Raw genomic sequence first — 72089 nt, forward strand, 5'->3', positions numbered from 1 at the left:
TTGCAAATAAAACCTATTATGGCACCATTGTAGTTGTGTCAGATTTGTGTGTGGGTTCATGTTGCTTGACGTTACACTGTGTGCATGGTGTGTTTTAAGATTAAGTCAAGTGCTTGTAATCAAGATCTTGAAGGACATTATTCAGACTCTCACTAACCTTGCTTTTATTAACCAACGTATGACCTTGTAATGTAACTGAATGGATGTTCAAATACAGATGGAACTTATGAGCACCTCAAGTCTATCATCCAATTACTGATATTACTCATGAGAAATATACCATATAAGTAAGTAAGTAAGTAAGTAAGTAAGTAAGTAAGTAAGTAAGTAAGTAAGTAAGTAAGTAAGTAAGTAAGTAAGTAAGTAAGTAAGTAAGTAAGTAAGTAAGTAAGTAAGTAAGTAAGTAAGTAAGTAAGTAAGTAAGTAAGTAAGTAAGTAAGTAAGTAAGTAAGTAAGTAAGTAAGTAAGTAAGTAAGTAAGTAGGTAAGTAAGTAAGTAAGTAAGTAAGCAGGGCACGAAATAAACTTTTTGACTCACCGGCCAGTGGTAGATGGGAAAATTCTACCTGCCAAGCATATTTCTTACCGGCCAAAAAAAAACGCATTTTTGTGTCACATATATATTTTTTCAGCACATTTCAAGTAGATAAGCTATTACGTTGAAGAATACACACTTAAAGAGGCCAGAGTTACATTTTACTCTCTCTCTCTCTGAAGTCTAAACTTCACAACTGTTATGGTTTGTAACCGACCCCAATCGCACAACACAAGACAGGTATGAGAGTAAGCCAAAACAGGGCAAATCTTTATTATAGAACAAAAGGCGGAACAGTCCCTTTATGGGAGAACACAAAAACACTAGAGTCAAGGAAAACTGGAAAATGCGGCACTGTGCCTTTAAGAGGCGAACAGGCTAAGGGACTAGGGCTAAGGGACAGGGCCAGGGCTAAATGTCAAGGACCAGGACCAGGGGCACTGGAGAGGGGAACAGGGGAGAACACAAAAACACTAGAGACAAGGAAAACTGGAAAATGCGGCACTGTGCCTTTAAGAGGCGAACAGGCTAAGGGACTAGGGCTAAAGGACAGGGCCAGGGCTAAATGTCAAGGACTAGGACCAGGGGCACTGGAGAGGGGAACAGGGGAGAACACAAAACACTAGAGTCAAGGAAAACTGGAAAATGTGGCACTGTGCCTTTAAGAGGCGAACAGGCTGCCTATTGCTTAATAACAGCGCAGCAGTGCTGCTTTTGCTTCCGCGTTTTCCCTGATTGGCTGCGCCATGCCCCGCGGCAGGCGCGGCAACCGCAGAGCGGAGCGGCAGAGCGAGCGGAGCGGCAGAGCGAGCAGCGGCAGAGCGAGCGGAGCGGCAGAGTGAGTAATCCGCCATGATTTTGATTCGGCGCTTCAGCTCACCTGGCAGAGCACCGGTCCTGCGGTCCTGCGGTCCGTTGTTGACGAGTTCGAATCCCATCACATTTTTTTTTTAACGTGATTTTTTTTTTAACGTGTATTATTTCGCCGGTTAAGGTTAGGCATGGTTAAGGTTAAGGTTAAGGTTAGGCATTGTTTCGGAGTTGGTTAAGGTTAGAACGGTTAAGTTTAGGCGCTGTTAAGGAGCTGGTTAAGGTTAGAGTTTGTCTTAGAGAATGGCAATATTCTTTCTATGGTTAAGGTTAGGCATGGTTAAGGTTAAGGTTAAGGTTAGGCATTGTTTCGGAGTTGGTTAAGGTTAGAACGGTTAAGTTTAGGCGCTGTTAAGGAGCTGGTTAAGGTTAGAGTTTGTCTTAGAGACAGCCTATTTCCGCACTGCCGCTCTCCCGCGTTGCCGCGGTCACATGGTCAAATTGTCACATTCTTGCACTGCTGCGCTGTTAAAAAGCAACACGCGAACAGGCTAAGGGACTAGGGCTAAAGGACAGGGCCAGGGCTAAATGTCAAGGACTAGGACCAGGGGCACTGGGGAGGGGAACAGGGGAGAACACAAAACACTAGAGTCAAGGAAATAAGGAAAATGCGGCACTGTGCCTTTAAGAGGCGAACAGGCTAAGGGACAGGGCTAAGTGTCAGGGACAAAGGCTAAGGGCCAGGGCTACGGGCCAGGGCTGCTTACAGGGATGAGGACAGGGGCCCGACGGCGGGGGCCGGGCACGGAGACAGGGGCCCGACAGCGGAGGCCGGGCACGGAGGCAGGGGCCCGACGGCGGAGGCCTGTCACGGGGACAGGGGCCCGACGGCGGAGGCCTGGTACGGAGACAGGGGCCCGACAGCGGGGGCCGGGCACGGAGACAGGGGCCCGACGGCGGAGGCCTGTCACGGGGACAGGGGCCCGACGGCGGAGGCCTGGTACGGAGACAGGGGCCCGACAGCGGAGGCCGGGGGGAAGAGGCGCCATCCTCCCGTAGAGAATTAGGGAGCGATGATGCGCCGGCTTGACGTCTGGAGTGGGAACACTGGCAACCTCCCGTAGAGAATTAGAGAGCGAAGGCGGTGTCCCACTCCAGGCACGGAGATCCTCTTCCTCCTCCTCGGGGGGGGCCGGGCACGGAGACTTGACTTGACTTGAGACAGGGGCCCGACAGCGGAGGCCGGGGGGAAGAGACGCCATCCTCCCGTAGAGAATTAGGGAGCGATGACGTGCCGGCTTGATGTCTGGAGTGGGAACACTGGCAACCTCCCGTAGAGAATTAGAGAGCGAAGGCGGTGTCCCACTCCAGGCACGGAGATCCTCTTCCTCCTTCTCGGGGGGGGGGGGGGGGGGGGGGCGGGCACGGAGACTTGACTTGACTTGAGACAGGGGCCCGACAGCGGAGGCCGGGGGGAAGAGACGCCATCCTCCCGTAGAGAATTAGGGAGCGATGACGCGCCGGCTTGACGTCTGGAGTGGGAACACTGGCAACCTCCCGTAGAGAATTAGAGAGCGAAGGCGGTGTCCCACTCCAGGCACGGAGATCCTCTTCCTCCTCCTCGGGGGGGGCCGGGCACGGAGACTTGACTTGACTTGAGACAGGGGCCCGACAGCGGAGGCCGGGGGGAAGAGGCGCCATCCTCCCGTGGAAATAGGGAGCGATGACGCGCCGGCTTGACGTCTGGAGTGGGAACACTGGCAACCTCCCGTAGAGAATTAGAGAGCGAAGGCGGTGTCCCACTCCAGGCACGGAGATCCTCTTCCTCCTCCTCGGGGGGGCCGGGCAACGCAGAACAAAGGGGTCCCAGGGGACCGGGGCGAAGAGATGCCATCCTCCCGTGGAAAATAGGGAGCGATGATGCGCCGGCTTGACGTCTGGAGTGGGAACACTGGAAAACCTCCCGTAGAGAATTAGAGAGCGAAGACGGTGTCCCACTCCAGGTAAACGGCGACAGGTGGTGATGGCTGGCACGTCGTCTTACGCCGGAGACGCGGCAGGTGATGGTAACGTACAGGATGGTAACGTACAGAACTCCATGAACACAGAGTGAACACAGATACAGAACGACCCGACCAGGACTGGAAGGGAGGTCCAGGTATATAAAGCCCTCTGGGGCGCTAATCATAAACTATGACAGCTGCGTGAAGGTAGTCCAAGGGTGGGGGCTGGTGAAGAGTAGAGGAGAGTAAATCATCGCAAGGGTGGGGGCTGGCGAGGGAGAGTAGACAGGGAAAAGTTCAGGGAACAGGCGAATCCTCACAGTACCTCCCCCTCCACGGGAGCCACCGGGGGACCGAAACACTACCATGACGGGGCAGAACACTAACATGACGGTCAGAACACTAACATGACGGGGCAGAACACTAACATGACGGGGCAGAACACTAACATGACGGTCAGAACACTAACATGACGGGGCAGAACACTAACATGACAGGGCAGAACACTAACATGACGGTCAGAACACTAACATGACGGTCAGAACACTACCATGACGGGTCAGAACACTACGGAATCAGACAGCGGGGCAGGGGACAAGACAAGGCAACAAACAAAAATAAACTGGGCCATGCTAGCAGGGGAAGCTACACCTAAAGTGGGGCTAGCAGAGGGACTGGGTAGCTGCCAGAGCATTGCTAGCTACAGGGCCTATGCTAGCTGTACTGCTACATTAGCATAGAGGCTGCGCTAGCTGCCGGAGCTAGGCTAGCAGACAGGGCTGGACTAGCAAAGGAGAACAAGCTAGCTGGAAGGACAGTCCTACAGTAGCTGTGGGGAACAGGGTAGCCAACAGGGGAGCTAACGAGGCTAACAGGGGAGCTAACAGGGGAGTCAACAGGGGAACTAACAGGGGAACTAACAGGGGAACTAACAGGGGCTAACTCACATACACTGTCTGTGCTGGCTGGGGTCGTCGACGGGTCGGGTTGTACTGTTATGGTTTGTAACCGACCCAAATCGCACAACACAAGACAGGTATGAGAGTAAGCCAAAACAGGGCAAATCTTTATTATAGAACAAAAGGCGGAACAGTCCCTTTATGGGAGAACACAAAAACACTAGAGTCAAGGAAAACTGGAAAATGCGGCACTGTGCCTTTAAGAGGCGAACAGGCTAAGGGACTAGGGCTAAGGGACAGGGCCAGGGCTAAATGTCAAGGACCAGGACCAGGGGCACTGGAGAGGGGAACAGGGGAGAACACAAAAACACTAGAGTCAAGGAAAACTGGAAAATGCGGCACTGTGCCTTTAAGAGGCGAACAGGCTAAGGGACTAGGGCTAAAGGACAGGGCCAGGGCTAAATGTCAAGGACTAGGACCAGGGGCACTGGGGAGGGGAACAGGGGAGAACACAAAACACTAGAGTCAAGGAAAACTGGAAAATGCGGCACTGTGCCTTTAAGAGGCGAACAGGCTAAGGGACTAGGGCTAAAGGACAGGGCCAGGGCTAAATGTCAAGGACTAGGACCAGGGGCACTGGGGAGGGGAACAGGGGAGAACACAAAACACTAGAGTCAAGGAAATAAGGAAAATGCGGCACTGTGCCTTTAAGAGGCGAACAGGCTAAGGGACAGGGCTAAGTGTCAGGGACAAAGGCTAAGGGCCAGGGCTACGGGCCAGGGCTGCTTACAGGGATGAGGACAGGGTTCCGACGGCGGAGGCCTGGCAAGGGGACAGGGGCCCGACGGCGGGGGCCGGGCACGGAGACAGGGGCCCGACAGCGGAGGCCGGGCACGGAGGCAGGGGCCCGACGGCGGAGGCCTGTCACGGGGACAGGGGCCCGACGGCGGAGGCCTGGTACGGAGACAGGGGCCCGACAGCGGGGGCCGGGCGCGGAGACAGGGGCCCGACGGCGGAGGCCTGTCACGGGGACAGGGGCCCGACGGCGGAGGCCTGGTACGGAGACAGGGGCCCGACAGCGGAGGCCGGGGGGAAGAGGCGCCATCCTCCCGTAGAGAATTAGGGAGCGATGACGCGCCGGCTTGACGTCTGGAGTGGGAACACTGGCAACCTCCCGTAGAGAATTAGAGAGTGAAGGCGGTGTCCCACTCCAGGCACGGAGATCCTCTTCCTCCTCCTCGGGGGGGGCCGGGCACGGAGACTTGACTTGACTTGAGACAGGGGCCCGACAGCGGAGGCCGGGGGGAAGAGACGCCATCCTCCCGTAGAGAATTAGGGAGCAATGACGCGCCGGCTTGACGTCTGGAGTGGGAACACTGGCAACCTCCCGTAGAGAATTAGAGAGCGAAGGCGGTGTCCCACTCCAGGCACGGAGATCCTCTTCCTTCTCCTCAGGGGGGGCCGGGCACAGAGACTTGACTTGACTTGACTTGAGACAGGGGCCCGACAGCGGAGGCCGGGGGGAAGAGGCGCCATCCTCCCGTGGAAATAGGGAGCGATGACGCGCCGGCTTGACGTCTGGAGTGGGAACACTGGCAACCTCCCGTAGAGAATTAGAGAGCGAAGGCGGTGTCCCACTCCAGGCACGGAGATCCTCTTCCTCCTCCTCGGGGGGGCCGGGCAACGCAGAACAAAGGGGTCCCAGGGGACCGGGGCGAAGAGATGCCATCCTCCCGTGGAAAATAGGGAGCGATGACGCGCCGGCTTGACGTCTGGAGTGGGAACACTGGAAAACCTCCCGTAGAGAATTAGAGAGCAAAGACGGTGTCCCACTCCAGGCAAACGGCGACAGGTGGTGATGGCTGGCACGTCGTCTCACGCCGGAGACGCGGCAGGTGATGGTAATGTACAGGATGGTAACGTACAGAACTCCATGAACACAGAGTGAACACAGATACAGAACGACCCGACCAGGACTGGAAGGGAGGTCCAGGTATATAAAGCCCTCTGGGGCGCTAATCATAAACTATGACAGCTGCGTGAAGGTAGTCCAATGGTGGGGGCTGGTGAAGAGTAGAGGAGAGTAAATCATCGCACGGGTGGGGGCTGGTGAGGGAGAGTAGACAGGGAAAAGTTCAGGGAACAGGCGAATCCTCACAACAACACACAATCTAAAACCCCTCCCTACCTCCCTCTCCCAAACCGTTCCTACAAAAAAAATGTATGTTGCATGATCATGTACATTTATTTTGTATAATTTTTTTTAACATTTAAATATCAACATTATCTGGAAATTCTCAGTAAATACTATCAAACTCATGTCATCTGGTATTTTCCGCACGCTGGCACGCACGCACACACACACACACACACACACAAACGTGCGCGCACGCACGTATGCGCGCGCACACAGCACACTCCGCTGACAGCAGGGACTCTCTCTCTCTCTCTCTCTGTTTCACAGTGAAGTAGAGCAGGTGGGACAGCGCTGCAGTGTTTGTTTTGTTTCCTTTTCCCCAAGATGCACAGTTTATCGGATCACTTCCTATATTTGGTCTTGCGTTTGGTCCGATGAGCATTCACACCACAAAAGTACGCACCAGGGTTCACTTGAAAGCGAACCGAGACCTAAGTTTTCAGGCGGACCAGAGTTCGCTTTTTTGGTCTGCAGCTGAGCATTCACACCACCCCAAACCAAGCGGACTATCCGAGGAAACGAACTCTGGTCCATCTGGTCCGGACCAAACAACTCTGGTGTGAAAGCGACCTTAATGGTGTTTACCGAGACCACTGATCTAAGGTCCAAGGGCAGAGCATTCCATAGCCTGGGGGCCACGGTTACGAAGGCTCTGCCCCCTTTTGTCTTCAATCTAGACCGGGGGACAGCCAGCAAGCCCTGATCAGATGACCTGAGTGATCTGTTCGTGGTGTATGGACGTAGTAGATCGCAGATGTAGGCAGGTGCCTGACCATGGAGTGCTCTATGTGTGATAACCAGAACCTTAAAGTGAATTCTGAATTTGATGGGGAGCCAGTGAAGGGAAACTAAGATGGGAGTGATGTGGCAAGATTTTCTGGACCTAGTCAGCAGCCTTGCGGCTGCATTCTGGACCATTTGTAGCCGGCCCAAAGTGGACGCATCGAGGCAGGTGAAAAGGGAGTTACAATAGTCCAGGTGGGATGAAACAAAAGCATGAACAATAATTTCCAGCTCCGCCTGGGACACAACAGATCGAAGTTTGGCAATATTTTGCAGATGGAAAAAACAGGTATATAATGACCTGTTGCAGAGGTCTTTATTCGGCATGCAACGTCAGTGTCATGGTTTTTGCCTTATTTCACCTTTCTGTGAGGGACAGCTGTCTATTTTTGCTTTATTTCACCTCTCTGTGAGGGATAGCTGTCAATCCCTGTTCCCTGTGGTTAATTGCCTCATGGGTCGGCAGGTGTGTGGGCTTGATTACAGCTGATGCAGTGCAGCTGTGCCTATGGCCATGTGGAGTCTATTTAAGTTTGGAGATCGCAGTGTCAACTGCTTTTTCATTTCCTAGTGTTGGCTGTCCTTTTGGTCACGTTCATTATATTGAAGTGTAGTCTGATTTCTGATTCAGAATTGAGCTTTATGGTAGTCATTCTTATTTTAGGCTACTCACGTGATTCTACACATAAACTCCTTTAGTGGAGGTTTAATGTTTTACTTTTTCCAATATAAACTCCTTTTATTAGGAGGTGTCCTTTTGGCTTATTTACTTTTATACTATACCTCTTTATTGAGAGTAGTCCTGTTTTTTGGGACTTGATTTATTTTCTTAATTACTCACTTTGAGATTTCCACCTGTAAAGGTTGTTTTCGGTTGTTTAATTTTTCCCCTCTCCTAAAATACCTGCGTAAGCAGTCTAGTGGTTGTCCGTTTTACGGATAACATTAAGAGTCCCTGTTATCTGCTCATGACCCACACACACACATACACACAGCCCTCACAGTCAGAGACCTAATGTGGTGATCAAAGTGCATCTGCTGGTCGAAGATCACACCAAGGTTTCTGAGCTTGGGCCTCAGAGTTGTTGCATGCATGTGGCAACTTTTGAGGTGACTTTTTCTGAGCTTATAATAAGAACCTCAGTTCTTTCTGCGTTTAAGTTGTTTGCCATCCAATCCTTGACAGCAGTCAGACAGTCAAAGAGGGCAGATCATTTGTCAGATTGTTCGGGCTTGAAAGAGACGTATAATTGGATATCGTCAATGTAGCAATGATAAGAGACCTCTTTAAATTGACTAATGATTACTTAATTGTAATTAAATGACTATATATGCCACATCTAGTCGTACTATATAGGCAGATACAGACGCAGCGCTCAAAAATCAAACCAATTCTGCTGCTTGTCTGCTGCTTGTTGCTGCTTGTGTGCCACTTAAGTCTACTCAGGTGTTAATTTTCCGGGGGTGTTGGCTGGGGGAACAAAGGGAGGGTAGTTAACTTAAGTGCTTCCCCAGGGAGGGGGTCGGGGGCTACTGCCCTCAGACCCCCAAAATAATTTTTATATGGGCAGTCTGACTTGGGGTACTGACCATATATTAGTGTTGCAATGCATGATAAGTAAACAGTGAAAAAAGCTAAGAAATCTGATGGAGCTGGGACATTTGGGACGAATAAAAATTTAAGATGAAAATCTGCCCAGCTGTGGGAGGAAGTGGAGGTGTGAAATCTGGCCCGGTCAAGAACAATAGGAGTCACACAATCAGTTTGGAGTGCAGTGGTGGAGGAGTGGTAGAGAGTGGTAGAGAGGCATGAGAGGTTTGAGTTTTGAGTGCTGTATCTGTAGTATGTACGTTATCCAAATTAAGTAAGTTTCATACCAACATCAGAGCAATATTTGTTTATGTTTATTTAGGATCAGTTTAGGATTAGTAATTTCCTTGGGAAACAACTATTCTTCCTGGGGTCGACACAAAATAAAAAAAAAGTTATGTAAGCCAATGGGAGGAACTGGGACCAACTGCTCCCGTACTTGATGTTCTCAATCAGGGAAGTTCCCCAGGCCTCCACAGGTTTCTCCCCCTTCGAACGTTTGTATGGGAGAAGACCTAGAGGAATGTTGGATATAGCCAAAGAGGCCTGGGAACACCAGCCGTGACCGCACAGAAGTTTGGTGGATCCCGTGGAGGAAATACAGGAGAGGATGGCCACCTTGTGGCCCCTGGTGAGAGACCACACGACCAAAGCCCAGCAGGCCCAAGCCAGGGTCTATAACCGGGGCACTCAACCCCGAGAATTCCAGTCAGGGGATAGAGTGCTAGTGTTGGTCCCCACCTCAGAATGTAAATGTCTAGCCAAGTGGCACTATGAAATTATGGAAAAGGTGGGTCCGGTGAATTATAGAGTGCGACAGCCAGGGAGGCATCCGCCGGTGAAGATATACCATATAAACTTGTTGAAGAAATGGGAAGCCTGGGAGGCTCTGTACTCTTTCACCCCACCACAGATACCAGGCCGGACCCAACCGCTTGAAGTACCCATGGGAGACCAACTCAGCGTTCCCCAGAAGAATGACCTAAGGGAGCATGTTGAACGCCATCGGGATATGTTCTCCACAGAACCAGGGAGAACCTAGGTAACACACCACCACATCCCTACTATCATAGGGCAGAAGGTGAAACTGCGTCCCTACCGCCTCCCAGAGGCCAGAAGAGAAGCAGTGAGAAAAGAAGTGCAGTGCATGTTACAGGCAGGAGTTATAGTAGAGTCCAATAGTGGATGGTGTAGCCCCATCATCCTAGTCCCTAAGCCAGATGGAACCCCAAGGTTCTGTAATGATTTCCGTCAGTTGAACGCCATCTTGAGGCTTGCCTGCTTGCCGTCAAAAAGTGGATGTCGCAGAACTTTCTACTCCTTAATGCAGATAAAACTGAGATGTTAATTGTTGGCCCCCCAAACCACAGAGGCCTGTTAGGGTTGGGGGTGATGATGAAGGCGAGAACGCAGTATGCAGACCAGGAGGAAGGAACGGAGGCAGAGACGAGGGGTAGTTTACTGACTCAATCAAAATACAAAACAAACGAAGGGAACTAGTACTACTAAAAAACTGAGGAAAACAAGAAAACGACAGGGGTAGACAGGCATGAACTCACTAGACATCAACAGGGAAGGCAGGCACGACACGGGAAAAACGAGGAGACAATGACGCCACAAAGATCCCAACAAACCACAAGCAATAAATACAGACACTAATTAACACTGATTACAAAGGAAAACACCTGGGGGAAGAAGACACTAGAACAAATACAATAAACAACAATACCGAACAAGGACTAAACTAATACAACACACAGAATCAAAATGCCAACACAGAGAAAACCTAAACAGACAACACTTCAAACATAGACACTAGTTGCCACAACAAAATATTATTAACATGAGCAAGTAGGGTCAATGTTGACTGCAGCTTCTGCAGATGACCGCTAGATGGCGGCATGACCCTGGGGCATTGATTCTCCCAGACCTGAGCTGGTCTGGGGTCGTAACAGAGGCCTGTTTGAGGACATCTCCCTCAACTTTTATACTTGTCACGTATCCCAGAGCTCCACCATAAAAAAACCTCTGAGTAATTTTTTATAATGATTCATGCTTTTGTCTCATCACGTCTAGACTACACTGTAAGAAAAAACCGGTAAAAAAACAGTAAATGTCTGGCAGCTTGGCGGCCAGAGATTTACTGTAAACTTACATTGAAATACCCCAATTAAAATAAAGTGGAAAAGCAATTAATTTACAGATAATTCTGTTTATTATTTTTGCAGAGCACCACTGTTAATTGACAGGTTAGGTTCAGCAGTGAAACACTGTTATTTTACAGGTTTTTTCCTACATTATTATGATCAAACACCTTCAATAAAGTGACAGAACTTAAAGTTCAGCAGTGAAACACTGTTATTTCACAAGTTTTCCCTACATTTACGATGAAACACCTTCAATTAAGTGACATAACTTAAGTTCAGCAGTGAAACACTGTTATTTTACAGGTTTTCCCATAATTATTACAATCAAACTCCTTCAATTAAGTGACATAACTCAAAGTTCAGCAGTGAAACACTGTTATTTCACAGGTTTTTTCAAAATTATTACGATCAAACTCCTTCAATAAAGTGACAGAACTTAAAGTTCAGCAGTGAAACACTGTTATTTCACAGGTTTTTTCTAAATTATTACGATCAAACTCCTTCAATAAAGTGACAGAACTTAAAGTTCAGCAGTGAAACACTGTTATTTTACAGGTCTTCCCATAATTATTACAATCAAACTCCTTCAATTAAGTGACAGAACTCAAAGTTCAGCAGTGAAACACTGTTATTTCACAGGTTTTTCCTACATTTAAGATGAAACACCTTCAATTAAGTGACAGAACTTAAAGTTCAGCAGTGAAACACTGTTATTTGACAGTTTTTTCCTAAATTATTACGATCAAACTCCTTCAATAAAGTGACAGAACTTAAAGTTCAGCAGTGAAACACTGTTATTTCACAGGTTTTTCCTAAATTATTACGATCAAACTCCTTCAATAAAGTGACAGAACTTAAAGTTCAGCAGTGAAACACTGTTATTTTACAGGTTTTTCCAAAATTATTACGGTGAAACACCTTCAATTAAGTGACAGAACTTAAAATTCAGCAGTGAAACACTGTTATTCCACAAGTTTTTCCAAAATTATTACGATGAAACACAGTGAAACACTGTTATTTGGCCGGTTTTTCCTAAATTATTATAATCAAACTCCTTCAATAAAGTGACAGAACTTAAAGTTCAGCAGTGAAACACTGTTATTCCACAAGTTTTTCCAAAATGATTATGATGAAACACAGTGAAACACTGTTATTTGGCCGGTTTTTCCTAAATTATTACAATCAAACCCCTTCAATAAAGTTCTGTATCATTAAGGGGTTCCGCTTGGCATCACTCATGCACTCCCTCGCGTACGTGCATGCGCACTGAATAAATTCCACAAATGTACCTTTAATACCAGTATTAGTCTGACCACACCCCTCATCAGCTTACCTTCATAAGCAGGTGTGTGGTCACCTGCTCTCCTCCTTCTCGCTTTCACCACAAGGAAGTGCCTCGGTAGTACCCCACTTGACGTGTTGATTAGTTGAAAAGAGTTGTGACAAGTCTACATTGTGCTTAATTTTTTCTTCTCTCATATCTGTTGTAAAGAAAAAGTTTGGGTCATAATGTATTCTGCGGAGAGTAGACCCGCTAGACCTACTCTTCACCAGCGGTTCTCCATTCCCGCCTCCGTTGTGCGTTCTGGTGCTGGGCTGTTGCCACTTTCGTGGTTGCCGACCCAGCCCAGGAGTCAGCCGATGGATAGTTTGCCTCTCCGAAGAGCCGAGGAGTCGGTGCCGTCGCTCCGGCGATGGCCTGATCTCGACTCTGGTTCCTCTGGTTCCAGGGAATCGTCCGTTGGTGAACGGTCGGTTGTTTTGGAGCCGGAGGATTTGCGACGCAAACTTTTCGTGTCTGCCCGTTCACGTCGCAAGATGGTAGCATGCAGGCGCGAACGGCCTGGGTTTGGGGAACTGCTGGAGACCAGCGAGGATGCGTCCGGCTCTGGATTTCCGATGGAAACTGAGGACTTCATGGAAGAGGCGGACGGATTCTTGTATGATGGTCCCGTGGAGGAGAGTATCCCTCTTATCCAAGAAACACCGGAGGGGGGAGAAATGGCTCCATGGGACTCCCTGTTCGAGGATGTCGAGGAACCACCTTGGCCTCATCAGCAGGATGCCCTACTATCGGCCACATCAGACTGTGGCTCCTTGACCAGTTGCAGCCTGCTGCATGTGAGGGATGCGGGTTCGGTGGAGGAAGGTCCGCAGGGGGAACTGAGTGCTTTGTTTCCCGAGCTCATGGCGGTAGCCGCCGCCGCAAACGGCGTGCCGCTGCCGCTGCCAATGCCTGCACCTGTCCCTGATGATCTCATAGGTCATCGCTGGCAGCGTCGCCCAGTGAGAGGGGTGGATGTTGTCTACCCATTTTTCCCATCAATGGGGGCCTATGTTCGTCAGGGTCAGGCGGTTGCCAACATCATGGGACTAACCCCCGCCTACGTACCAGTTACGCGGGTGTCGGGGTTAGTCAAAGGTATGGGGGAGGGCGTGCCTCGGCTTGACAGTCCGATGGCCGCTCTCCTCTGTCCGGATATGGTGTGGGAACCCTTATGCAAGCCGGTCCTCCAGGGGAAATCGGCTAGGCGATTGGCATATTGGGGTGACCAGTCATTCATCGCTGGTACACAATCGCTGGCTGCGGCGTCTAACATCGCCCACCTGGCTAGATTTGTATCGGGGATTATGACGGGCGGCACGGATCTGAACGAGGTAAAATGCGATCAGATCACCCAGGCGGCAGGAGCTGTCCTGCACCTTTCCCAGGTGCTGGCCATAGCCATGGGGAAAGTGCGCGCTCTGGCTACCCTGGGCCAGCGTCATCTTTGGCTGAAGCAGGCCCGTGTGCCGGAACGGAAGAGAGCCCCTCTTCTGACGGCCGCCCTCTCCGACGCTGGTCTGTTCAGGAAGGCCCTGCGGTTGATGACCTCAACATGCAGAGAGATGGCAGAGGAGAGATCCATCCTCCAACCCCATTTTCCGCCTCCCGTCCTTGCCGGTGGAGTCAGAAGGCTTCCGCGACGTCGAGCTGTCTCCGTCGCCCCTACCACTGCCTCCGCCGCCGCTGCTGGCCCCTCCAAGAAGCCCAGGAGAAGAGACGGCGCTTCTGCTACCGCCGGCCCATCCACGACCGGAGGAGACGGTAGGGAACGTCGTGACCAGCAGACAGTAACCTACCGTCCCTCTGGGGCTCCTCGGGGTGGCAAGACTCGAGCGGCGCGAGGTGGCAGACGCCGCTGAGAGTGACTTTTCCCCTCTGTGTCCCCTCTCCTTTACACCCTCCCCGGCCCCTCTATGATTTTGTGCCTTAAAACATTATGATAATAAAGAAGTTCCCCGACATAAGGGCGACTATGTTTTGGCCGAACAAACTGTGTGTTTCTTCAACAATTCATATGGTGGGGTTGTGTAAATATGAATCTGCACTTTTACGTTGTGAGATGAGTCGTGTTGTGTTACGAGATTAAGCAAGGTCTGCAACATACACTCAGTAATAGGTTCTATTAGCTTGACGCTCCACATGCAGGTAGAAACTGGTGTTATTTTATTGCTTGAACTAAGTATATGTGTCTCACAATGCTGTGTTGTTAGTTGCAGTAATACTCGTACACACACGTTCCATGGCCTAGCCGTTACTCTCGGTCAGCGTTTTTTGCTATGTACGACATAGTCAACGGGTGTAGGATTCACACACATGCGACTTGTTTTTGTTGTAAATCCTGTTCACATTTTGTGGGTAGCGGGCATTGTATTAGCTTACGCTATACATTAGCATTCTACCGAAGGTTTTCAAAATGGCTACGGTTGTTTCTGTGTGTAGGGAACGAAGGGTTTTTTGTGAGGGGGTGTCGAATAAACCCCTCCTTCCCACTTGATTGGTTTAGGGGATTTTTATCTCTTCTGCTGAGCCAGTCAGGGCCGAGCCGGTGAGACGTCTTGGCAGGGGGGGGGGGGGGGTGGGGGGGAGGGTTATCCTGCCAACTCCTATTACAGAGAGGAGCCGGCAGAATTTCCCCCCGTCATAGCGGTGTTGCTATGGCGACGCCTTCCATGAGTTGCGGTGTCTAGCCCTTAGGGGTCACGCTGGAGCTTTGAACCCGTCGGCGGACAACAAAAGAATTAGAATCCCTCTTAAATGCTCAAAAAGGACATCTTTTCAGAAATCGATAAAAATAGAAAAATGGCCATTTCTAGTGCTTTGACATGTAAGGTATACGTCCCCCAACTTGCTAAACCTAATACGACTTGTAAATACGTTTAATTCTTGCTAGATGGTATGATTGTAATAATCTCCATTTGCGATAAGAACTACATCGCGTCACGAAACGCACATACATGGACGCGCGCACACACAAACAGCGCATAGGTGTTAATCACTGAGTGATCTAATATGCATATTCTTCAGCGCGAGAGGGGGGGGGGTTGTGTTTCTCACTGTCTGTCGTTGATAATATAATCTGAAGAGGTCCTGCATTATTATTATTATCATTCTCGAGAATACACGGGACCCGACAGAACGTTAATTTATGTATTAAAAGTAGTCTAACATGCTTTTCATACTCGCCCGTGTATATACCCACATCGCGCTAAAACAACATAACTACTGTATGGCAGAGACAGAGTGCGTGTGTGTACGAGTTATGAGTTATCTTGCAGTTCATTCAAGCGCGCATCACGGTGATGACAGCTCTCTAGAGTAGAAAGGTGCGCTGGTCTAACGACCACCCCTAGGCATGCTCTAATTATCATAACACACTCCTGCACATGATGTAATGCTTAAATTTTTAAGATTTCCAATTGTTTGGAAAGAGGACCACATGGAATCAACGACATACAAACTGTTTTGTGCATGTAAAAGCATGTAATTTAATCCAATTGCCAAAGTTCAATTAGCTTCATTAAATAACAAAACATTTACACTTGCGAGCACAAAGCACTGGTGAGGGGGTATAGTAATCACTTCTGTCCATGTGTCTGTCTGTCTGTCTGTCTGTCTGTCTGTCTGTGGTCTTTCTCTGTGTCTGTCTGTTTGTCTGTCTGTCCATATGTATGTCTGTTATTTTGATTAAACTTCAAACATAGGCTGACAACAGACAGCATACTATTTCTAATCAGATAACAACACACATTCTATTTGAATAAATGTCAATATTGATGGTAAACGCACAAGGCGCTACTACACAAAGTAGTAAGGACTCCAGTAATCGGCTCTCTGGCAACATGCCAATGCCCGAGTGAACCCTGTTTTGTAGTTGAAATACCTACAGTATGCATCAAAAAAACTATCCCCAGTGAATCTCTTAATTACATCAATATTGTGCAGAACAGTCTTGTAGGTTTTAAGTATTTCATGTTTGCTATTGCCCATTTGTCACTGTCATCTGTTTATAAAACATGTGAAATGCATATTTCACATTTAAACAAATAGCAGTCCTTGCCCCACAAATGGTGGAACGAACTTGTCACCACAGTTAGGACAGCCGAAACCTGACCAATCTTTTGTCGTTGACTAGGAAAAAATTATAATCTAACCCTAACTAACCTTACTGTCATGCACTTGTCCTAATATACTAACCTACACTGTAGCACTCAACACTTTGATGAACATTGTTACTCAGCTGATAGAGTTGTACAAAACGTGTAAGTTGCTTTGGATAAAAGCATCAGCTAAATGACAAAATGTAAAATGTAAATGTAAATGAGTATGATATAGCTCAGTATTTTGATAAAGGCAACTACATATAATTAAGATAATTAAATGTAAGTATTATTCCTTATAGGACTGGAACTGTATTAGAGTGATGGCAGAATCTAAAACTTGCACAGAGATTACTTTCCATCAGTAAATCCTTCCCTTCAAGAATATATGTGCCTAAAACCATAACTGACAAATGCCGGATGTCTGGGTTTTAACCATTTGTAAATAGATAAGTGGTCACGATTAATCACCATATCTCAGATTTCTTATCTCAAGTCATCATGCGGTTTGTATGGAAGGGCATCTAGTAGACCTTGCAGTGCTGTATATAAGGGCTGGAGTATTCCATCACACCTCACTCTCTGAGTCCTACAACAGAAGACACTGACCATCATGAAGTGGCTTGTCATCTTGTGTGCCCTGGTGGCTCTTTCTGAATGTATCCACAGGTAAGTTCTACTCTGTTGACTAAGGACCTCTGCTGAAAACTGGGTTGACATTATAAACAATCTAAAGAGATCATTGTGAGCAAGATGAAAATCTCATCCTAAGAAAGAATAGCTAACACTTATGGGGCAAAACTCATCTAGTAATGTTTGTGGAAGAAAAGTCTGCACACCGTCTAGTGTTCCCAAGTTTTAATGTACTTGAACACAACGTTTCGGCCTGTGGCCTTTTTCAAGTGTCGAAACTCATCTAGGACATAACTCGTGATTTAGTAACTAACTATAGGGACCCTATAGGTTGGTGATCAGGACTAATGATGAATGAATTATTTAACAAACTGTTTATCAATACGTTTATGTATAGTCCTTGGGAACAAATCATGAACAAATAAAGTAAGATAGAAACCTTCACCTGACTCTTAAATCCCCATTGTCTACTTCCTTACTTGTAATTATTAAAAGTTAACTATTAGTTAAGGTTTTCTGTGAGACGATCTATTATCTATACTTAATACCACTTAAGCCTGCTGTTTTATCATAAATTGATCAATACAGACCGTATTAATTAATGTTGTGTTTCTTTTTCAAATGTAGCCACGAGTAAAGACCCTAACCCTATCAAAACAGCAGTCAAAGTGTATATTTTCAGCACTGCGTTTGTTTACCGATGTTTTAAAATGTTCAGAAAATAAGAATTTATCGAAATAATGTGAATTATATCTCTCTTTTAGCGTAAAACCGCTAAAATAGGAAATAGGAGCGTTTTTGGCCATAATAAGGTAATTTATAGTTCATAATTACATTTTGAATGTATAATTCAAATTATTTATAATTATTACTGTATCTACAAATCCTTCTGTTTAATCATCTTACCTTTATTCATTTGCTTAGATTGAGCTGAATGAGCTCAGTGAGCGAGGTCGGAGGTTGCACAATTTTAACATGGTGTTATTCACCGGCAAATATGCAAAAATAAATCATAATTTATATTCTCCTTTGTTTCATCACAATTTACTCAAGCCTAGTAACAGACACAATATTTCTGACACTGGGAATACATTCCTTGAGGTCCATAGATGTTCCTATAGATACCAAGAACATGCTAATTGATCTTGTAGAAGTGGAGCAATCTTCCATTTACTTGGGCATGTGCTTTTAGGCGAAATTTCTGAAAATAGGGCTACAGCTTAACAGGCTAATTGATCTATTAACATTGAGAGATTTGCAGAATATATATATATATACTGTATATATATTGGCAGCTGGCTTGATGAGGAATCACATTTAAATACCACAGATAATCTTGTCAGTAAATTGCGGCCAAAGTGTGTGTGTGATTGTTGAAGCATTTTTGAGGATGTAATTTGTGCTGCTTCCACTCTTAGGCCCTTAGACTTGGTAAACATTCTGCCCTCAGATGTATTGCTGGTGATAGTTATTGTCAGGGGTGCGTTGGTCACCCCTGGCTACTTTGCATAACAATAGCTCAGGTCATCAGGTCTGTTCAAATACGTCCTCACTCAGATACATCCATAAAAAATTGCATAAACTTCAGACATAAGAATAGGTATAAAGTCGGTCTTCCGGTTTGCGATGAACAGGTAAGAAGCCACAGGAAAGAGCTCCCGGTCAATAAATACCAAAAAAGGAAGTAAAACGATTCAAAACGAAATAAAAAGTGAAGATTCAAGGACTAAACAAGGAAGAAACAATGAACACGAGGATGAGTGAAAGAAAAACGGCCCCAGATGAAGAAAGTACACAGATGAAAAGAAATCAACACGAGGGGAAGACGCAACAGGCGAATCAAGCTAGCGGGACGCTAGACGACAGGGCAGGGATACCCAGCTGGGCAGAGAAGCTACAGGCTAGTATCCAAGCTAGCATGCAAGCTAATATAGAGGCGAACCAGGCTAACACACAGATTGGACTAGAAGCAATGCGTGACATACAACGGAATATCGAGAAGCTCAGGGAAGAATTGAAGCAAGGACAGGATGAGCTCAGAGAAAAAGTGAATACGAGACTCGAGACAGTTAACAGAAAGATACAGAAGCAAGAAAAAGGCATAGAAGCGATAGAAGAAAGAACAGCCGAGGTAGAAGAATGGAACACAGAAGTACAGGAGATCCTGATAGCCACTATCGAACAACAAAAGAGAATACAAGAAAAGATAACTGACATGGAGGGAAGATCAAGGAGGAACAATATACGCATATGGGGACTGAAAGAAGGGATAGAGGGAGACTCGATGACCAGGTACAGTATGTGGACAATCTAATCCGAAAAGAGTTATAAAAGCCAGAACTCGACAAGATGGAGATTCAAAGGGCCCACAGGGCACTGGCCCCGAAACCACAACCAGATAAACCTCTGAGAGCAGTTATTGTCAACTTCTTTTTTTTGGTGAACAAATTTTTTTATAATTTTTTTGACATGACATAAAACTAGACACACAAGCATTAACAGTAAATATCCACAATAAATCACAGGATTATACATTCCAATATTTGAATCAATATAAATGTAGTTTACGAGATATATACATAATACTTTTTTTTTAAACAATATGTTTATTGTGTTTTTTTTTTTTTTTTTTTTTTAGTTTTACAGCATCAGTTCAACAGTTCAACAACCATACAAAAGGAAATGCTGCCAACTGCCCCCCCCTCCCTGAGTTACAGAAAAATAGATACAAAATAACCCCCCCCCCCCCCCTAAAAGAAAAAGAAAAAATCATTATAAACAAAAAGAAAACCTCTAGGCCAGACCCCCCCTCCCCTCCCCCAGACTAGGACCTCAACAAATTCAGTTTTTTCTTTTTTTTACACATTTTGAGAATTTAGTAAACCCAGTTACACCCGTCTAACAGGTGCCCATACTTATCTATACCAAACAAATAAATATCTAACGTTACATCTTTTCTCTTCAAAGAGCAACTAATAACATTTACTGTTGTGAAGGGCCAGATTAAACTGAATATATATATGTATCGTTTGATATACTTTGTATATTATTTATATATATACACGGAATATCCCTTTACCTGCGTTCAGACCAGAGTAATATTCGCTCTCCTATTGGACAGCGCCCCCAGGCGCCAGCGCGCAAGCCCCCAACAGCAAGTTCAAAGACAACTGCAGGCATGTCAGAACATGCCCAGAGTCAGCGTAGTAATACGAGACAAGGACTGAGGTTGGGACTAGATATTCACTTAAGTATATATATATTGGCGCAGGTGTAAACAGCAGTAGTTCAGTACCTTACCTTACCCACCTTCACCACGAGTCAACGTGCAGTGAAGTGAGCAACCTTGCGTCTAAATAGAGCATTGAGAACCGCGTGCGAATAGAATGTTAAAGTGTCAGAGTTTAATGAAGTAACGTTGAGTTCGACTTAATCTAATGTGAAGTAAATAGTCGATCATTTATTGTATATCGTGCGGCCACAGTTCTTCCGTGTGTAGCATTACCCATCGGTTCGTCGTGTCTTTAGCTAGTGCACTTAACCAGGCTGTGTGGCCTAAATACGTCGCCCACACCCGAGGAGTCCTAGGCGGAGAACCGTTGGACATGTACACAGGAGAATCGGCGCCGGCAATTGCAGAACCATTCCTGGTTGGATTATATTGATTTGGGACGTGACTACCGGAGAAGAGCATCGTTGATTTCCACTATCGTTTGGGATTCAACCTCGTGATGATTACAACTCGGGCCTGCCTCGTGGACGGGGCTGGCTAGCTGTCATCAATGCTGTCGAGCATTTTGGATTACAATTATTGCTTTTGCTGCTGATCAAGGGAGTTTACAAGAACCGACTCCTGTACCTGGAGTCTCTTTATTCCTCATTGAATCAGACGGAGTACCCGAACATTCCTCTACCCTCCAGGCCTTACACCCCGGAGGGAACCCATTGTCTCCAGTTGGTACCAGTGTTGCCCTATATAATTGCTACTATACAACAGGTGGCGTCAGCTTAGACCCATCGTAGGATTCCTGCTATTCTTAGTGACTTATGCTCTTGACTGACTTTACGTATATTCTTCGCCATACAAGCGCGACCCTAATTCTCATTCTGTAACCTAACGTTGCCTAATATTAATAAATTACCCTCCAATAGTATTTCTGTGTCAATGCCGTGTTCTTGTGGGTGTTCACCATCTATATTTGATGTACTGTCTGGCCAGTAATTAAAGTACATAACTAGCAGTGGTTTAATCTATCACAATCTTTAATACAGTCAGGGTTTTGTAACCCCTCAGTTACATTTACAGTATCATTCATTGCATTGTCGTATTCGATTAGATAGAATAATCTTCAGGACGAGGAGATAGCGTTTATATGTTTATTCAAAGGTAAGCATCGTTCAGCATGAGTGTAACTCCATTCACGGCTGGCAGCCAACTGCCTGTGAGGACCCCTGGTCAGGTATACATAAGCAAGGTGCGCCTGGCGCGCCTGTCGTAAATGATATATTCACAGCATGAATAATATAGTAAAGATATATTCAAAGCATGAATATTACATCCTCCTTCTTTTAGAGAAAGCTTAATAAGCTATGAACAAAATTGAAATTAGGAATGGTTGTGCAATACTCTGTAAGAGTTTCTTTGTAAACAATAACAAGTGCGTTACCTGTGTCAGGACCAGGCAATGTAAACAGGTAGGATTAATATGTTAAACATAAGGATTCATGTATCAAGGTATTACAGTTCGTATTGTGTGCCCTCTTATTCTGGATAGTCTGCTTTAATATTTGAATACTTCAGCTGTGAATAAGGTATGTATTCATGGCTTATTTGGTCGTGTCTCAACACTCTTACCATATGCAGTTCTTATTTGTAGAAGTAGCTTGCTAACAAAATGGGAATATATCAACAATTAAGCAAGGTAAGTAGGTCATAGATTCAACACATAGTAAGTCATCATTTCAGCATACATTAATATTTGTTACATTTCACCACCCCCTTTTTTTTTTCTTTTTTTCAATGGGGCAAATGGTGTTATAATAGGGCAGCGATCCGCCTGCACCCTGTACATTTATAGGTCTAAAATGTCCCGAGGCTTCACTGCTCGGCCGGATCTGGTGTAGTATGAAGCTGAGTTCTCTTCTGAGTCCTCTGGCAGTTCAGGGTCGTTGGTCTCCGGCGGTTGATCGACGCTCTCTGGACTCGGCATACCGTCGCTGTCCTGGAAGTGTTCCTCTTTCGTGTCCCTCAGGTGCCTGCGGTTGCGGCGGTATTCGCGTCCATCTTGGGTGCGAACGTGGTATGACCGCGCAGTGTCAGCTGGTTGTATGACTACTGCTGGCCTCCAGCGTCCAAGTTCTTGTAGCCTGACAGATTCACCACAATGTAGTGGGGGCAGCGGTCTAGCTGACCTGTCATAGTATTTCTTCTGGTGCTGTTGTCTTTGCACTCGCTTGTTATGTCCATCTTTTTGGCTTACTATCCCTGGCCGCAGCTGTTGGTTGGTGCTCGGGAGGGTTGAGCGTAGCCTGCGGCTCATCAACAGTTGTGCCGGCGATTTGAAGTTGTCGACTGGGGTATTTCGATACTCCAGGAGGCTTAGGTACGGGTCTCTTCCGTCTGCCTTAGCCTTGTCCATGAGTGATTTTGCCGTCTTCATGGTTCTCTCCGCTAGTCCGTTGCTTTGCGGATAGTGTGGGCTTGACGTGACGTGTGTGAACTCCCACGACTTGGCGAATGCCTCGAACTCTTTAGACTTGTATTGTGGTCCGTTGTCCGAGACTATGGTCTCTGGGACGCCATGCCTGGCACAGGCTGCCTTTAGCTTGTGGATAACAGCTGCCGATGTGGTGCTGTGAAGTCTGTCTAGTTCGAAGAATCTGCTGTAGTAGTCGACGGTCACAACATAGTCCTGGTTGTTCCAGTTAAAGAGATCTGTCCCTACAACCTGCCAGGGGCGGTCTGGGATACGATGAGGCATCATGGGCTCCTTGGTGTTTGATGGGCGGCGCTCTTGGCATATTGAGCACTTCTCCACGACTTGCTCTATATGTCTACCCATTCCAGGCCAGAACATGATGTCTCGTGCTCTCAGTTTGCATTTTTCCATTCCCATGTGGCCTGCATGGATCTTGATCAGCATATCTCCTCTGAGGCTGGTAGGGATGACTATTTTCTCCCCCTTGAAAATTATTCCATTCGTCTTGGATAGTTCATCTCTGTGATTCCAGTATTCGGTAATGTTCTGGGGGCATTGTTTTCTTTCCTCAGGCCATCCCTCCAGGATAGCCTGGCTGAGCAGCTTTAGCTGTGTGTCATTGTCTGTCGTCTCTCTGATCTCCTGTAGCCTGTCGTCGTGTACAGGTAAGCTGTTGTACACCATGTGTACCTGAAGGTCCATCCCTTCACTGAGACCGTCGTCGTGAGAGGTGAGTGATTTCCTGGACAGCGTGTCGGCTACTGGGATGTCTTTCCCAGGGCGGTGCACGATCGTGAAGTTATACTTGTGTAGTTGCAGTATCATCCTCTGTAACCGCGGTGGGGCTGCGGCGATCGGCTTCTTCATGATCGACTCTAGGGGCTTGTGGTCAGATTGCACCATAACATGGCGACCGTAGGCATATTGGTGGAAACGTTTGAATCCATAAAGGACTGCGTACATCTCCTTTTCGATTTGTGCGTAGTTGACCTCGCTGTCCGTGAGTGATCTGGATGCGTAGCTAATGGGCCTTCCTTCCTGCATCAGCACAGCACCCAGACCATACTTTGATGCGTCCACTTGTAAGCTGAGCTCCTTATCTGGGTCAAAGTAGATGAGGACTGGCCCAGGTTCACTCGTAAGTATGTCTTTCATCTTTTGGAATGCAGCGTCGTGCTGCGCGTCCCACAGGAATTCATTCGATTGTTTAAGCAGCTGTCTCATAGGTGCGTTGATCTCGGAGAGGCTCGGGGCGAATTTCGCCAGATAGTTGACCATACCTAGCACGGTTTCCAGTTCTGCACGGCTCTTTGGCGCCTCCATCTCCTTGATGGCAGCTATCTTGCCTGGGTCAGGCTTCATGCCGTCAGCTGAAAGGATGTGCCCGAAGTAGCTCACTTCGGTGGCTCCGATGGTGCACTTGTCTGCGTTGAGCCGGACGCCTCTCTCCCGTGATCTCACCATCATTGCATGTAGGTTCTTATCGTGTTCCTCTCTGGTCGCGCCATATACAAGGATGTCGTCCACTATAGCTGCTACTCCGTTCAGTCCCTCGTATGTCTCGTCGATTTTTCGTTGGAACTCGTCTTGGGCAGAAGCGAGCCCAAATGGTAATCGTAGGAATCTGTACCGTCCAAACGGTGTGTTGAACGTCGTCAGCTTCGATGATTCTGTGGAGAGCTTGATGGACCAGTATCCCGACCTTGCATCCAGTACGCTGAAATAGCGTGCGCCTGTTAGTCTGGGTGTGATGTCCTCTAGTGTCGGCAGAGGGTAGTGCGGGCGCTTGATAGCCTTGTTTAGCTCCTTAGGATCCAAACATAGTCTGAGCTTGCCTGTGCGTGGCTTCTCAACAATGACCAGTGCACTGACCCACTCCGTTGGTTCGATGATTCTAGCGATGATCTGTGTGTCTTCCATACTCTGTAGCTCCTTCTTTAGTCGGCCACGCAGGGCGATCGGTGTCCTTCTCAGTGGGCAGACTACTGGCTTGGCGTCTGGGTCTATATGGATGTGACACTCTCCTGGGAATAGTCCTATCCCTTTAAACACGTTGTGGTATTCTTCCATGATGGACTGTTTATCTGTGTGTGCATTCACTGACAATACTAGTTTAATGAGGTCCATATTCAGGCATGCCTGTAAACCTAGAACTGGGGGTGCCTGAGTGTCTACTATGTAAAAGTCTAACAACATGCCACGCTCTTTGTATTTACACTTTAACGTGCATGTGCCCTTTACCACTAGCTTCTCTCCACCATATCCTGTCAGTCTGCGTGAGGTAGGCTGTATTTTGCGTTTATCTTGTAAACTGTGATACTCTCTCAAAGGAATTACATTTACTTGTGCACCTGTGTCTAACTTAAATTTAAGCTCTGTGCCCTGTTTTCCTACTTGTATGTCTGCGAACGCTTGTTCTGTTGCATCAAACCGTCTGTCTGTCACGGTGTCTACATACAGTTCGTCTGACTCTTCTCCTGACTCAGAGCGCATGCTAATCTCGTGTACTGACTTTTTCTGGAAGCTACCGGCCCTGCAGACTTTGGCAAAGTGGTTCCATTTTCCACACTTCGTGCACTGTTTTCCCCTAGCTACACAGTTATCCCCTTCCTTGTGAGCTCTACCCCCACAGTATCCACAGTTCTTACGTGCATGTGTCTGTGTCGCTCGCTCTGTTCGCTCTCTCTGTCCACTCTGCTCTGGGGCGATATCTCTGAGTGCTATGCTTCTGTTCATGTCTGTGCACCTCGTGCACGAGCTGCTCCTGCGCGCTGCACGTGGCGCCAGTAAAGCTCTTTATCTGTGATTGTGCTAGCTCGTGGGCTCTAGCTATATCTATTGCATTGTCTAACGACAAGTCTGATCCTACGTTTAATAGTTTCTCTCTTACTTTTGCTGAGTGTATGCCAAACACTATGCGGTCTCTAACCATCTCATCATTGTTCACATATGCACAGTCTTTCACCAGTAGTTTCAATGCAGTGACAAATTGTTCGAATGACTCGCTCGGTTGCTGGGTTTTCTCATGGAATTTGTACCTGGCGAAGATTGTGTTCCTCCTTGGAAGTACGTATGCTTCGAAATTGTCATAGTAGCTCTTCAGTACCTTTGCTTCATCTGCACTGAGAGTCCATGTGTTGTGAATGTCTCTCCCTCTTTCTCCGCTCCACAATAGCAGGTAGCTACATTTCTCGTCCTCTCCTTTCTTCTTGAGTGGGCCCGAAAACATCAACTCCGCGTGCTGCCTGAACTTCTTCCATTCTCCCGGTAAGTCCAGAGAATCCCAATTCATCCGTGGCGACGGGACTCCGTTGATATCCATGTTCATCCTGCTTCTGACACCATGTCGTATTCGATTAGATAGAATAATCTTCAGGACGAGGAGATAGCGTTTATATGTTTATTCAAAGGTAAGCATCGTTCAGCATGAGTGTAACTCCATTCACGGCTGGCAGCCAACTGCCTGTGAGGACCCCTGGTCAGGTATACATAAGCAAGGTGCGCCTGGCGCGCCTGTCGTAAATGATATATTCACAGCATGAATAATATAGTAAAGATATATTCAAAGCATGAATATTACAATATATACCCATCAGAAAGACAAAAGGGAGCTTCAATAATAGCCTACATCGTCAACCTACTATGTAATCTGTTCTAAGTATTGCCTAAACCCAGCCCAGCATTTATCAAAGAAATGTGGTTTTTTCTTAAGATTGAACATTATTTTCTCTGATGCCATGTATGAAGAGATTTCACTAAGCCACATAGACATGGGGGGGGGATTCAGCACTTTTTCCACAGCATGGCAATACACTTGTTCCCTGCAATCATGGCTAATTTAATGATCCGCACCTTGCCTCTCTTATCTGGAGAAATGTCAGACATGTCTCCTAATAATGCTAATTTAGGTGTACATGGGATCTCAAACCCTGTGACCTCTTTGAGAATCTCCCAAATTGAGCCCCAGTAAGGTCTCAGTTTGTTACATTCCCAGAACATATGGAGCAGGCTACCTGTTTCCGTTGAGCACCTAGGGCAAAGGTCAGAGATAGCATCATTCATCCTGTGAAGTCTTTCCGGCGTAAAATAGGTTCTATGGAGAATGTTAAATTGCATACGTTTATGTCGAGTGTTATATGAAAAAGATAGTGCAGACTCACATAGTGATTCCCATTCATCTTCATCAAAGGTACAGTCCAGGTCCCGCTCCCATTTGTTCTTGGCGTTTAGGGGTATAATGTCTGTACTGGTCAGAATTCTATCATATGTTAATGATAGGATGCCTCTAGTGTGAATAACTCCTTTTAGAATATCATCTATGAGGAGGGGTTTTGGAAGAGTGGAGTTTCCTCCCTGACCTGTACCTATGAAGTGTCTGACCTGTAGGTATTTGAAGAAATTAGTAGTTGGAAGGTGGAAGGCGGCGCGTAACTGTTCAAAGGACATAAGTATGTTATTATATATACATAATACTTGCAATAAATTGTCAACTTCTTGAAATTTGAATTGAAAGAAAGCATTCTCAGAGGAGCCTGGCAGGCGAAGATAGAAGTAGAAGGAAGGAAAGTGACTTTTGATCACGACTATTCAACAGAGGTGGCTGTGAGGCGTCGGAGCTATGTAGAAATACAAATAATTCTAAAGGAGAAAGGAATCAGGTTCCAATCACCAATGGACTCACTGAAGGTACACTGGTATGAAGGCATCAAGCTATACAACACGCAGGAGGTGACGAGGGACATGGCCCGGAGAGGATGGATGGTGCCGGGAGGGGGAGGAGAGAGACCACCAACGCTGATGCAGAGGATTTAGAGGGCGCGCAGATGGACCACAGTTGAGAGACGAGGACGAGGAGAGGAGGACGGGAGACGGACGGGAGGGGACCTGAATCGACTCGAAGCAGATCAACAATGAAGACCGACAAGGAAACACGGAAAAGGGGCATGGAGGAGGAGACGTGAAGGGCCACGGTGATCTGAGGGAGGATAAGTACAAAATAGAATAAACATGGAAGACTATCCAATACAAACACATACACAGAGGATAATAGGGGATATAAAGGAGGAGTGAGAATAGTTACAACAGAGGAAGATAAATGAACTGTTAACAGAATTCAACTATAGGGCGACAATAATGTGGTCAAGAGGCATGGTTTCTATCTTGAGCCTGAACTGGCGTGACTTATTTTATTCACATGGTAAGCAGCAGTAACACAAGTATTCTCTCACTGAGAGACATTGGGGGAGAGAACGAAATGGGTGGATACCTTTTCTTTTATACTCGCCATAAGGTAGAGTACCTGGGTGGCTCTCCGCCTAGAGCGCCCTCCAGTGGGAACAGATATATATGCAACTAGACAGTCACTGGTGGAGTCGGGATATCGGACCCTGACACTACCAACGAGGTAATCGCACCCAAGGGGGGACCCCGACAGAAAGGGCCTATTTGATACGGGGAAGCTGACATCACACCGGGTGACAAAAAGCTCCCTCACTGAACACCTCCCCGGCATGGATTGCTGAGGAACTGTTCTACAGCTGGACATGCAAGGCATGAGGTCCCCACACTGCGCAATAGGGTGGGTTCCTACACACCGTAGCCCTGCAGTGATATTACTACCACCCAAATCACGCGCGCCTGCCAGACCACCGCCGGTCTTCCGGCCGTGGGAGGCACTAACGTGATACCCGGCCTGGCGAAGGGGGCAGGGGGAACTCGTGCTACGACCCCAAGGGCCTCGAGCTCCCCCGCTGACAACCTTTATTGTTGACAGACACAACACCAGGCTCACCAAACACAGACGCAGAACGTGTGGCGTGGGAGCCGCTTGACAGCACAACATTCTCATGGACAGACCCAGGCCTAGCCAGCAACTGGGTGTCAGCCCCTGTCCCCATGAGAAGCGAAACGTGGGGCCGCTTGTGCTTCATCAAAGGCACGCGGCCCGGAGCCAAAGGAAACAAATCAGAGCCCTTATCCCGCTGGTGTTGGGGGGGGGGAGTGACCAGAGAGCGAGCTAGACACAGCTAGACGGCGATGGTTTTTTAGGGCGTGCTCATCTAATGTAGCCGATCCCTCGGCCGCCAAGGCTGCCGGCCTTGTGATCACCTGTTGTCTTTGTGTCCAGGGTACCTCAGGCGGGGGAAACATGGCCGCTGGTTGAGGGCCTCGCCACAGCCGCTGGCGAGGCCGCGCCCTCACCTCTGGTTGCGCGGTGTGAGGCGGTGTGGGGCCTAGGTCAAATACCGCCCGCGCTCCTGCGGAAATACCAAAATCCCTCTGCGGAGAGGGGAGCCCTGAGGAGGGAAAAAATTTCTCCCCTCCTCAAGGGGAAACTGATCCAACCAAGATGTCTGTAAACAAGCGTTGACAGCATCCTAGCCCTCCCTGCGGTTATAGCTTGCGGCTAGGTCAAAGCTAATAACCTCAAAACCTTGCGCGATGTTTCGACGACGGCTGGCCCTAAGGCCCCGCCACCCGACACCATTTTTGACAGAAAAAACAGCAATTCGAACAATGTTACTAGTCGCTCCTAATTCTATACCGTGGCGGTATAGGCTTAACAGCCCACCAGCCACCTGCCGGGGGCCGACTCGCCTCATGGCGTCGGCCGGGCGGGACACCGTTCCACCATGTCAGAGGCAAAGGACTGATGCCACCTGCTTCACAAGCACAGAGCACCAGTGGTGGCTGCAACAAAAAACTACTACTAGTGAAGCACTGCCTCACTAGTAGGAATGCAGCAACCTCCACTGTGGTGTGCACCCATGAAGGGGTAAATGAATAAATGTTAAGGGGATGCAGACCAGAGAAACACCAGTCCCGCACACAATTTATAGATTCACAAAAAGCACACCAGCCCTAGGCCTCAGCCCATCCACGCATGGAATGGTAAACAAGCCCTTGTCAAAACTCCCAACAGTAGACACCGATTGACCGTCAGCATGAATGGTTAAGAGGAGGGAAGACCTTTTAGAAAAGACAGCCCTCGGCGGGGAACAAGAACGGAGACCCAGCATTGTAGCATTAGCATTAGCCACGCACACTAGGATAGCTGGGAAAACACCCAAAACAGAGTCATGACGACCATGTTTTCCCAAATATCCTGCCCCTCGCGCCAATACACAACTCGGCTGTCTCACGGGACAACGAGCAGTATCACAAATGCTAGCATTAATGCCTGGCAGCGCAGGCCCTACCTGTGCACGACCTAGCCCAACAGCTAGCCGCCGCGCAACGTCCCTCCGCTGTCACGAGATGAGGAAACCCAGGACAGGCCTGATGCGCTGTTAGGATGTGCCGAGAAGATTCCAGGGGCTGGTGAATCTCCGGCGAAAACCCAACATTGTGTAATTTCTCTCTGCATTTCATAACAACTAGTTCATGGAGTGCACTGCAGCGTCCATGTTGGAAACAAAAAAAGAGGAAGGGGAGTGTGACCATGTCCGGTGTCATATAGTAGGATGCGGGGGCGTGGCCTGGTCACGTGCATGATAGTGCAATTGTTTGTTCATGAGCACAGTAGGTGCTGGAGATAAGAGATATCTCATTATGGCTAGAGCGAGACGCGATTGGCCAGTATGATAATATAACATCAGGCTCCCTCGATCAGGGGTGCAGTCGTAATATCAGAACTGCCTGTACGCTGTTTAAATGACGCCACGTGCACGCGCACGCGCATACATGTTCCCTCGCGTGCACACAGAACAGATGATTATTATGCATAAATAGTAGGAAACATGTTTGTATAGGAAATTACTAGTTTCAGTTTAGTTTTTGTAAATAGTGCCTTGAAATAGAGAAGCTGAAAAAGGTAGCAGGATGTAGCCTTCAATATATAAAGAAATTATATTGTTAACAGATATGGTTGAAACACAAACAATGTTTTAAATGTAATTGTAGATACAATATTGTAGTTACAATTTCTTTAATTGAATTAACTTAAACGAGAAAAGTAAATACAAACTAAATTAACAATGTAACTTACAGTTTACAGTTTCCTTCTGAAGCACAACGAAATGTCTCATACTTCCAGTCAGGACCATTTGGTTCCACAGCTCAAGCAAACCCCCACCAATTGGTACAGGGCTTGTATTTTGGTTTTGCACTTCTCTTTCTTTGTTATGCTATTGGTATCCTATTATTATGCAAAGACTAGGTGATAGATAAGTGCCGGGTACTTGGCACACGGCGTGACGAGTCAAGTGAAAGTTGTGAAAGCATTTTTGTGTGCGCGCTCGTGCACATCCGTGCGCGTACTTCTGGATTATGAATGGAACTAGCGAATAAAAGCAATAACGACCAAAATCGGGTCTGGCGCCGAACGTTCGGCGAGTTAACCCGACTATACTCAGGTCCGGCTCTGAAAGTGTTAACCACTAAAGTACATACTTATTCATTCCATGAACATTTTTTGTGGTTGTATCTACACAGTCCTCATTTCAAATAATTGCATTTTAGTTAATTCATTGTTCTGATATATTCTGCATTGTGTGCAGGGTCCCTCTGATTAAGGGGAAGACTGCTAGGCAGCGTCTGCAGGAGAAGGGTCTGTGGGAGGAGTACAGGAAGCAGTACCCACACAGGCCAATGGCCAAGTTCTACCAGTATGGAGGCAAGTCCATGACCAATGATGCTGACGTACGTCCTCACCAGAACTGGTTTTGGTTCCTATGATTGTGTCAAACATTTACCTTTTTTTTTTTTACCTAAGTTGATGGACTTGTTCTGAGTTGTTGACTGTATTATGTTGGTGACACTGACTGAACCAGGTTATACTGCCAGTGTACAATATACACTATACAGGCATGCGTCTTCATGATATCAACCTTTGTTGTGGCTACAAGGCTGATGGATGTCATGTCATAAGATGACCACTTTTGAACTTGTCCTCATGTTAATATATGATAAGATAAGATAAGATATTCCTTTATTTATCCCCTTGGGGAAATTCAGGCATTATAGCAGCATGGGGAAGGGGGGGGGTACAGGTAGTAAAAACAACACAAGCAGTGTAAACAAATAGGTCAATATAATTTACTATCTAACTAACTGAAAAATATATTCACAGTATTCACAGTGTCACATAAGGTGCAGTATGCATAAGGTAGTGTTATAATTTACTATCTACTGAAATATACATTATTCACAGTATCACAGTATCCACTGAAATATACATTATTCACAGTATCACAGTATCCACATAAGGTGCAGTATGCCTAAGGTAGTGTTATTGTCCTCCTTGGGTTCCTATTAGTCCTAGGTCAATGTCTGGCAGCAGTCGCTGCCCCCTGTTGTGGAGCCTGGAGGCCGCTAGTCGCTGCCCACTGTTGTGGAGCCTGATGGCCGCTGGTATGAAGGACTGTCCGAGGCGGTTAGTTGAGTGTCGGGGGGGTATGAGTCTGTGGCTGAACGAGCTTCTCATCTTGACTAGCTCGTCGTAGAGGGGGTGGTAGGGGTTCTCCATGATGGCAGCCAGCTTCCTTCTCATCTCCCTCTCTGCCATCACCTCTAGTCTAGGTAGCTCGACTCCCACCACGGAGCTAGCCTTCCTCACCAGCTTGTTGAGCTTGTTGGTGTCCCTTGAGTTGATGTAGCCTCCCCAGCATGCCACAGCATAGAAGAGGATGCTGGCCACTACAGACTGGTAAAATGACTGCAGCAGTCTATTGCACATGTTGAAGGACCTGAGTCTCCTCAGGAAGAACAGCCTGCTCTGTCCCTTCCTGTAAAGGGCCTCTGTGTTATCCGACCAGTCCAGTTTATTGTTCAGGTGTACCCCAAGGAACTATATGAGTCCACCACCTCCACCTCCACCCCTCGGATGGTGATGGGAATGGGGGGGGGGGGGGGGGGGGGGGGGGGGGGGGGGCTCTTCTTGCCCCTCCGGAAGTCCACCACCAGCTCCTTGGTATATATATATATATAAAGATAATTTTGCTATTATTATGTGAAGAAGATACCCAGTAAACACGCAACACAATTTCAATGTTGAAAATGTCTTGAAACTGTTGATCAGTCCATTATAGCCAAGATATGACTGATAGAATGACCACTTGTTGGAAAACAATCTGGTAATTTAATGATCTCAACAACAGTCCTATTTGATGTTCTTGGCCACAGCTTTGGCTGAGTGATGTGCAAATGAAATGAAGCAGGGGAAACATTTTCAATTGTATTCTATTGTAGTTTGTTTATTAACTCACAAATTGGTTTAATCATCATGGTTTAATTATACACATGTTATGACAGATGTATAGCCACATTATTGTTTTAGGACAATTTACTGATGCCATCTGTGAAATCATTATACTAGTGAATCGTGACTAGTGAGTATGGTAAGGCCTGCTCCATTTATTACCGTACTGGCTCTGATTATTCATGATTGTAAGATTGATTGATTGATTGATTGAACACTTTATTAACAGATTGCAGAATGGGTACAATACAGTATGGGTCAATACAAACAACTGCTAAGAGGATGCAGACCAGAAAAAGACTTTCGTCTTGTTTACACAAGGGTCCTCCATTTTCAATTCATCAAGACATTTATGACAAACAAGACATACAAATATACAGTACTGTTTAAGAAAAAGATATCATTAAAAAAATATACATCCGAAGGGGAAGAAACTGTACATTGGAGGGGGTTGGGTGGGTGGGTGGGTGGATTGGGGGGGGGGGGGGTTGATTGATTGATTGATTGATTGCTTTTTATTGTGGAGTAAAAGACAGCATCCAAGGGATAAAAACATGAGAAAGTGCAAGCACTTATTTCCATCATGGTCCCTGATTTTGGACATGGACAGACATCATAAAAACATAGAGCATCATAATAAAACAGAGCATCATAATAAAACATAGAGCATCATAATAAAAAAACATAGAGCATCATAATAAAACATATAGCAACCCCATAAAACACGCCCTACCCTCTCCTTCCTAGACGTGGCTATTTTATACTTCACTGGCTAGCCATTTCTTTGTGGCACGTCTAAAGCTTCCCCCCTCTTTGATGTTTTTCAGGGCCACTGGAAGCTTGTTCCACTCCAGTGCCGCAGAATATAAAAAACGATTTGTGCCCATTAATGAGTTGAATTTTGGCAGAATAAAATCCGTACTGCTCCTTCTAGTGGAATATGAATGATTGTCACGGAATCGGACCTGTATTTTGTGTGTGAGACCTATTTGATATGAATTACCCTTTTATTGACTGGAAGCCAGTTTAGTTGCCTAAAGAAAGTTGGCCCTAGGTGAGTGCGTGGAGGTAGCTTAAGGACTACTCTCATTAATTTGTTTTGAGCTGTCTGAAGTTTGTTTTTCAGGACCTGTGGAGCCACTGAACCAGGAGGTGGCAGCATAGTCAAAGTGACTTTGTACTAATGCGCCCGCTAGCATTTTAAGTGTTGCCTGGTCCAGTAGTTCCCCTTTTCTAACTAGGAATTTCGTTTTCTGGCAGATTTTAGTGTGGGCTTTTTTAGCCATGGCCGCTCCTGTAATATGTTTGTCAAGTATGCAGCCTAGATTTACTACAGAATCCTTGTTTGTTATTTGCTTCTCACCTACTCTTACCTTCATTTCAATTTCTTTACCAAGCCGTTTCTTTGATCCGAACAGGATGGCCTCTGTTTTCCCTAGATGAAGAGATAGTTTGTTATCTGACAGCCATGTCTGCACATTTGATAGCCCCTCACTAAGGGTCCTCTCCACTACTGCCAAGTCCTTATGGGAGACCAGAATGGCTGAGTCATCCGCATAAAGAAAGAGGTCTGATGAACAGGCATTCTTCATATCATTTAAGTAAATGAAAAGGAGAGTGGCCCCAGGACACTCCCTTGAGGCACCCCGCAGGTGATGGCCTTGGCTGAGGAGTAGGTCCCGTTTACATCTACCATCTGAGTCCTGCCTGATAGATATGAGGTGACCCAGTTCAAGGCTGACCCACTAAACCCAATCGCCTTCAATTTAAATAAAACGACACTATGGTCAACCGTATCAAAGGCCTTTTGTAGGTCCAACATGATAATTCCACAGAATTTCTTTGCATCAATCTCCTTTCTGATGCAGTCAGTCAAATACAGACAAGTCTCAGTGGAATGAGATTGTCTAAAGCCTGACTGATGCTCAAATAGGATATTGTTACTCACTAAATATGTATTGATCTGTTCATGTATGATTTGTTCTATGACTTTTGATAGTACACTTAAAATACTTATTGGTCTATAGTTACCCTTGTCTGACTTATTACCTTTCTTATATAGTGGAATTACTCTAGCACTCTTTAGATCTGATGGTACCTTCCCATGCTCTATGGAGACATTGATTAGGTGGGTAATAGCAGGGGTGATGCACTCTGCTGCGTCGTTAAGAAACCTAGCAGGCATCTGATCTAATCCTGTCACTTTACTGGAATTAAGTTTACTTAGCCTCTTGAGGACTGCGCTCTCTGTCACTTTACTAAATGAAAAAGAGTCCTCTTGCAGCCCTAGTTGTGAGTAATACTCATTATCTTAGAAATTGACATTTACCGGGGCCAGTTTCTAATTGCAGCCACCGCTCTTTGAGAGCGGTTTTGAAGGAGGGTAGGGATTCACATTCAGGGGGTAGGGATGTACTGATTATGTCAGACATTGTGAAAATGATGATAATTATGATTTGGATTGACTACATATATATACAATATGATTATACATATTGAAAAATGTCAGTTGAAATACAGATGTCAAATGACGTCAGTTGAATTACCTAAATCTTTCACTTCAGCCCCAATAATAGATGTTATGCTGACCTCCAGGACAGACGTTGTTTAGACAGCAAACTAACATCAAAATGTTTGGTGGGTTGTGTCTCTATAACATCTTCTTGTTCCACCACAGTTGTCCTACTATGGTGTGATCTCCATTGGCAACCCTCCTCAGTCCTTCAGTGTCATCTTTGACACCGGCTCCTCCAACTTATGGATCCCTTCTGTCTACTGCAGCAGCCCGGCCTGCGGTGAGTTTGAACCCAGAATGCCGTTTCTCCCCTGTATGTCCAGTAGTTCCAAAAACATTTTGACTCATTATATTCTACCAACTGTTGAACAGTTGTTTTTTTCCACAGTGAATTTCAATCTATAAGATGAGCAAAGATCTTTATTCTAGTTACTCCAAGAGTAGACCTCCATTCCTTGACCTTCTCTCAAAAACACATCTGAAAAGGATATGGCACAATGTTTTGCAGAGAACCACAGGAGATTCAACCCACAGCAGTCCTCCAGCTTCAGTTCGGTCGGAAAGTCTCTCTCTATCGAGTATGGCACTGGCAGCATGACTGGACAACTTGGCAGTGACACTGTTGAGGTAATGTCACAACTTGACGAAATCGAACCTAGATGACCATAGTAGGTTGAAGGTTCCCACCAGAGTACATAGCCACAATGGACAGAAAAATAATAAACTCTGTCAAGTACAGAAATGAGGGAGAGACAGCCAATGGCTCTCCAACTGAGAAGGAGGTGTCAGGGGCCAGTGGTGGTGTGGAAGGGCTACAGTCCCTATCCTACCCTGCAAACATGGCACTAGGCTACGTGGCTTAGTCAACATGTTAGTAATGGCGTAATGTTTAGCGTCTACAACCAAACAGAAAAAAGGGTAGAACACACTGTATTTCTAATTGTAATAGCATATAGGCATATTAGGCATACCTGAATACTACAAAGCCCAGCACTCTGATATATAGACTACCTCTACAGGGTGCCTTGGGTGGTTCAACTCACGCTAACCAAAAAGGGAACATGGGAACACACACAAGAGGTGGATAAAATAGGCTGCCTATTACATGTACTGTATCATAAAACAACATAGGTGAGGGGGAAGGGAAGGCACAAACAATGGGGGAGACAATCTAAAAAAGAAAAGTGGGGAAATGTAGGAGCTGAACCCAGGTCAGCTAAAATAGCCCAAAGGCAAAATAGCCACAGCTAGCCCACAAAATAACTTTGCTACCGAGCCATCGGGTAAATTTGCATCCAAAATCAATCTTCTTCAGTTGTGCAAGTCAACCTGTCGAGGGAGAACAAAATGAGTGGCATATTCGTTGAGTTATATCGTACACCAAAATGTGTGCAGAAAAGAACGCTATTCAGCTTGAGGGGATGTAGTAGAGGTGAATCCCAAGCCACGGTGTCGAGATGGTTCTGCTGTGTAGTGGTTGGATTGGAGAAGGCTGGGTTGGTGTTGTAAAGACTTGAAAAACTGTTATGGTTTGTAACCAACCCCAATCGCACAACACAAGACAGGTATGAGAGTAAGCCAAAACAGGGCATTTATTTCTTACATAACAAAAAGCGGCACAGTCCCTATAAGGGAAAACACAAAAACACTAGAGTCAAGGAAATATGGAAAAGCGGCACTGTGCCTTTAAGAGGCGAACAGGCTAAGGGACTAAGGCTAAGGGCCAGGGCTAAGGACCAGGGCTAAGTGTCAGGGCCAGGACCAGGGGCACTGGAGAGGGGGACAGGGACAGAGGCCCGAGGACAGGGACAGGGGCCCGACGGCGGAGGCCTGGCACAGGGATCCTCCTCCTCCTCTTCGGATGCTGCAGACGGGCAGCGCAGAACAAAGGGGGTCCCAGGGGACCGGGATGGGAACACGCCGTCCTCCCGTGGAATACTAGGGAGCGACGACGAGCCTCACCCCAGGAATGAGGATCACGAAGAGACGCCTCCTTCCTCCCGTGGAATCGGGAGCGATGGCGTGCCGCCTTGACGTCTGGAGTGGGAACACTGGAAAACCTCCCGTAGAGAATTAGAGAGCGAAGACGGTGTCCCACTCCAGGCAAACGGCGACAGGTGGTGATGGCTGGGCCGTCGTCTCACGCCGGAGACGCGGCAGGTGATGGTGACGTACAGAATGGTAACGTACAGAACTCCATGAACACAGACACAGATACAGAGTCCAGAACACAGAATCCAGAACACAGAACGACCCGACCGGGACTGGAGGGGAGTCTGCAACCCATATACTCTCCCGAGGTGATTGCAAACTCCCAACAGGTGCGTGAAGGTAGAGGATCAAGGATGTCCAAGGGTGGAGGCTGGTGAAAAGTAGAGGAGAGTAAATCATCGCAAGGGTGGGGGCTGTTGAGGAGAATAGACAGGGAAAACACAGGAAAAAGGTCCAGGGGCGAATCCTCACAGTACCTCCCCCTCCACGGGAGCCACCGGGCGACCCAAAAAATCAGACAGCGGGGCAGGGGACATGACAAAGCAACAAACAAAAAAAAACTGGGCCATGCTAGCAGGGGAAGCTACACCTAAAGTGGGGCTAGCAGAGGGACTGGGTAGCTGCCAGAGCATTGCTAGCTACAGGGCCTATGCTAGCTGTACTGCTACATTAGCATAGAGGCTGCGCTAGCTGCCGGAGCTAGGCTAGCAGACAGAGCTGGACTAGCAAAGGAGAACAAGCTAGCTGGAAGGACAGTCCTAGCTGTGGGGAACAGGGTAGCTAACAGGGGAGCTAACGAGGCTAACAGGGGAGCTAACAGGGGAGTCAACAGGGGAACTAACAGGGGAACTAGAGGGAACTAGAGGGAGCTAGAGTGGGTTAGAGGGAACTAGAGGGAACTAACAGGGGCTAACTCACATACACTGTCTGTGCTGGCTGGGGTCGTCGGCCGGTCGGGTCGTACTGTTATGGTTTGTAACCGACCCCAATCGCACAACACAAGACGAGAGTAAGCCAAAACAGGGCATTTATTTCTTACATAAAAAAAGCGGCACAGTCCCTTTAAGGGAAAACACAAAAACACTAGAGTCAAGGAAATATGGAAAAGCGGCACTGTGCCTTTAAGAGGCGAACAGGCTAAGGGACTAAGGCTAAGGGCCAGGGCTAAGGACCAGGGCTAAGTGTCAGGGCCAGGACCAGGGGCACTGGAGAGGGGGACAGGGACAGAGGCCCGGAGAAGCGGGCTGGAGACAGGGACAGAGAACAGGGTTAAGGCCTTGGACAGGGCGAGGGCCAGAGCTGCTTACAGGGATGAGGACAGGGTTCCGACGGCAGAGGCCTGGCACGGGGACAGGGGCCCGACGGCGGAGGCCTGGCATGGGAACAGGGGCCCGACGGCGGAGGCCTGGCACGGGGACAGGGGCCCGACGGCGGAGGCCTGGCACGGGGATCCTCCTCCTCCTCTTCGGATGCTGCAGACGGGCAGCGCAGAACAAAGGAGGTCCCAGGGGACCGGGATGGGAACACGCCGTCCTCCCGTGGAATACTAGGGAGCGACGACGAGCCTCACCCCAGGAACGAGGATCACGAAGAGACGCCTTCCTCCCGTGGAGAGCGAAGACAGTGTTCCACTCCAGGCAAACGGCGACAGGTGGTGATGGCTGGGCCGTCGTCTCACGCCGGAGACGTGGCAGGTGATGGTGACGTACAGAATGGTAACGTACAGAACTCCATGAACACAGACACAGATACAGAGTCCAGAACACAGAATCCAGAACACAGAACGACCCGACCGGGACTGGAGGGGAGTCTGCAACCCATGTACTCTCCCGAGGTGATTGCAAACTCCCAACAGGTGCGTGAAGGTAGAGGATCAAGGATGTCCAAGGGTGGAGGCTGGTGAAGAGTAGAGGAGAGTAAATCATCGCAAGGGTGGGGGCTGTTGAGGAGAGTAGACAGGGAAAACACAGGAAAAAGGTCCAGGGACAGGCGAATCCTCACAAAAACATCAGTATTGTTAAGTCAACTGTGAGTGACAGGTGCTTTGTGTGTCCAGGTGGGTGGAATATCTGTGGCCAACCAGGTGTTTGGACTTAGCCAGACCGAGGCTACCTTCCTGAGCTATATGAGTGCTGATGGTATCCTGGGATTGGCCTTCCAGTCCCTCGCCGCTGACTATGTTTCGACTGTCTTTATGAACATGGTGTCTCAGAATCTGGTGTCTCAGAATCTCTTCTCTGTCTACCTGAGCAGGTAATACAATTTTATAAAATTATGAAATTGTACAATTGGTGTGCATTTCTTTTCTTTCCCTGTTATATTAAATTCACATGACCGGTGACCACTGTCCTTGTTCTTCTTCAGAGACCAAGAGCAGGGCAGCGAGGTGCTCTTTGGTGGCATGGATTCCAGCTACTACACGGGTTCAATCGCCTGGATCCCTCTGTCCTCAGAATCCTACTATCAGATCACCATGGACAGGTAATTAACACTTTCAAAACAATTTAATTTGTTAACAACATCATTTAAACCATTCCAACATGCATCTTTTGCATCTCATGTCAGTGGCCGTTTTTTTAAGCTCCCTTTCTGACTTGACGGTGTTAAGCATTCTGCTGTTCTTCATTACAGTATTACTATCAATGGTCAGACTGTGGGCTGCTCTGGTGGTTGCCAAGCCATCATTGATACTGGTACCTCCCTCATTGCTGGCCCAGCCAATGATATCAGCAACATCGACTCCTGGATTGGAGCCACTACCAATCAGCATGGAGTCGTAAGTCACACCATGTAATTTATTATATGCTGTGCACTTTATTATATGTTGTGTCTGTCTTGATATTTGGGTGTCTTGGTGATTGTTGTTGTTAGTATTGTTACATTTGTAGTTGTCTCTTGTTTAGACTATCTGATGATTGTCTGGCGATTGTTGTATAGTTGTTGTTGACAGCTTTCGGATACACCCTACTTTGTGACATCAAACAGTGACAGAATTAGATAAATGCAATTTTAGGAACATATAAAATACATGTGCACTGACTGCACACATAACATATAGTGTAACATGGGGGCACTAGGACCCAGGAGTACCCTGGCCTAGCAATATACTGAGCACACATTAGGAACAAACACATAATTCAAATGTAACGTTAGCGCCCACCACATCAAGTACGTCTACACAAAATATAAAAGTTGTAGGTCAGAAATGATGGAATAGATTTACCAACAAAAAAGGTGTTTAGCCTGCTCATACGTTAAAAGCATGGGGCAGCACGAATAACTTGGCTCTGCTAATGTATATCGTGCTTCCATTCAAACAGACGGCAACAAACGTGAAGTCAAGTTTCACTCGCGTGAGACCTCCTCTACATGCTCTGGCAATACCTGACCATGGTACTCCTGGGTCCTAGTGCCCCCCAAGTTACACTATATGTTATGTGTGCAGTGCACATGTATTTTATATGTTAATAAAATTGCATTTATCTATAGTCCTAATTCTGTCACTGTTTGATGTCACAAAGAAGGGTGTATCCGAAAACTGTCTACAACATTTGTAACAGATGATGAAAAAGTGAACATATAATTAACTGTATTAGACATTTGTTAATGATGAATAGGCTTCACTTTAGATTAGGGCACACAAAATCATTTGTTGAACATGAACAAATAAATGGAGGTACAGTATAGTTGTTTTTTCATATCCGTTTTCCAAAGCATCTACAAATATGTTACTACACATTAAACAACATTATTTAATGATGAACAAATCAAGTACAAACAATGTTGATAATGAGTTATAAATAATGTAGAACTAATTTGTAAATATTATACAAATATAGTTATAAATGATAATTTACGAATGTATATAAATGGTTTGTTCATGATTAGTTCATTATCTACAAATACCTTATACAGGTCTTATAACTGAGTGTTATTATTATAAAGTGTTACCAAGTTACATTCATGGTGTCATGTGCACCTATGTTTTACTGGACACACTTGTTTCCCTTATCTATTCCACCAGTCTGTCTGTGCCCCCTGGTGGGATAGATAAGAGGAACAAGACTGGGAAAATGTCTATGTGTGACAGTGGAATGGAGTATGCTGACTGTCAACATGGTCTAATTAGAAAACGTAAATAATTGACCACAGGAAAAAAGGTACATAATGTACATTATGATATAGCCATGAGTAATATATTTACATGTTGTATAAGTAATATATTTATGTTAGGAATGGCAAAAGTCCAAAACCAACAATCATTGCAATCGCGGGCGAGTGCCCTCACCACTACACTACCGGCTCACCCACCCACCAACACTATGATTATGGTTAGAGTTAAGCTTAGTTTTAACATCAACGATTATGGCTAAGATATAAATCGTTTGAGCGAGGCTATCAGAAAAGTGTGTCTCTGTAGTTTTGCGATAAAAGCACTTGCCTCTCACATAATGTGGCCTTGGTTTGATCCCTAGCAGATGATCTTAAATATATATATTTTTTATGTAATATATTCTAATTGTAATACGTACAATTGTACATTTTCAATACAATACGTACTATTATTTCTGGCTATAACATACATACATTATGTACCTTATTTTCCTAGGGTCGATACTTTATTTACATATTTTATGTGGAATGGAGATTTCCTCCTCCACCAACAATGTGTAGCACCCAACCTTGGGCTACATGGGCTCAATGGCTGCCATGCACTGGCACCAGGCACACAACACATACACAATGGCTGAAAGGATTGGGGAGACAAAGTTTGATATCAGCCAATTAACCCTTGAGTCACCTTTGTCGCAGTTCTGGTCAAAAAGCCTTTTTTTTTTTTTTTGCTAGATTTTATGTATATGCCAAACAAGTAGCTTAGTATCACATCTTGGACTCACATTACAATAATCCATGTTTTTTTTTTTTAAAACAATCACTATTAAGCGTGTGAACAACAAGTGTCACACCTTTCACCCTAGTCACAGAACTGGACAGGTTAGAGTTAGGGTTAGGGGGTTAGGGTTAGGGTAACCCTAATCCTAACCCCCTAACCCTAATCCTAACCCTAACCCCAACCCCAACCCTAACCCCAACCCTAACCCTAACCCCGTCCCCAACCCTAACCCTAACCCTAACCCTAATTTAAGAAATGGTTAAAATCCTGAAAATGAATAAATATTCTATATGTATGGTGAGGACTGAAGTTAATAATGGTATTCATGAAAGAAAATTGGAACAATACATGAAAAATATATGTTTTACTGAGATCGCAGTTTCGGTCACTAGGGAGACAGGTAGTGGGTTTTTTGAAGGTTGACTCGAGGGTTAAGGGGAGGAATGATTAGGTGGCCTTAGGTGGTAATACTGAATTGTGAATTGTCTGATCAGTTCTATGATTAATTAAAATTACTACTGCTTTACCCACACAAATGCCTACTATGTGACATTCCACAGTCCACCCTCAACTGCGGGGACATTGGGAGCATGCCTGACATCACTTTCACTCTCACTGGAAAAACCTTTACCCTCCCTGCATCTGCTTATATCTTGCAGGTCAGTTACACACACACATGGACAAATGCATACGCACGCACGCACGCACGCACGCACGCACGCACGCACGCACGCACGCACGCACGCACGCACACACACACACACACACACACACACACACACACACACACACACACACACACACACACACACACACACACACACACACACACACACACACACACACACACACACACACACACACACACACACACACACACACACACACACACACACACACACACACACACACACACACACCAGACCCGGCACCATGGGTGGCATTAGGGGGCCGGGCCCGCCCACTGAGTCAGCTGTGCCCACCCTGGTAAAAAAAATATTTTTAATTTTTAATTTTTTGGTCAATCAAAGTCAACTATCCAAATCCTTATTCGGGGACAGCCCTAGTGGGCACTGATGTCAACAACAACACTACTGAAGCTAGCACGGCACTCTGTGAGAATTCGTTTTCTACCCTCAAGAACGTCTTTACAGAACATCGCCTTAGTATGCTTCATCGACGCAAGGCCAATTTAATTCAGTTGGCATTTGAGAAGGACTTAAAGGGGAACTATTTTACAATTTCTTTCACTATTTGGGCAATTTTACACAATTCCTGTGAGTCTATGGAACACCTCTGTAAGTTTTCTTTTTAAATGTATTCATTGTTTTGTATTTCTAATCAAGTACTCAAAAACAGCATTTTTCTACCTCAAGATCTTAAGCCGTTTTGAGGCTGCATGGGCTCCAACCACTGTGTGGCCTGGTGCCAACTGCCACATCAACTGCCACATTATTATGCAGCTGAGAAATCTCTGACATCACAGATATGCACATTTTCAGATGACTCAGTTCAGTGAGGGTGAATATTGTGAGAGGAGAATTGGAAGAATGCGCCAATATGCGAATTAGAGACATAGATCCTATTAATATAAGTCCACATAGCTAGGAAACAATGCTAAACACTGAAAAGGCCATTTATAAGATAGTTCCCCTTTAACAAAAAAGTTCAGGAATGAGTGGAGGGGCAGTGTTTTAAGAAGATGTCACTCTGTCCCCAAACGCCGCGTGCCGCTCTACTAATGATGGTGAGTAGCCTGTGGAGGAATTTTGTTTGCTTTTTTATGCACCTTATTTTTGTCAGTTCAGTTCAGTTTGTCAGTGAATTCAGAAGTGTTGAATAAATGGAGACTTTTCAAAGATATAGAATAGAATAGAATAGAAATTTATTATCCTGAGGGAAATTTGACACTGCAAATCACTCAACATTAAACATTTAGACAGAACAAGTCACGAATAAGAATAACAAAACAAATGGCCTAAGAATAGAATAAAATGAAATAGAATAAAAATAGAATAAAAGATACAGTAAATAAATACAGTAAAAATATACTGAAGTCTACAGTAGGTGTAATATTGCACAGTGCTGTTTAAAAAGTAAGAGTCCAGGAAGATGGTAACTGTCACTCTGTGCTCAGTGATGCAGTGAGGCACAGTGATGCATTGTATAGTCTGATGGCTGTCGGAATGAAGGACTTCCGGTGCCGTTCAGTGCTGCATTTAGGTAGTGTGACTGTGTGAGCCTATAACATGCTCCTCCTGTCAGCCAAGTCTGTGTATAGTGGGTGGGAGGGGTTTTCCCTGATGGCCTGGAGCTTAGCAAGGTTCCTCCTCTCCGCCACCCTCGCTAGAGTCCAGCTCCACCCCAACCATGCTACCATCCTGACCATCTTATCCAGCCTGTTTGTGTCCGCTGCTCTCAGTCCGCTGCCCCAGCAGGTCTGTTATATATATCCGTTCAGTCTGTTTTTGTATAGTGAATGTTCTTAAGATAGAGAGAAATTAGATTTTTCAATTGCCTCTCTGCTGTTTAGTTCAGCACCGTGGGCAGCGCCAAGCAAGCCACAGCGCCGTTGTCCCAGCTGAAACGTATAAAAGGGAACCAGTGTTGAAAAACCATTGTGCCCCCCCGAGAACATTTTATGCCCCCCCACTAATTTGTTTCTGCAGCCTGGTCTGACACACACACACACACACACACACACACACACACACACACACACACACACACACACACACACACACACGCACACGCACACGCACACGCGCACACGCACACGCACACACACACACACACACATACACACATACACACATACACACACACACAAAACATGAAAACAACTAACTAATTTCACAGGATCGAGTATCATACCAGTATTCATGTTTGTTACCATGACTCATCAGAACACAACACTCATCAGAATACTAGTAGTAAACTTAATCCATTTTCTCTCTGTAGTATTCCTATGGCTGCAGCAGTGGCTTTAGTCAGGGTGGCTCTAACCTCTGGATCCTTGGTGATGTCTTCATCAGGGAATACTACACCATCTTTGACGTTGGGAACCTTATGATTGGTCTGGCCCCGTCTGTGTAATCACACACTACAACCTTTATCCTTATGTTTTTAAGTAGGGGCCTATGTATTTTAATCTGTGGCTGTAAAATATTGGTGCAAAATGGCCAACTGTCCATTTTGGACAAGGTGGAGAAGAGAACATGTTGGCTGCCTTTGAATTAAATAGATTGTAGACACAAAAAGTACTGTGTCTTGTGTCTTTGTGATCTTGTGAGACTGACTGTGGTTACTGCAACCAAACACAATTGACCAATCCCAATATCGGCCCATAATCTGTTACTGTTGTCACTTTCAGGCAAACCTGACCATTTTATAAAAGTGATCAAATAGATTTTCAAGAATCTGAAAACTCTGCATGGGTCAATTCATAATTTCATACAACTGGAGAATTAAATTGATCGCATCTATGTTACATGGCAACACTAATCTCTGGAGCTACAGATTTGTCAATGTCGTTTTTCCTGACCACTCCTGGCATTGTCTTTTATTTCCTGTCACTGAACCTAGTGACAAAGATGCTAGCTAGATGCTAGATGCTAGATGCTACCCCCTCCAGAGGGTTACTGGAAAAAATTACACTCCTCAAGTTCAAGTTCAAGTTCAAGTTCTTTAATAGTTGTCATACAGAAGTACAGAATACTTTCATACAAAATGCTTCTTACTGTTACGCTCCAGAGACTGTGCTAGACAAGATAGTATCAAATAACATAATAACATAATATAGCATGAATTTAGAAGAAGAAAATGAGGTCACAGTGTTCGGTATAGACATATGTACAATGTTCTGAGTTACCATATAATATACAATACACAATACTATGCAGTGTACTAATGTACAGTACTATCTAGTGCAAAGCAGAAATGGGATGAGGTACAATTTTAGGTACAATTTACAGTAAGGTGTACGAGTTGTAGTGCAATCCTTCATCCATAAATATAAAGTGTGGGGAGTGGGTGCTACAGTGTGTTTGTTTAAAGTGGGTGTGTGCTATAAAGTGTGTGGAGTGGGTGCTACAGTGTGTTTGTTTAAAGTGAGTGTGTGCGTGTGGATGTGTGTGCTATGTGTGTTTGGTGGTTGTTGTTGTGTAGTGTTCATTCATTGTTCGTTTAGCAGCCTGATGGCCTGGGGATAGAAGCTACTTCTGAGTCTTTCTGTGCTCGCCTTGAGACTCCTGTATCGCTTGCCTGACGGCAGCAGTTCAAAGAGGCAGTTGTTCGGGTGGCTCGAGTCCTTAATAATTCTCTTAGCCTTCCCCTTGCAACGCTTGTAGTAAATGTTCTGGAGGGTGGGGAGCCCCCCTCCAATTGTGCGTTCGGCTGAACGTGTCACTCTTTGTAGTCTGCTTTGGTCTTTTGCAGTGCTATTCCCAAACCAGGAGGTGATGTTGCCGGTCAAGATGCTCTCTATTGTACATGAGTAGAAGTTCTTAAGGATCTTCTGGCTGACTTGGAACTTCCTTAGGCGCCTGAGGAAGTAGAGGCGTTGTCGTGCCTTCTTCACCACACTGTTAATGTGTGTGGTCCATGTCAAGTCCTCGGATATGTAGGCTCCGAGGTACTTGAAGCTGTTGACTCTCTCAACCGGTGCCCCGTCGATGCTGAGGGGGCTGTAGTCCTTGACCCCCGACCTCCTGAAGTCCACAATCATCTCCTTTGTTTTGCTGACGTTCAGGGAGAGGCTGTTTTCCTGGCACCATCCCGCCAGGACCTTGACCTCTTCCAGGTAGGCCCTCTCGTCGTTGGCAGAGATCAGGCCCACCACCACTGTGTCGTCAGCAAATTTGACGATTGTATTGCTACTCCGCTGAGCCACACAGTCGTGTGTGTACAGGGAGTAGAGGAGGGGACTCAGAACACAGCCCTGGGGGGCCCCTATGTTGAGGGTGATGGATGAGGAGGTGCAGTTGCCTGCTCTCACCACCTGGGGTCTGCCAGTCAGGAAGTCCAAGACCCACTGGCAGAGGTCATAGCCCAAGCCCAGGTCCCTGAGCTTGGCTATGAGTATGGAGGGGACTATGGTATTGAATGCCGAGCTGTAGTCGATGAATAGCATTCTCACATAGTTCCCCTGCCTCTTGTCCAGGTGTGATGCTGCTGTGTGCAGCACATGGGATATGGCGTCCTCCGTGGACCTGTTGGGGCGGTATGCAAATTGCAGGGGGTCCATGTTGATGAGGAGGGAGGAGCAGATGTAGCCCTTTACTAGCTTCTCGAAGCACTTCATGGCTATGGAGGTGAGAGCTACAGGGCGGTAGTCGTTGAGGCAAGCAGGCTTGGATTTTTTGGGTACAGGGATAATAGTGGACTTCTTCAGGCAGGTGGGGATGACAGCCTGTTCTAAGGACAGGTTAAATATGTCAGTGAATACTGGGGCCAGTTGGTCGGCACAGACTTTTAGGACGCGGCCGGGGATGCCGTCTGGACCTGCTGCCTTCCTGATATTCACTTTTTTAAAGGTCCGCCTCACCTCATGCTCTGTTACCCTGAACACTGCGCCTCCATCAGCAGCCGACCCCCCCCCCCCCCATTGCCGAGGCTTGTGAGCTGGTGTTGTTATTACCAGCATCAAACCTCGCATAGAAGGTATTGAGGTCATTTGCTAAGGAGATGTCACTGTTCAGTTTGAGGGAGGCGCCTTTGTAGTCTGTCATCGTTTTGAGCCCCTGCCACATAGCTCTAGAGTCAGCTTGTTCAAACTGGAGTTCAATTTTATCCCTGTAGCGTCGTTTGGCCTCTGACACAGTCCTCCTTACGTTGTATCGCGCCACCTTGTGGTCATTCATGTTGCCTGTCTCTAGGCCGTCGTTGTATGCTTTGGTGCGCTCTCTCAGAGCTTCACGGACGGATTTGTCTACCCAGGGTTTTTGATTTGGGTAAACTTTCATTTTGGTAGTGGGGATTGTTTCTTTCACCCTAGTACAAACACAGTCCAGCACTGTCTCCGTGTAGGCATTAATGTTATCTGTGTCGCGGAACACATTCCAGTCTGTGTTGTGAAACACTGACCGGATCGTATCCTCTGACGTCACATCCCATTTCTGCACCTCTCGCGAGACTACGGGAGTACTTTTAATTTTCTGTCTGTACTTCGGTATAAGAAAAATTGATGCGTGATCTGACTTACCGAAGCCACTATCAGAATGAGCCTTGTAGCCACCTTTAAATTGCGTGTAACAGTGATCTAGGATGTTACCGCCTCTGGTGTTGCAAGTCACATGCTGATAGAAGTCGGGCAATACCTTTCTCAGATTGGCGCTATTGAAATCCTCCACATAAAATGTATTTGGAATAACAAACCACCATGTATAAAAAGATCCACCGCACAGAGAAATAAAGCAGACGGTGGTATGGCATTTCCAGATTTTTTCCACTATTTTAAGGCGTACACTTTAAGACCATTTACAACATGGTTTGATTCCCAAGCATTAGTATCCTGGAGAAAATTAGAAGAAAATATATTAGCCCCACATAGACTGAAGGACATAGCATACACTAAACTATCAATTAAGCAATGCGAACGGAAATTTGGCCCCATAATTACTTATGCGATCCGGATATGGTGTGAAACACACAAAAAATATCCTAACCCACATAAATGGCATAATCATACTCCCTTATTCAATAACAATGCACTCTTGATTGGAAAACGACCTATAAGATTCCCTATATGGGAAAAGCAAGGCATACACTCATTAGGGGATGTTTTTAACAAACAGGGTTTTTGTAGTTATGAAGAAATACGCAAAAAATGTAATCTCACCAAGTCCACACATCTTTTTTACATACAGTTATGGTTATGTTTGAAGTCTCACATTGTTCCATTAAAGATACCAATTGAACACCACAGATACCACAAATTCTTCTATGAAAGAGAGACATCGAGAGGTTTTGTTTCAGATTTTTATCATCAATTACTAACGTCCTCGTATGAAACCCTCCACCTAGACTCCGTCTGGAGGAGGGATATACCAGACCTGGAAAGTGATTTTGATTGGCAAGAAGCCTGGGCAAATGTTCGACTCACATCAAGGAACCCGGACCATCAACAAATAAATCTTAACTATATTCACAGGACATACTTGACTCCTATAAGACTGGAAAAAAATTGGTCTTAAACAAGACTCCAAATGCTCCTTATGTACAAATGGGGACGAGGGGACATGTATGCACATGTACTGGGACTGCCCACCAGTTAAGATATTCTGGAAAGAGGTGACCCAGCAATTATCAAATCTCTTAACTCTGGATATACCTGTACACCCCTCTGTATTACTGCTGAATGATGTTTTTGAGTGTGCAGTACACCCACAGCTAAAGAGATTGGTTTTATTGGGTATCACAGTGGCTAAAAAGCTGATAGCATCACGATGGTTCCAACCGGAACATTTTTGCCGAAAGGTCTGGATTATTACATATCTCGATGTGATTTATCAAGAAATATCTACAGCAAGAATTTTCGGTCTCAATGAATCCAAAATGACATTGTGGTTAGAAGTGGTGGAGAAAATAAAAGCTAGCATATAATGGTAATGTCTGGTTAGGAGCGAGGGATAATGGATGGATTATCCAATGGGGGGTCCGGGAGGGGGGGGGTACGAGCTAGAGCATATGTGTGTAGGGTATTAGATAGCAGGTATTGGGGGTATATCCTGTATAAGACATTTAACTATATGGTGATTTTATTGGATGTGCACTGTTAATAATGCTTGTATATCTTATCGAGTGTTGTCATGTTTGTTTATTATGTTTGTTTAAAAAATTATAAAAAAATTAAATACAGAACTGTTTAGATAGCTCATTATCCTTATAACACATTGTAAAGAAATAGAACAATGGGCTTGGCATTTTTCATAAAACAGACTTCAAAGACTTTTCAAGATATATTGTCACAAGCACATAGAACGTTTAAAGACTTCAGTAAGCTGACAGCGTCCTTGTTGCCTAGAAACATAAGGTGAACATGGCTAGGGAGCCATATACGTGCATGGTTAACCTGTTAAGTTGTAGTCCTATTTTCAGAAATGTCGCCTAAAAGTACATGCCTTAGTAAATGGAAGATTGCTCCACTTCTACAAGGTCAATTTGCATGTTCTTGGTATCGAGCCACCCGAACAACTGCCTCTTTGAACTGCTGCGGTCAGGCAAGCGATACCGGAGTCTTAAGGCGAGCACAGAAAGACTCAGAAGAAGCTTCTATCCCCAGGCCATCAGGCTGCTAAACGAACAATAATCACTATGCAACAACCATCAAATGCACACAGCACACACACCCACACGCACACACTCACTCAAACAAACAACACACTGCAGCACCCACTCTCCACACTTTAGATCACACAAACACACTTACACTTTATATTTATTGATAAAGGATTTGCACTACAACTCGTACACCTACTGTGAATTGTACCTAAATTGCACCTCGTCCCATTTCTCCATTTCTGCCTTGCACTATATAGTATTGTATATTAGTACACTGCACAGTATTGTATATTGTATGGTAACTACGTCTATTCTGCATCGAACATTGTACATATGTCTAAACTGAACACTGTGACCTCATTTTTTTTACTTCTAATTTTACTATGTTATTTTATTTCATACTTATCTTGTCTTGCACAGTCTCTGGAGCGCAACAGTAAGAAGCATTTTGTATAAAAGTATTCTGTACTTCTGTATGACAACTGTAACTGAGGGGTACAATTCCCTGACTGTATTGATAAGTATGGTATCATTAAACCACTACCGCTTTATGTACTTTAATTACTGGCCATACAGTACACGATATATGAATATGATGAACACTTCCCACAATGAAATCGGTTCCAAACAAAGGTATAATCAAGTATTTAATGGAGCAAAAGGTACATAGGATACTTTACATTATTCTTTGAATGCACTTGTAAGGCAAAGGAATGTGCGTAGGCAAATCAGCAATGAATGTCCATTCTCTGGTTACGCAGGAGGTAATTATACAACCTGAATCTTAGGGAATTATATCTATGGTACACTAGTAATATAGCGGGAGATACTGGAAGGGGTTCCCCCTGGTTGTAAGCCAGCAGGGGTAGAAGATCTGTCGGTAGTAGAACGTCTGGTCAACGATGACTAAGGAGACTCCAGGTACAGGAGCCGGTGCAATAGCCTCTTGATCCACAGACGAATACAGCTGTTCTCCGTAGACTGTAGCTCCACAGTGAAGAAAGCTAGTCGGCCTCAGGCTCTCTGAGGCGCCGACTCGACTTGACTCCTCGCGGGGTAAATCCAACACGTGCAGGCGTCGGCGATTATCCGCTTCATAAATCACAGGACCAAAGCAAATATATTCCAGCCGCAAAGGGCTATGTAGTCGTCGGGTAGATTAATCCAGTGTACATGTCCATACGGCTCTCGTCTAGGTCTCCTCGGGTGAAAGCGCCATGTGGTCAGCCCAGCCTGGATAAGAACTCTAGCTAATACGAGGAAGCGTTGGAGATGCTGGTCACTGTAGAACTTTAACCGCACGATACACTATACACAAATAGACTATTAATGACTTAATAGAAATATGTCGCACTCGACGGTATAGCGCCAAACTCTGACAATTCAGTTATTAATTCGCACGCGGTCTCAATGCTCTATTCTGGGGCCAAACAGGCCATACTTCACCGCACGTTGTATCGTGGGTGAGGTTTCAACTTATTGGGTAACATACTAAGGCTAAGAAGGCTAAGGGGCTTCTATATTCACCTGCGCCGTATTTATACGCACGGTGAACAAACTAGCACCAATCTCATTTCTGTCGCGTATCCCTGGGCAAGGCCGGGCATGTCCAGACACGTCTTGATGGTGACTTTGAACCTGACTCCGGAGGCCGGTCCCTGGCGCCGGTGGACCGCTGTCCAATAGGAGAATGAACTATTATGGTCTGGGCTAAAGGGATATTCCATGTATATGTACAAGGAATATACAAGGGATATCAAACGATATACAAATACTATGCAATATATATCAATAAATAAATATATATATTCGGTTTAATCTGATCCTTTGTAACAGCCGCCCCCTAATTAGTCCCACCTAATTAGCTAAGCAGAGACAGATTAACCGCACTGTCCACTACTCAATGTCTGTTGTGAGGGGCCTGTCAGTTCACAAAGTCATGGGGTCATGGTCGTCATCGATGGTATCGGGGAGCCTTGGCAGTTCTATTAGCCTCGCCACGGGTCGGGTGTAGATCCGCCCTTGGACGAGCACTTCGGCTGCTCGGACCTTTCCGTCGGCACCGGTGATCACTTTGCTTACGCGGCCAGCCGGCCACATAGCTCGGGGTAGTGACTGGTCGATAATCATGACGACTGTTCCTTCTGTCAAATTGTCTCTCTCTTTCACCCATTTCTGGCGGGTCTGTAGAGACGGTAGATAGTGGAGTAGGAAGCTGTTCCAAAACTTGTCAGCCAATACTTGACTGTACCTCCACATTCTTCGGCCGTTCGCTTCTTCAGGCCTGTACATTGTCTGTGGTAGCGCGGGGTCCAGCCGCACCATCAAGAGTGTGTTGGGGGTGACTGGGTCGACATCTGCTACATCACTTGAGACGTAACCGAGGGGCTTTGAGTTCAATACTCCCTCGATCTCCGTGAGGACTGTCATTAGGACTTCTTCCGCCACGGTCTGGGCCCCAAGCACGGCGTACAGGGCTGTCTTTATTGAACGTACTTCTCGTTCCCAAGTTCCACCGAAGTGAGGTGCATTCGGGGGGTTAAACTGGAAGTCAATCTGGGATGGAGCGAGGTGGGTCTTAAGTTCTGGGCCCATAGCTTGGAAGCTCTCTCTCAGCTCTCTTTCTCCGCCTTTGAAGTTTGTCCCGTGATCAGACAATAATATAGACGGTTTGCCTTTCCGCGATGTGAATCTTCGGAAGGCCATAAGGAATGAGTCTGTGCTCATGGTTGGAAGGAGTTCTATATGCATCGCTCGGGTGGTCATGCATTTGAATACAATACCCCACCGCTTCTCGGTTCCTCTTCCTTTCTTTATATACAGCGGGCCGAAACAGTCCATACCGGTGGAGTGAAAAGGCTTGTCGCCGAGTCGGAGGCGACAGGGAGGTAGGTCAGCCATCCGGGGTATACTGGGCTGCGCTCGCCACTTACGACAGTCTAGACAGGTTCGCTGGAAGCGCCGCACTGCTTCTCTCCCTTGCAGTATCCAATAACGACGTCTGATCTCCGCGAAGACTCTCTCTGCCCCGGCGTGATGCACATCCTCGTCGTATTTCTTTATGATCAGCTCTGTGACCTTGTGTCGGCTGTTTAAGACTATCGGGTACTTGACGTCATCCGGTAAGTCTGGAGCTCTCCGCAGACGACCACCCACTCTGATGAGACCATGGGCGTCGCTCTCGGGGGCTAGGTGGAGCAGTCTGCTGTCTGATGGGACGGGCTTTGCTCCCTGTAGACAGTCTAGCTCATCGGGGAACGAGTCTCTCTGGGCTCGTTGTAGTAGAAGAAGTTCCGCTTCTTCGTAGTCAGCTGCAGTAATGTCAGTAGTGAGCTGAACCTCTGGGTGGTGCCACAGGAATGTCTTTAGCTGCGCACTCTCTAGGGTGAGGCAATCGTCTATGTCGGGGTCTGTGGAGACGAGTGTGTTCAATCCACAGAACATAGATTTCTTGTTTTCTGCCTCCTCTTTACTCGCTTCCCGTGGGGTGGGTGTAGGCCACTCTTCTTCCGGGAGCTTGAGGAACTCTGGCCCGTCACTGTATAGGTTGTGACGGGTGAGGTCATCCAGGGACATTCCCCGGGTGATGACGTCAGCTGGGTTGTGTTTTGTGTCCACATACCTCCAGCTTGCTACTTCTGTTAAATCTTGAATCTCTGTGACTCTGACTCCCACGAAGACCTTGTATCTGCACGAATCAGACCGGATCCATGTGAGTACTGTCGTGGAGTCTGACCACAAGATTGTTCTTTGCACCGGAATGGTGAGTTCACGTTGGATTAACGTGGCGAGTTGCGCTCCTGCTAGGGCTGCGCAGAGCTCTAGACGCGGGATAGATTGTTGCTTTCGTGGGGCTATTCTTGAGCGGGCCAGGATGAAGGCAGTATGTATTTCTCCTCCCTCCTCTCGGGCACGCAAGTAGGCCACCGAACCGTAGGCTACTTCGGAGGCGTCGCTGAAGACGTGCAGGTCCATCTGGCACGTCTCCGGCCTCACTGTGGGTGGGAAGTAGCTGCGGCGTATGTTGACACCTGGGAGTGAGCTGAGTTCCGTCTCCCACTCTCTCCATGTGGATGCAAGGTGTTCGGGTATGGGGTCGTCCCAGCCCTGGTCCTTGTCCCATAACGCTCTTACAATCATCTTTGCCCTGGTGGTGTAAGGTAGAATACATCCCAACGGGTCATATTGTCTGGCGAGTGTTCTGTATACACTCCGTCTGGTGGTCGGTAGTGCAGTCGACCTTCCCTGCTCCTTGGTCAGGGGTGTGTGTTTATAATGGAGCGAGTCTGTTTTGAAGCGCCAGACTAGTCCTAATGTCATTTCTTGGGCTTCTCCTGGGATGGTCGCCATCCAGGTCTCGCTGCTTGCTGCCTTGTCCTCAGGGGAGAGGCTGCGCAATACTTGCGGGTCGCTGCTGGCCCACTGCCTGAGATCAAAGCCGCCTTTGATCAGGGAGGCGCGGAGCTTGAGTAGAAGGGCCTCGGCTTCTTCTGGCGTCGAGACGCTTTGCAGACAGTTGTCCACGTAGAAACTATTTCCTACACTTTGTCGGACCTCTTCATCAGCTGCTGGGTCCTCTGCGACGTGTTTTTGCAGTGCAAACGTAGCACAGCATGGGCTGCATGTGGTTCCGAAAGGGAGGACTTCCCATTGATAGATGGCTGGTTGCTCATCCCCGATCCTCTCTCTCCATAGGAACCGCAGCAGGGGCTTGTCCTCCTCCACTAGTCTCATCTGCAGGAACATCCCTTTGATGTCGCCGCTGATGGCCACCTTGTCCTGGCGGAAACGTAGTAACACGCCTAGTAGAGAGGGGCCGAGTGTTGGGCCGGGCAAGAGCTCTTTATTCAGATTTTGTGATCCGATCTGGTAGCTGCAGTTGAACACAATACGATCCTTGCCGTTGTGGTGGACTTTGTGGTGCGGCACGTACCATGATTCGGTCGTCTGATCGGCCTCTTTAATGTCAATTTTCTTTATGTGTCCCGCTGTGATTAGCTTGTTAATCTCAGCGCGGTACACAGTCTCTTGAGCGGGGTCTCTGGCTAGGCGCCGCTCTGTGTTCAATAGATACCGCTCCGTCGCTTCTTTTGGGGCGTGGAAGGTAGGCATACCCTCTCGCCTCAAAAGTGGAGTTGCGTATCTCATCACTCCGTTGACTTTGACTCTCTTTGTCCCTTGCTCGAGGAGTGCTATGGCGTAAATGTCTTCCTTGGAACGAATGTCTTTCTTTTCGTTCTTAAAGGGCATTGTCTCTAGTGTCCATAGCCTCTCGACATGCTGTAGGAGGGTGGTGTCTTCTTCTGTCACTCTGGAGTGGAGGCAGCTAGTGGCTGCTGTTCGGTTAAGAGACTTAGCGAGGGGGCCTTGTAATGTCCATCCTAGGCGGGTCTCGACTGCTGCAGGACAGCCTCTGGGCCCTGTGTGGACCCGGTCTATCGGGACTATGAGGTCTGCATGGTCGGAGCCTATCAGCAGGGTCGGGGTGGCACCGTCTATGAGCGGTATAGGTAGTTGACGCAGGTGCACATATTTATCCATCAGCTTGGCGATGGGGTAGGTGTACTGCGACAGGCCTATTTCTTGGCTGGTGAAAGCATTAGTAATCCTATACCGTCTCTCTGGCTGCCCGCTTGCTGCGATAGTGAAGGAGACATTCTCGCCCTTTATCGTCTTTAGATCTCTTCTTATTGTCCGAATCGTCATCTGGTTTTCGCTCCCCCGCAGCCCCAGCTGGGCCGCAGCGGATGCGAGGAGAAGGGTCTTCTCTGACCCGTCGTCAAGGACGGCGTAAGTGTCCATGACCTTGTCTTGGTAACTCAGTGTTACGCGGACCACCTTTAAGAGCACTCGGGCGCCCCCGCTGCTGGCGGGGTCAATGTACATGACACTTGCCTTTGTGCTGCTTGAGGGTGCAGGCTTTCTTCTGTTACTGTCGTGTAGGACATCTAGGTGGGCTCCGTCACACCGACTACACCTCTTCTTTAAGCGGCAGTCGGCTGCCATGTGACTGCGCGCACATCGGTAACAGCGTCGGTTGGACTTTATCCATTGACCCACCTCGTCGGCGGTCATCTTCTTGAACGTGTCACATTGTGACAACCAGTGTTCTTTTTCGCAGTACGGGCACACCATCTTCCACTTCTCTTTCATCGAGGGGGTACTGTGGTTCTTGCTGCTCGGTACTGATTCTGATTGGTGCATGACGGTCACCAATCTTCGGCCATCGTTTGCTCTCCTAGGTCCCTCTCTGGAGCTTGGGGTGCTCCGCATGAACGTATCCAACCGTAGGCTGTTGACTTCTCTCGCCAGGAAGTCGGCTAGGTCTAGGAGGGATGGCTCGGGACCGTTAGGATCACGGTGGTCTCTTTGCCGCCTGAAGCGCTCTTGTCGGGCGGGCGGAAGCTTCTCTAAAATCCTCTCGACATTAGAGTTCACGTACAGTTCGTGCATACCCTTTTCTCTTTGCGCCCCCAGCATCCCTACCAGGGATTGTACCTTGATAGACAGGTCATCTAGTGAGCGATTGTCTGTGGCTGGGGGTAGGCGGTCAATATGCCTTATCTCTTGTATTACGTAGTCCCATATGCGTCCATATCTTTGGTCGAGTGCTGCTAGAGCCGCTGTGTATGGGGTAGTAGAGGTGGCATAGGCCAGCGCTATATTGTGCGCTCGGGGCACCTTGAGGTGCTTCAGTAGGATAGCATACTTGTACGGTTCATCAGCTACATCGGACATCATTGTCTCTAAGCACATTCGTAGCTCCGTGTACTGTGCTCTGTTCTCGTGGGTGAAGTCCGGAAACGTCGGTGTGCCAATGTATGATGCCATGGATGGCTGGCACATCGGTGAGCGTTGGAAGAGAGGCCTCCTAGGCGAGTCTCCTCTTACGCCTCTTGGTGGGCTGGTACCTGCTGGGTACCATGGCCCGCGTATCCAGGTGCTATTCCTCTGGGCTGGTCGTGCGTCAAGCTCACCCGTGAATTGAGTCGGGGGTCTGTAGCGCAGAGCCGCGGGGGTAGAGCCTGGGCTGTACTGGACCTCCTGGTCCTGTGGAGTACTGTGCTGCTGTCGGGCTTGACTCTCCTCCTCTCCCTCTTCTTCTGCCTCTGGCAGGTCCTCTAGATCCTGTAGTCGTCTATTTAGCCTCTCCGCGGTGTAGACCGTTTCTTCCTTGTAGCTGGTCCTCGCGTGGACCGGTCGTGGAAGGAGTTCGGAGGGGGGTATAGGCTCTCTCTGGTGGTCGGGCTCAGGGTCGCTTGATCGGGTAGGGGAGGGTGCCCTTGACCCGTGTCTTGACGAGGCCCTGGAACCCCGTGCGGAGGGAGGGGGTGTTGCCCTGGCGATCAGCTGCTCCATTATCTGCGCTTGTAATCGGTCGCGCTCGGCTTCGCGCTTGGTGAGAGCGAGGTCGCGCTCCGCTTCTCTTTGGGCACCGGCAGCGGCGCGCTGGGCTTCGGCCCGGTCTCTTACCATATTCTCTTCCGCCTGAAGGCGTCTAATCTTTAGACGTATACGATCTTCGTCGCTCCGTTGCTGCGCTTGAAGGCGTTCTCTTTCCATGGAAGAATGTTCGCGCTCACTAAGCGTCTGTGCTTGGAGTCGATCGCGCTCTGTTGAGGCTGCTAGGCTGGCGAGGAATGCCTGTGCCAGCATCTTGTCCGCCTCGCTGGGGGAAGACGCTGGTTGAGGTGATCTGCTCCTGGCAGTACTCGTTGGAGATCTGTTCTCCTGTGGCGAGTCCTGGAGATCCATCTCCGGGGTGCTCTCCTCTTCTTGTAGCGGGTAGAGTTCCGTCCCTGGAGAGCTGTCTTTATCCTGGAGCTCTCCGGGGACTACTTCTTCGGTCTTGGCGGGGGGTAAAGTCGTGTCAGGTCCCTCCTGGTCCCTACCGTGAGCTTGGTCAGTTACGTTAGAACCCACTAGGGCCTCTATTGGCGGGGTAGCCTGGGCGATAGGGTCGGACATAATTTTACTATCTACTTTTTCCGCGTTTACCGTCTGTAGAAGGCTAGGTAGTATATTGGCAACGTAATCCTCTAAGTACTGAGGTGTCTGCCGTCTACGCTGCGGGCGATCTACTTTAGGAGAACCGTTTTGTGGAGTGTTCATCATAGGCCATGTCAATATTAATACCGCTATATTAATATTACACTAGTTACCCTCCGGCTCGAAGGACCAATTGTAACTGAGGGGTACAATTCCCTGACTGTATTGATAAGTATGGTATCATTAAACCACTACCGCTTTATGTACTTTAATTACTGGCCATACAGTACACGATATATGAATATGATGAACACTTCCCACAATGAAATCGGTTCCAAACAAAGGTATAATCAAGTATTTAATGGAGCAAAAGGTACATAGGATACTTTACATTATTCTTTGAATGCACTTGTAAGGCAAAGGAATGTGCGTAGGCAAATCAGCAATGAATGTCCATTCTCTGGTTACGCAGGAGGTAATTATACAACCTGAATCTTAGGGAATTATATCTATGGTACACTAGTAATATAGCGGGAGATACTGGAAGGGGTTCCCCCTGGTTGTAAGCCAGCAGGGGTAGAAGATCTGTCGGTAGTAGAACGTCTGGTCAACGATGACTAAGGAGACTCCAGGTACAGGAGCCGGTGCAATAGCCTCTTGATCCACAGACGAATACAGCTGTTCTCCGTAGACTGTAGCTCCACAGTGAAGAAAGCTAGTCGGCCTCAGGCTCTCTGAGGCGCCGACTCGACTTGACTCCTCGCGGGGTAAATCCAACACGTGCAGGCGTCGGCGATTATCCGCTCCATAAATCACAGGACCAAAGCAAATATATTCCAGCCGCAAAGGGCTATGTAGTCGTCGGGTAGATTAATCCAGTTTATACAACGGCATGCAAACTTCTCGATTCTGATTGGCCATTCACACGTCTTTATTGGCAACAATCCACGGTCCTGGGCTCAGGACCCGCCCACAACCGAATCACATAACACTCCCCGGCTCACTCCGGGAGAAAACAAGATCGCGGACAACAAATGGTTATGTTGAAAGCACCATAACGACTAAATATGAAGCGATTCTGTCAAGGGGAATGTGTTAGTCCTTTAAACAATGTTGGATGATGTAATTGATGGGTCTTGAGTCAATCTAGAACAAAAGAAAAATCGCGGTTTGATTGATAGATTAATTGATTGATTTAAATTTCTTCCTTCCTACTTTCTACTGACTGCAGCGTTCTCTCTCACACTGTCCGACGCTGGCGTACCCACAAACACACACACACACATACACACACACACACACACACACACGCACGCACACACACACACACACTGTGACACACACACACACACACACACACACACACACACACACACACACGCACACACACACACACACACACACACACTCCTGTCTGCAACAGCGGGGGAGTCAGACTGAGAGAGAAGCAGCGCTGTTTTAAGTGAGCATGGTCTATTGAATTGATTGATTGGTTGATTGCTAATTTTATTACTGTACCCCTGGTTTCCAACTGGTTAAGTTTAGGCTAAAAGAAATAAATAAAAAAATAGGGCGAAGAAAACGTTTTTTTCCTATAGGGCAAAGAAAATGTTTTAATTTGTTTTACCTACTTTATATAGAAGCATCTAAGAATGAAGTTCTATGGAAAGTAGGTCTGCATTCCCTTAACAATTGTGTGTATTGAGCCGTACTGTATTGTACCCATTCTGCATCTGGTAATAAAATGTTCAATCAATCATTCCAATAATACACAGTTGGATGTGTTAGTTGGTTGGATGCACTTCAAGCTGCTTCCACATGAGGCAACTTCTCTCAATCATTCCAATAATACACAGTTGGATGTGTTAGTTTGGTTGGATGCACTTCAAGCTGCTTCCACATGGAGGCAACTTGTCTTTTTTGTAGTTGTGGGAACTACTTTTTCTGGCGGATGGTTTTTTCAATAAATCTTCGATTAATGTGTGTTTATTGTATAGAAATAAGGTTGGATGAATCTGGCAGTTGTATAAAAGCTTTACATCACGCGCAGTCGTGATTTGTGACCAATAAACCATGCCTAGGGGGGTCTAACGACCCTCGGCTGCGCCTCGGGCCTAACGACCACCCCTAGGCATGGTTTATTGGTCACAAACCACTCCTGCGCGTGATGTAATGCTTAAGTACATGTCCATACGGCTCTCGTCTAGGTCTCCTCGGGTGAAAGCGCCATGTGGTCAGCCCAGCCTGGATAAGAACTCTAGCTAATACGAGGAAGCGTTGGAGATGCTGGTCACTGTAGAACTTTAACCGCACGATACACTATACACAAATAGACTATTAATGACTTAATAGAAATATGTCGCACTCGACGGTATAGCGCCAAACTCTGACAATTCAGTTATTAATTCGCACGCGGTCTCAATGCTCTATTCTGGGGCCAAACAGGCCATACTTCACCGCACGTTGTATCGTGGGTGAGGCTTCAACTTATTGGGTAACATACTAAGGCTAAGAAGGCTAAGGGGCTTCTATATTCACCTGCGGCGTATTTATACGCACAGTGAACAAACTAGTACCAATCTCATTTCTGTCGCGTATCCCTGGGCAAGGCCGGGCATGTCCAGACACGTCTTGACGGTGACTTTGAACCTGACTCCGGAGGCCGGTCCCTGGCGCCGGTGGACCGCTGTCCAATAGGAGAATGAACTATTATGGTCTGGGCTAAAGGGATATTCCGTGTATATGTACAAGGAATATACAAGGGATATCAAACGATATACAAATACTATGCAATATATATCAATAAATAAATATATATATTCGGTTTAATCTGATCCTTTGTAACAACAACTATTAAAGAAACTTGAAACTTGAAACTTGAAACTCTAGGAACATCTAGGGACCGGCTGGGGGTATGTATTTCCAGTGTCAGAAATATTGTGTCTGTTATAGGCTTGAGTAAATTGTAATGAAAAAAAGGAGAATATAAATTATGATTTATTTTTGCATCTGTGCCGGTGAATAACACCATGAAAACATTGAGGTTCTTTTGATTTGGCTCACTGAGCTCATTCATAACCTTCTTGAGATCAAGTGTCCAAAAGATCTAAGCAAATGAATAAAGGTAAGATGATTAAACAGAAGGATTTGTAGATACAGTAATAAATGATAATCGATTTGAATTATGAATACATATTTGACCTTGAACTTGACTAAAAATGAAAATATACACTTTGACTGCTGTTTTGATAGGGTTATGGTCTTTACTCTTGGCTACAAAAAAAAACATTAACCTCTTAAAATTTAAGGGCCCACATGAGGACGATTCGCAATACAACAACGAATACAATATAAGATAGACTTAGGCTGAGGTTACACCTTTCGTATCATCTTCGTATTGTTTTCTTATACGCATCGCCGCGTATCGCCGCGACGTCATGCGCCTCGAGTCACACTTTCGTTTTTTTTTCGTTTTTGTCAGCCAAGCACACTGATGTAGTACACTGCCAAAGCAGTAGGTGGCAGTAGGTGGCAAACATGAAGGCAATTTCAACCAATCAGAACGAATGTGCCAATACACTTCCTGGTGGAAGCTCCACCAGAAAATGTCAATAAGGCAGCCTATGCCGCGCCACCATCTTGTTTACTCAATGCAGCAATAATTTTCCAGCAAAGCCTAATAAAAGTGCAATAAACAAAACGGATACATTCACTGTGTGTTCTGCTTGTCATTTGTTGATGAAACAAAACTAACATCAACACAAGTGACCACCAAGAGCGGATAGTTTTAGTCTAAAAACGATCGGTAGCATTGTTAGGGCTAGAAGCTAGCATTGTGGCTAGAAGCTAACGTTAGCTCACGCTACTTAGCCAGCACGAAACTGATGATATCGCGAGCTATCAGTAGTTAGATAACATTAGAGACAACGCTGTGTGTATTAAACAAAGGTGAATAGATGACTGGGCCATTTTGTTTAATGCTTGTTAAGTTGAAAGAGGAACTCTGAGCTAACAGGGTCTGAATCCTGATAGCTCACGTTAGCCAGCTCATGCAATCGGTAATGCTAGCAGAATGAATGGATGTAAACTTTATTTACCATATTGCATATGGGTACAATACAATACGGCTCAATACAAACAATTGTTAAGGGAATGCAGACTGTTGTAGCTTGGACTGGGGTCCTTATAACAATAACTTGACAACACATGGTAGCTGAAGCTATTTGGGACACGGAGCTCTGCCTCTGTCCCAAACACACACACACTGTACACAGGAAGGGCACGCAGATGGTATCTACTGCGCATGGGCGTTTTCGCAACAACTGCTCCGTGCTGACTACACGCTGTATTCCTGGCGTTTTTTTTGCGTATCTCCAAACGCAAACACAATTTTGCGTTTCAGCCGTATCCACAAAAAAACGCCAAAAAACGCGTTTCTGTGTAGATAGGACATGATACGTCGTCAAAAACGTATAAAAAAACGCCAGGAATACACTAGTCTAACCTCAGCCTAAGTCTCTCTGTCCTCATTACTGGTGCTCGCAGGCGTTTGCCTGACCGCAGCAGCATGAACAGGCTGTTGTTGGGGTGGTGAGGGTCTTTCATTATCCTGCAGGCTCTGGATTTGCACCTCTTGTTGTATAGGACCTGCAGGGTTGGTAGTGCAATACCCGTGGTACGCTCGGCTGAGCGCACCACTCTCTGTAGGGCCTTCTTGTCCTGTGCCGTGCTGTTGTCATACCAGGCAGTGATGTTTCCAGTCAAGATGCTCTCTACAGCTCCGGAGTAGAAGGACTGGAGTATCTTCCCAGATACTCTGAACTTCCTTAACTGTCTCAGGTGGCAGAGGCGCTGCTTAGCTTTTTTTAAGACTGAGTCTATGTGTGTTGTCCATGTCAGGTCCTCTGAGATGTGGACCCCCAGGTACTTGAAGCTGCTCACCCTGTCCACGGTAGCCCCGTTTATCCTCAGTGGTGTGTGTGTCTCCTGCTGTCTCCTCCTAAAATCCACGATTTTACCAATGTTCAGGAGCAGGCTGTTGTCCTGGCACCAGCGTTCCAGTACCTCAACCTCCTCCCGGTAGGCCTTCTCGTCATTGTCCGAGATCAGCCCCACCACCACTGTGTCGTCCGCAAACTTCACTATGGAGTTGGAGCTGAACTTGGCCACACAGTCATGTGTGTATAGTGAGTACAGCAGGGGGCTCAGAACACAGCCCTGGGGGGACCCGATGCTCAGGGTGATGGTGTTGGAGGTCTGACCCAGTGGCGTCGTTAGCCCTGGGCTTCCGGGGCCTTAGCCCCGGATGTTTTTCTCCTAGCCCCGGATCAAAAAAATAAATAAAAATAAAATAGTTTAATTTTTTTTTTTTTTTTTTTTTTTTACTCTTTTTTTTACTCTTTTTTTTTTTTATATATATATATGTCAGCATCCCCATTGTCTGTGCTGAATGTTTGTTAGTGTTTGGTATTTTTTGTTGGTTTTTAGTACTTTTAAACATCCATTTTTAGTAAGTAGTTTTCATTTGATCCTATAATTTTTTCATTCACCGATTTGTGGACTTTTTTTTGTAGTGTCCTGAAAGGCGCCACTCTTTTTTTTTTTTTATGTCAGCATCCCCATTGTCTGTGCTGAATGTTTGTTAGTGTTTGGTATTTTTTGTTGGTTTTTAGTACTTTTAAACATCCATTTTTAGTAAGTAGTTTTCATTTGATCCTATAATTTTTTCATTCACCGATTTGTGGACTTTTTTTTTAGTGTCCTGAAAGACGCCTTATAAATCAAATGCATTATTATTATTATTATTATTATTTTTTTTTTTTTCCTTTTTTTTTTTATGTCAGCATCCCCATTGTCTGTGCTGAATGTTTGTTAGTGTTTGGTATTTTTTGTTGGTTTTTAGTACTTTTAAACATCCATTTTTAGTAAGTAGTTTTCATTTGATCCTATAATTTTTTCATTCACCGATTTGTGGACTTTTTTTTAGTGTCCTGAAAGACGCCTTATAAATCAAATGCATTATTATTATTATTTATTTATTTTTATTTATTTTTTTATGTCAGCATCCCCATTGTCTGTGCTGAATGTTTGTTAGTGTTTGGTATTTTTTGTTGGTTTTTAGTACTTTTAAACATCCATTTTTAGTAAGTAGTTTTCATTTGATCCTATAATTTTTTCATTCACCGATTTGTGGACTTTCTTTTTTAGTGTCCTGAAAGGCGCCACTCTTTTTATTTTTTTAATGTCAGCATCCCCATTGTCTGTGCTGAATGTTTGTTAGTGTTTGGTATTTTTTGTTGGTTTTTAGTACTTTTAAACATCCATTTTTAGTAGGTAGTTTTCATTTGATCCTATCATTTTTTCATTCACCGATTTGTGGACTTTTTTTTTAGTGTCCTGAAAGACGCCTTATAAATCAAATGCATTATTATTATTATTATTATTATTATTATTATTATTATTATTATTATTATTATTATTATTATTATTATTATTATTATTATTATTATTATTATTATTATTATTATTATTATTATTATTATTATTATTTTTTTTTATGTCAGCATCCCCATTGTCTGTGCTGAATGTTTGTTAGTGTTTGGTATTTTTTGTTGGTTTTTAGTACTTTTAAACATCAATTTTTAGTAAGTAGTTTTCATTTGATCCTATAATTTTTTCATTCACCGATTTGTGGACTTTCTTTTTTAGTGTCCTGAAAGGCGCCACTCTTTTTATTTTTTTAATGTCAGCATCCCCATTGTCTGTGCTGAATGTTTGTTAGTGTTTGGTATTTTTTGTTGGTTTTTAGTACTTTTAAACATCCATTTTTAGTAAGTAGTTTTCATTTGATCCTATCATTTTTTCATTCACCGATTTGTGGACTTTTTTTTTAGTGTCCTGAAAGACGCCTTATAAATCAAATGCATTATTATTATTATTATTATTATTATTATTATTATTATTATTATTATTATTATTATTATTATTATTATTATTATTATTATTATTATTATTATTATTATTATTATTATTATTATTATTATTTTTTTTTTTTTTTTTTTTTGTCAGCATCCCCATTGTCTGTGCTGAATGTTTGTTAGTGTTTGGTATTTTTTGTTGGTTTTTAGTACTTTTAAACATCCATTTTTAGTAAGTAGTTTTCATTTGATCCTATAATTTTTTCATTCACCGATATGTGGACTTTTTTTTTTAGTGTCCTGAAAGGCGCCACTTTTTTTTTTTTTTTTTTAATGTCAGCATCCCCATTGTCTGTGCTGAATGTTTGTTAGTGTTTGGTATTTTTTGTTGGTTTTTAGTACTTTTAAACATCCATTTTTAGTAAGTAGTTTTCATTTGATCCTATCATTTTTTCATTCACCGATTTGTGGACTTTTTTTTTAGTGTCCTGAAAGACGCCTTATAAATCAAATGCATTATTATTATTATTATTATTATTATTATTATTATTATTATTATTATTATTATTATTATTATTATTATTATTATTTTTTTTTTTTTTTTTTTTTTTTTTTTTTATGTCAGCATCCCCATTGTCTGTGCTGAATGTTTGTTAGTGTTTGGTATTTTTTGTTGGTTTTTAGTACTTTTAAACATCCATTTTTAGTAAATAGTTTTCATTTGATCCTATAATTTTTTCATTCACCGATATGTGGACTTTTTTTTTTAGTGTCCTGAAAGGCGCCACTTTTTTTTTTTTTTTTTTATGTCAGCATCCCCATTGTCTGTGCTGAATGTTTGTTAGTGTTTGGTATTTTTTGTTGGTTTTTAGTACTTTTAAACATCCATTTTTAGTAAGTAGTTTTCATTTGATCCTATCATTTTTTCATTCACCGATTTGTGGACTTTTTTTTTAGTGTCCTGAAAGACGCCTTATAAATCAAATGCATTATTATTATTATTATTATTATTATTATTATTATTATTATTATTATTATTATTATTATTATTATTATTATTATTATTATTATTATTATTATTATTATTATTATTATTATTATTATTATTATTATTTTTTTTTATGTCAGCATCCCCATTGTCTGTGCTGAATGTTTGTTAGTGTTTGGTATTTTTTGTTGGTTTTTAGTACTTTTAAACATCCATTTTTAGTAAATAGTTTTCATTTGATCCTATAATTTTTTCATTCACCGATATGTGGACTTTTTTTTTTAGTGTCCTGAAAGGCGCCACTTTTTTTTTTTTTTTTTTTATGTCAGCATCCCCATTGTCTGTGCTGAATGTTTGTTAGTGTTTGGTATTTTTTGTTGGTTTTTAGTACTTTTAAACATCCATTTTTAGTAAGTAGTTTTCATTTGATCCTATCATTTTTTCATTCACCGATTTGTGGACTTTTTTTTTAGTGTCCTGAAAGACGCCTTATAAATCAAATGCATTATTATTATTATTATTATTATTATTATTATTATTATTATTATTATTATTATTATTATTATTATTATTATTATTATTATTATTATTATTTTTTTTTTTTTTTTTTTTTTTTTTTTTTTTTTTATGTCAGCATCCCCATTGTCTGTGCTGAATGTTTGTTAGTGTTTGGTATTTTTTGTTGGTTTTTAGTACTTTTAAACATCCATTTTTAGTAAGTAGTTTTCATTTGATCCTATAATTTTTTCATTCACCGATATGTGGACTTTTTTTTTTAGTGTCCTGAAAGGCGCCACTTTTTTTTTTTTTTTTTTAATGTCAGCATCCCCATTGTCTGTGCTGAATGTTTGTTAGTGTTTGGTATTTTTTGTTGGTTTTTAGTACTTTTAAACATCCATTTTTAGTAAGTAGTTTTCATTTGATCCTATAATTTTTTCATTCACCGATTTGTGGACTTTTTTTTTAGTGTCCTGAAAGACGCCTTATAAATCAAATGCATTATTATTATTATTATTATTATTATTATTATTATTATTATTATTATTATTATTATTTTTTTTTTTTTTTTTTTTTTTTTTATGTCAGCATCCCCATTGTCTGTGCTGAATGTTTGTTAGTGTTTGGTATTTTTTGTTGGTTTTTAGTACTTTTAAACATCAATTTTTAGTAAGTAGTTTTCATTTGATCCTATAATTTTTTCATTCACCGATTTGTGGACTTTCTTTTTTAGTGTCCTGAAAGGCGCCACTCTTTTTATTTTTTTAATGTCAGCATCCCCATTGTCTGTGCTGAATGTTTGTTAGTGTTTGGTATTTTTTGTTGGTTTTTAGTACTTTTAAACATCCATTTTTAGTAAGTAGTTTTCATTTGATCCTATCATTTTTTCATTCACCGATTTGTGGACTTTTTTTTTAGTGTCCTGAAAGACGCCTTATAAATCAAATGCATTATTATTATTATTATTATTATTATTATTATTATTATTATTATTATTATTATTATTATTATTATTATTATTATTATTATTATTATTATTATTATTATTATTATTATTATTATTTATTTTTTTTTTATTTTTTTTTATGTCAGCATCCCCATTGTCTGTGCTGAATGTTTGTTAGTGTTTGGTATTTTTTGTTGGTTTTTAGTACTTTTAAACATCAATTTTTAGTAAGTAGTTTTCATTTGATCCTATAATTTTTTCATTCACCGATTTGTGGACTTTCTTTTTTAGTGTCCTGAAAGGCGCCACTCTTTTTATTTTTTTAATGTCAGCATCCCCATTGTCTGTGCTGAATGTTTGTTAGTGTTTGGTATTTTTTGTTGGTTTTTAGTACTTTTAAACATCCATTTTTAGTAAGTAGTTTTCATTTGATCCTATCATTTTTTCATTCACCGATTTGTGGACTTTTTTTTTAGTGTCCTGAAAGACGCCTTATAAATCAAATGCATTATTATTATTATTATTATTATTATTATTATTATTATTATTATTATTATTATTATTATTATTATTATTATTATTTTTTTTTTTTTTTTTTTTTTTTTTTTTATGTCAGCATCCCCATTGTCTGTGCTGAATGTTTGTTAGTGTTTGGTATTTTTTGTTGGTTTTTAGTACTTTTAAACATCAATTTTTAGTAAGTAGTTTTCATTTGATCCTATAATTTTTTCATTCACCGATTTGTGGACTTTCTTTTTTAGTGTCCTGAAAGGCGCCACTCTTTTTATTTTTTTAATGTCAGCATCCCCATTGTCTGTGCTGAATGTTTGTTAGTGTTTGGTATTTTTTGTTGGTTTTTAGTACTTTTAAACATCCATTTTTAGTAAGTAGTTTTCATTTGATCCTATCATTTTTTCATTCACCGATTTGTGGACTTTTTTTTTAGTGTCCTGAAAGACGCCTTATAAATCAAATGCATTATTATTATTATTATTATTATTATTATTATTATTATTATTATTATTATTATTATTATTATTATTATTATTATTATTATTATTATTATTATTATTATTATTATTGTTATTGTTATTGTTATTATTATTATTATTTTTTTTTTTTTTTTTTTTTTTTTTATGTCAGCATCCCCATTGTCTGTGCTGAATGTTTGTTAGTGTTTGGTATTTTTTGTTGGTTTTTAGTACTTTTAAACATCAATTTTTAGTAAGTAGTTTTCATTTGATCCTATAATTTTTTCATTCACCGATTTGTGGACTTTCTTTTTTAGTGTCCTGAAAGGCGCCACTCTTTTTATTTTTTTAATGTCAGCATCCCCATTGTCTGTGCTGAATGTTTGTTAGTGTTTGGTATTTTTTGTTGGTTTTTAGTACTTTTAAACATCCATTTTTAGTAAGTAGTTTTCATTTGATCCTATCATTTTTTCATTCACCGATTTGTGGACTTTTTTTTTAGTGTCCTGAAAGACGCCTTATAAATCAAATGCATTATTATTATTATTATTATTATTATTATTATTATTATTATTATTATTATTATTATTATTATTATTATTATTATTATTATTATTATTATTATTATTATTATTATTTATTTTTTTTTTATTTTTTTTTATGTCAGCATCCCCATTGTCTGTGCTGAATGTTTGTTAGTGTTTGGTATTTTTTGTTGGTTTTTAGTACTTTTAAACATCAATTTTTAGTAAGTAGTTTTCATTTGATCCTATAATTTTTTCATTCACCGATTTGTGGACTTTCTTTTTTAGTGTCCTGAAAGGCGCCACTCTTTTTATTTTTTTAATGTCAGCATCCCCATTGTCTGTGCTGAATGTTTGTTAGTGTTTGGTATTTTTTGTTGGTTTTTAGTACTTTTAAACATCCATTTTTAGTAAGTAGTTTTCATTTGATCCTATCATTTTTTCATTCACCGATTTGTGGACTTTTTTTTTAGTGTCCTGAAAGACGCCTTATAAATCAAATGCATTATTATTATTATTATTATTATTATTATTATTATTATTATTATTATTATTATTATTATTATTATTATTATTATTATTATTATTTTTTTTTTTTTTTTTTTTTTTTTTTTTATGTCAGCATCCCCATTGTCTGTGCTGAATGTTTGTTAGTGTTTGGTATTTTTTGTTGGTTTTTAGTACTTTTAAACATCAATTTTTAGTAAGTAGTTTTCATTTGATCCTATAATTTTTTCATTCACCGATTTGTGGACTTTCTTTTTTAGTGTCCTGAAAGGCGCCACTCTTTTTATTTTTTTAATGTCAGCATCCCCATTGTCTGTGCTGAATGTTTGTTAGTGTTTGGTATTTTTTGTTGGTTTTTAGTACTTTTAAACATCCATTTTTAGTAAGTAGTTTTCATTTGATCCTATCATTTTTTCATTCACCGATTTGTGGACTTTTTTTTTAGTGTCCTGAAAGACGCCTTATAAATCAAATGCATTATTATTATTATTATTATTATTATTATTATTATTATTATTATTATTATTATTATTATTATTATTATTATTATTATTATTATTATTATTATTATTATTATTGTTATTGTTATTATTATTATTTTTTTTTTTTTTTTTTTTTGTCAGCATCCCCATTGTCTGTGCTGAATGTTTGTTAGTGTTTGGTATTTTTTGTTGGTTTTTAGTACTTTTAAACATCCATTTTTAGTAAGTAGTTTTCATTTGATCCTATAATTTTTTCATTCACCGATTTGTGGACTTTCTTTTTTAGTGTCCTGAAAGGCGCCACTCTTTTTATTTTTTTAATGTCAGCATCCCCATTGTCTGTGCTGAATGTTTGTTAGTGTTTGGTATTTTTTGTTGGTTTTTAGTACTTTTAAACATCCATTTTTAGTAAGTAGTTTTCATTTGATCCTATCATTTTTTCATTCACCGATTTGTGGACTTTTTTTTTAGTGTCCTGAAAGACGCCTTATAAATCAAATGCATTATTATTATTATTATTATTATTATTATTATTATTATTATTATTATTATTATTATTATTATTATTATTATTATTATTATTATTATTATTATTATTATTATTATATATATATATATATATATATATATATATATATTTTTTTTTTTTTTTTTTTATGTCAGCATCCCCATTGTCTGTGCTGAATGTTTGTTAGTGTTTGGTATTTTTTGTTGGTTTTTAGTACTTTTAAACATCCATTTTTAGTAAATAGTTTTCATTTGATCCTATAATTTTTTCATTCACCGATATGTGGACTTTTTTTTTTAGTGTCCTGAAAGGCGCCACTTTTTTTTTTTTTTTTTTTTTTATGTCAGCATCCCCATTGTCTGTGCTGAATGTTTGTTAGTGTTTGGTATTTTTTGTTGGTTTTTAGTACTTTTAAACATCCATTTTTAGTAAGTCGTTTTCATTTGATCCTATCATTTTTTCATTCACCGATTTGTGGACTTTTTTTTTAGTGTCCTGAAAGACGCCTTATAAATCAAATGCATTATTATTATTATTATTATTATTATTATTATTATTATTATTATTATTATTATTATTATTATTATTATTATTATTATTATTATTATTATTTTTTATTTTTTCTTTATTTTATTTTTATTTTTTATGTCAGCATCCCCATTGTCTGTGCTGAATGTTTGTTAGTGTTTGGTATTTTTTGTTGGTTTTTAGTACTTTTAAACATCCATTTTTAGTAAGTAGTTTTCATTTGATCCTATAATTTTTTCATTCACCGATATGTGGACTTTTTTTTTAGTGTCCTGAAAGGCGCCACTTTTTTTTTTTTTTTTTTTAATGTCAGCATCCCCATTGTCTGTGCTGAATGTTTGTTAGTGTTTGGTATTTTTTGTTGGTTTTTAGTACTTTTAAACATCCATTTTTAGTAAGTAGTTTTCATTTGATCCTATAATTTTTTCATTCACCGATTTGTGGACTTTTTTTTGTAGTGTCCTGAAAGGCGCCACTCTTTTTTTTTTTTTATGTCAGCATCCCCATTGTCTGTGCTGAATGTTTGTTAGTGTTTGGTATTTTTTGTTGGTTTTTAGTACTTTTAAACATCCATTTTTAGTAAGTAGTTTTCATTTGATCCTATAATTTTTTCATTCACCGATTTGTGGACT

General features: G+C 44.1%; 1 protein-coding gene across 1 annotated transcript; it reads left to right on the top strand.

The window, feature by feature from the left end:
* Positions 1-17001: 17001 nt before the first annotated feature.
* Positions 17002-45415, top strand: LOC311244064 (pepsin A-like; the record flags this gene model as incomplete). The annotated part of the gene is made up of 9 exons (XM_084333474.1): positions 17002-17057; positions 31219-31360; positions 35596-35713; positions 35942-36060; positions 39482-39678; positions 39790-39906; positions 40057-40201; positions 42880-42978; positions 45281-45415. 9 exons carry the CDS (start codon positions 17002-17004, stop codon positions 45413-45415), a joined length of 1128 nt encoding a protein of 375 aa, XP_084189600.1.
* Positions 45416-72089: the final 26674 nt, after the last annotated feature.

Source organism: Notolepis coatsorum, assembly GCF_963971535.1.
Source record: "Notolepis coatsorum genome assembly, chromosome: 17".
Lineage (NCBI taxonomy): Eukaryota > Metazoa > Chordata > Actinopteri > Aulopiformes > Paralepididae > Notolepis > Notolepis coatsorum.